Raw genomic sequence first — 72089 nt, forward strand, 5'->3', positions numbered from 1 at the left:
ATGTTTAATAACTAGGGAGGAAGGAGTAACCCAAATACATTTTCATCATCACTTTTTTAATTCTAGAAAATCAATAAAGCAATACATCAAGCCCTGATTTGTGGCATATGCCAATTTCAAAATACCAGTGATCATGCTGAAAATTTAACTATCAGCTCTCTTCCCAGGAAATCAACTGGCTCCAGCATATCCCTGGTTTGAAACCTGGGAATTTGACTCCAAACTCACTTCTCTCTCCACTGAACTCTAATGTTTTTACCAGAAGTATCTTGCCTAGTCAGTTTTGTTTCATCATTAAAGGGAACAGATCAGGTAGCTTCTCATGAAAACCCAGCCTTGCTCTTCTAGAGAAATAGTAGACCTAGATAGGTGGAGTCAATGTAACCTCCCTCCTCTGAAAATGAACCCCCCATTCTGAATTGGACTCAGTCATCAAGATACAAAAAGCAAACAATCCCCAAAAAGTTGGAAAAGAAGAGAATTGGATGGTATATTTTCTGTGCAGGGTTTTTTTTTTTAAGGGCAGGTCAAATGGATTTTTGCATTTTTGCAGTGAAATGAAGAACAAGGGGGAGCAGTAATAGAAATGTAGAACTCATAAATAGCAGAGATAATGCCTACACAGCTTTAGCACAAAAGATCAGCAAAGAGGCATGAATGGATGTTAAGGAAAAATAGATTCCAAACAGAAAGACTGAACTGAGGCTTTTTTTTTTCCTACTCAGTGTAATAAATGTTGGTAATGGCTTCTTTGGCAGGCTGCTAAGAAGCAGGGCATCTCAAGGAGGCAATCCTCTCTTTCTCAGGAAAAAAAATGGCTCAGAAAGATTTCCTCTCTTTATAACATAGTGGTGATTGGTTATAGCAAATAAACCCCCAAATAGTCTTAATATCCAAAAGTACTGATGCTGTTAGGAACTGACCATTGTCATTATCAGCAGTAAGTTTTATGCCTCAACCACACTTAATATTCTGTTTTTAAATCATTTTTCAAAGGAGGTTTTATAAGGGTTGTCATATAGGTAGAGAGGTCTCCAGCTGTTCTCATTTTCCCTGATAAAAGAACAAAAGGAATTAGATGACCTAAAGTATAAAAGGTTTAAGTTATATATCAGGAAGGACTTATGGATTTTGGAGCAATATCTATAGAATGTCTCCAGGGGAAAAATGATTAGATGAAATAGTTGGTCCCCTTGAGAAGTTTGCAGTCTAGATGGAGAAAAACAACATATATCCATCTATACATTCATCTGTCCAGGTAAATAGATAGATATTTATATATACGTACATATACATTTATATTTATGCACAAACATAAATACATATATGTATCTATATGCATATATATAAATACATGCATGCATGTATTTAAATATAAGGTGATAACATGAAGTATGCAATATATGCAGATGACCTCAGTGCTGATGAGTGCCTAGAAAAATCAGGTGGGGTCAATCATAAAAGGCATTTGGAAACATTTAACACTGAAATGAGCTTTGAAAAAAAAGGAGAGGGGGCAATCTTAAAGGCAGAAAATCCAGTCTCCTATTCTGGCTTAAATATGTGCCTCATAAAAATCACTATCTTCACCAGACCTGTTTTTGCTCCTCTAACATGAAAAAGTTAAATTAGATTACTTCTAAGGTCCTGTCTAACTTAAAAAGCTTATGGTTCTATGAAACCCAATATCTTGCAATTCATAAATCTTTGCACACCATAGGCACTTAATAGATGTTTGTTGAATAAACTACTTCCTAAATTCTTTCAAAGTGTGCTATAGTTCAGAACAACATCAGCTCTAGAGATACAAACACAAAAAAAGCAAGAGAGTACTTTTCCTCCAATGACCTCCAATTTTAATGAAAGAAGACAAAATTCTAACAGGAATATTTGGTTTGGAGAGTCACAGGAATGCTGAGTGGAGCTTTAGATCATTTGACTATCCTGCCCTTTATAGAAGCAATATTTTTAATTATTTGATTACTTTTCCCAGAGCAAACTATGGAAAACTAAGGGGAGAGTAAGGGAAGATGGGCAGAGAGGAAGGTCCTGCTTAGCAGCAGAGGAGATGGCATGATAACTTGGGTAGATGAGTGTGAAGTATGGCCTAAGACTGACTAGATATAGAAAGTTGAGTGAATTTGTACTCACTCACCAGTAAGGATAAGTCAGTCCCAATATAGGAACAAGACAAAGTGTACATAGGCAAGGTACACTTTCTATTCTAGTAAGTTCTGGATGGCAGGCACTAGATTATGTTGGGAATCTTTCCAATTCTGTGAATGAATGGTCTGTTCTCATGATTTCATTTTGAAAGTTTATGCCATAATGGGGGTGAGAGGCACTAAGTTCTAAACCTATGGTTATTATTCTCTCTGACAAATCTAATGCTCCCTTTCTTGCCATTTGAATCAAACAAATGCTTTATCAAGAAACTAAAAAAGATACTAAAAGGAAGTTTTGTAATAAATAATGAGAAGCGATATAAAAATATATTTGTATTGGATAATATAAGATTAACAAACAGGGTAGATAATAAATGTGCATATTTAAATAGCATAATGAGAAGTATAAAATGAAAGGTGTAGTAAGATGTGCATATGTAAATAATGGATGAAGTGTACATATAGAGATGGTGTGATGAGAATCATGGAGGAGGTATATATGTCAGGATCTGCTAAATAGGTGTAATAGAAATTACAAAAGGAATGGTAGAGGATGATATAGAGAGGAAATCATATAAATGTTATGCAAAAGTTGAAAGAATGTAATGAGATGTATAAAAAAGTTTTAGTCAAGTGCAGAAATTATATATCAAAATTAAATGTTTGTGTGAAGTAGAAAAAATGGTGTGATTGGGATGGAAATAAAGAAACAAGTGAAATGTGTATATTTGACTTAATGAGATTTTCTGGCTACTACATGGGTAGGACATATCATAATGTATCTTTTATAAATATATATTGCATTATATACATACATGTATGCATATATTACATGTACTTATATACATAGATATACATTTAACATATGTATAAACACACATACACATATAAAATATATATATATATATATTAAATCTTCAATGAATTTGTGATGTCAGTGATGTGGCCACTTCCTCCAGCAATACACATCACATCCATGCCCTTGATCCTGTGTGAGCCTTGTTCATGTTCTACCACAGCACCACAGAGGGGCCAACTAAATGTCTCAGGTTCCATCTCTTACAATCACATGGATACCAGTTGAGTACATCAACTACCTGTTATAAATCTCCCTTGTTTTGGTAGATGAACCCTCTACCTTTTTTTCCAAATACATATTTCCCTGGTGACACCCTAAAAAATTCTAATATAAATCTATACAAAATCTTATGATCTCAGATGTCTCACTATACTTAAAAGTGGCCATAAATCTTTTAAATTTGTGCCTAGTGAAATAAAGATCTGTCAAGTCCTAGCATATTTGGACGGCTTCAAGTACAGTCCTGACAAAGACCATTTCTGAAATCTGAGTATAAGCCTTGCTCAGTACAGAAAGGTTCATGGCCAATACATTGACCATTTTGTAGTGAATTCTTTGGCATGGAAATGCACAACCAACACACATATACACATATTCTTATATTCAATTTTTTAAATCAACTATAGATTGCTATATTAGAGAAGTTGGCTGACATTTTAATTGCCTTTTAAACAAAATTCTATATTGCTTTCCAAAATATTGGGAAAAACGATGGCTTCACCAACATTTTGTTAAGGTATTAAACATTGACTATTTATTTCTTTTTTATTATGCCAATTTTCTGGATATGAGATGAATCCTCAGAATTTTATTTTTATCTTATTATTGGTTATTTGGATTCAAATGGTGTATTTTTGAAATCTTTACATCTTATAACTTATACAATTTATAACCCATTAAGCACTGTCACTGTCTTCCCTATATAATTTAAATATCAGATACTTGTCAAAGGTATTATTGCATTTTTTGTAACCAAACAATACTTTTAGTTCTTATCCTATCTACACTTCATTTTGTTTATATGGAAGTTTTTCAATTTTATCTAATTGAAAGAGTGTGTTAGCTTTTATAATTACCCGTACCATCTCTTCAATTAAAAATTCTTTGGCTTGGCCCCCAGCCATTGATGTGAAATATATCTGATCTCATTTTCACCTATGTTTTTTGTAAAGATTGCAATCTTTTGTATTTAGATCACAGCAATTCTGGATTTATTATAGTCTGTGGTACAAGATTTTATTCAAAATCTAATTTTTGCTGAAAATGTTTTACTCTCAATGACCCTTTTAAATAGAAAATGCTACAAATATACAAAAAAGGATAAGATAAGACCATAGATCTCTTCCTAAATGCTTTTAAGAGATAGAAGTGAGGATAGAGCACATTTTAGGTAAGAAAGATAAACTCTGATAACATACAGAATTAGAGAGAGTATGATGTATGCAAATAGGCCAATTTGGCTGGAATGAAGAGTGCTGGTAGGTCTTCAACCATCTCTTTTTATTTCAATCCCCTAACCTCATTGATACTAATTAGATTTCCACTCAGTCCACATATAGTAAGTATATTTGCCAGATGACATGCAAATGCCTAGCTGGCCAAAGGAGAGGGAGAAGAGGATCAGGAAAATGGGAAATCTCTGGAACAATAGGATGGAGTCAGATAATGATGGGCTTTAAATGACAAATATCTTTAGGCAAGAGGAATCTACTTTAACTTCTTGAGCAGAGAAGTGACATGGTCAGACCTTTCTTTAGGAACATACCATGGAATATGGATTAGAGATGGGAAAGACTTTAGGCAGAAACACCAGGTAGAGGATATTGCAATGGTTTGTTTGAGAGGTGATGCAATTCTTTACTAGGATAATGGCTGAATGAATGAAGAGAAAAGAATGGATCCTAAATATGTTATGGAGGTAGAATCAACAAAATTTGACAAGTGATTAAATTACAGTTTACAAGTGAAAGTAATAAGCCTCAAGTTGACTCTAAGATGGTAGACTTGAGTGAGTGGAAGGATAATTTTCCCCAAAATTATTTTAAAAAATATTTTTACCTACAGAAAAGACATTAGGAAGTGCTGACCCCAGGTGCCAAACACTGTGTTTTTTAAACAAACATTGACCAGGTTTATAGTTTACTTTTCACTGGCCCATTCTTGCAGGCAGCTGATGGATCAGAACAACATGGCACAAACATACATATTCTGCAGTACTCTCTGCATGCTTCATTAAATTCAATGTTGTTGCTACTGTAATCAAGTGGCGTCAACAAGCATTTATTAAATTCCTATTCCATGTCATGAATTGTGCTAAATGCTGAGGATAAAAAGAGCAACTAAAACAGTCATGAGGGTCTCACAATGGAAAGAGACAAAATGCAAATGACTATGTACAGTCAAGGTGTATGGAGGGTAAGTTGGAAAGAATGAACAGAGGAAAGGTATTAACATTAAGGGTGAGGCCAGGAAAAGGGTTGGTTTTGCAAAGAAGATGGAATTTTATCTGTGCCTTAAATGAAGGAAGGAAGCCAGGAGCTTGTCAGGAGAAAGAGAATACAAGGCCTGAAGAACAGTCAATAAAAATGCCTAGAGTCCAGAGATAGAGTGCTCAAAAGTTCAAAGACCATCATGAAAGCCAGTGTCACTTAATTATAGAATGTATGAAGTGATATGAGGAGAAGGAAGACTGTAAAGTTAGGAAGGTATCAGATTAACAGAGGGTGCCATAATTGATTGTGGAAGTAATAGAAAGCTAAGGTCAAATTTGTTGTTTAGGAGGATCAGTAGAATAAATTTGGAGTGAGGCAAGATAAGGCTGAGAGACCAATCACAAAGCTATCAAAATGTTCCAAGTTTGATTTGATAAAGTCTTGTATCAGTAATGAGAAAATTAGGAAAAAGAGAGGATATTTTGGAAAGGATAATGAATTTAGCATTTGATATGTTGAGTTTAAGATCTAGTTTGAGATGTCAAGGAGCAATGAGAGATGCAAGACTAAAGGTCAGAGAAGTGGTTTGTATTCAATAAATAGATCCATTATTCATCTGCATAAAAAGATAATTGAATCTATAAGAATTAATGATTTCACCAAGTGAAATGGCATGGAGAAAGAAGAGAAGAGGGGCCAGGACAGAATCTTGAAAATACCCATGATTAGCAAACATGGCCTGAATGAAGATCCAGCAAAAAAGTCTAAGAAGTCACATAGATGAAGAAAACCAAGAGCAATGTAATGAAACTTAGAGAAAAGAGAGGATTAAGGCATTATAATACATATCTGGTTTCTTTATAGGCATTTTGGCATAGATTACTGACCACTTTTGCCTCTCCAGTCATTTTAAGGGTATTTTTGTAGTTTAGCCCATATCATTGCCTGATAGAACTTAGAAAGTTGATGGCCTCTGATGACTGTTTCATCTTAATTGTGACCACCCCCTTCCTGATTTTCTGAAAAAGGTCTCTCTTAGAGAGTTCCTCATCTAGGAGCCTAGCTCCAAGATAGATAGAGATGGGGGTGAGGGGGTGGGGGGCAAAATATTATCCTCTTTTCTTAACAGTCTACTAAATATTTCCAAAATACTAAAAGTAAAATTGGTGTTTTCATTTCATGTCCAAATATTCATATCACAAATTAATATCCAGATGTTTTCTTGGCAAAGATACAGGAGTTATTTGCCATTTTCTTTTCCAATGGGTCCAGTGGATTCTTTTGTCAAGCAAGCAAAGATTAAGGGATTTGCCCATGGAATTGTCTAAGGCTAAAACTGAATTCAGGTCTTTCATATTTCAGGACCAGCACTCTATCCACTTCCAAGTAAAGTTCTTAAAAACAGTTACTGTTTTTAAGATTGGGAATTTACAAACCATTCAATTCAATTCATATTTATTAAGCACCTACTATTTTCTAGGTACCATGCTAAGCACTGGAGGTACAAATAAGAAAAAGAAAGGTAGTTTCTGCCCTCAAAGATCTTATGGTCTAATTGGGAAAGTTCACATACAAATGGAAGATGAAAAGTGGGGAGGACACAAAGAGGTTCCTGTTGCTGGGGCATAATGTTCCTTGGAGTCCAATCCAAGCAGAGCTGATGATAGAAAGTGAAAAGTTACCAAGAAAATTCTGGAAGGCCAAAGCTTTCTAATAAAGAAGCCTGGACCAGAAAGATCTGAGTTCAAATTATGAAGAGTCAGACAGAACTGGTCCTTCTGAACAACAAAAAATAAGAGTAGACTTTGGAAGGAATGTAGTACTCTATTCTCTAGCCTTCCAATCAGAGGGATGGGGTCAATGAGGAGATGAAAAAAATGTTGAGTATCAAAAACTGAGTCAACCAGAATGATGATGAAATTTCTAATTATCAGTTAACCCTGGAAGAAGCATCATTTTCCATAGATTTCAAGCTAAGTAGAGTTGCTGATAGAAAATGGAAAGTTTCCTGAATCATAATTATAATTATTAATCCTTTCTCTTTGTGGAATGGATGGATAAGAACAATTTTTTTTCATGAAAGCACTGAAGCAGACCCTATGGAATGCTTAGAGTTTGGTCAGACATCAAAGACATCAATGTCATCCACTGCATCCTAGACCATCACTAGGTGTCCTGACTTTTTCTTGCCACTGGACTTTGATGACTGGAAAAAAACAGTGAAGCTGATAACTTTGTGCAACTCTGCCTTCATATTCAAATTAAGACATTATCATGTGATGTCATGGGTTCTCTTTGAAACAAAGATGACTAACAACATGACAAAAATAGCATTTCATATTTTGTTTAGAAGTCACTCTTCTTCATATAATTAAATTTATTATGAGCTTTGAAAGGAAACATGGTCAAGCAGATAGGACTTGTCCTATAAAGAAAAAAGAGCCAAGTTTTGGACCTAGCCCTTAACAGAATCTCCACCAACAAGTTAATCAGCAAAAAAAAAAAAAAAAAAGAATTAAAAGATGCTCAAGAGTTGCAGATTTTTATGGGATAAAGGTGGCAAAAAAAAAAAAGCCACAGCTGACTATTCTCTGCAGTAGCTGCATGGGAAGAGGGAGAAGATATTTCAATTATGCAAATGACATAAGAGATGGCACAAGCTGATAGGTAAAGGAGAAAGAAGTGACTTTAAGCAAGTCTTAGGAACAAGGGTATTTAATGGGCTGATCCAGGACTTTGAGGCAAACCTCCTGAATACTGATCTTGGTTCTGATACTGACAAGCTTTCTAAACCTTAGCAGCTCACTTAGCCTTTGTGATCATCTGATAACAGAAAATATGTGTCTAAAAGAATGTTGGGTCCTTGGCTAATTAAAAAGTGAAAGATCAGTTCAGAGGGATGGATAAAGGTGACAGCTAGGTTGTAAGGACTGAAGAACAGTGAGTTGATAGAAAAGGAAATGCTAGTAGAAATCCTTTAGAAGAAAAACACAAGGAGAGAATAGAAAATAATAGGGACTGCTGAATGGCAAATGCAAATATGAGTTTTTCTTTTTTCTTTTTTTTTCTAAAACCCTTACCTTCCATCTTAGAATCAATACTGGGTATTGGCTTGAAGACAGAAGAGCAGTAAGGGCTTCTGAAAAAGAAAAGAAAAGTAAGAATCAAAAACAATGAAAAGAATAATTGGAGATAAATGGAATTGAAGCTATAGTATAAATAATCATAGTCAGAAGATGTAACTATGACTTTGACACTAACTAGCTGTATGACCTTGGACAAGTCATTTAATTCTTCTAGACCTTAGTAACTTCAATGATAAAATTACCTAGATGATCTCTAAAATCTCATTCAGATCTAATAATTTTGCTTCTATGATTTCCCAAGGTTAGTTTTTAGGTACAATAAGAAAGCCAAGTATTGATAATGTATTTATTGAGTTGCTCCTGAAATGTTTCCTCAACATCCCATCCACTAACATTTGATTTCTGCCTGATTTTCCTGATATTCTGCAAGATCAAAAATAGGGGATGTCTAAAAGTATGAAGAGATCTGGACAATATACAATATTTGTTAGATGCTTCAAGGAACTCAAGTGAAAGCAATAAGGAAAAACTTCCTAAATGAGGTGATTTTTTTTATCTGAGCTTTAGAAGAAGCTAGAGACTCTGGGAGGTTAGAAAGTTAAAACATGGATCTGGATAAGTCTCTTACAATGTAAGAGGAAGCATGGTATAAGGGATATGGCATTGAACTTGTATTGAGAAAAATCTGGGTGCAATTCCTGCCTTTTATACTTATTCACTCTGGGATCTTGGGCAAGTCATTTGGCCATTTTCTTTATGTGTAAAATATGGAGGTGTGATACTCAATGGCCTCTGAGGTTATTTCCATCCAAGGTGTGCTGAAGTCATCTTGAATGGACTAATGAGCTGATACTACAAATTAGGATTCTATATATTGTTGTTTTTTATTGTCTAGACTCACATAGAAACAGATATTTGTTACTGTATGTTCACTCAAAAAAATTACCATTATATGTTCTTGCCATTTCCATTAACTAGCTGTGTGACCTTGAGCAAGTTGTTTAATTTGTCTAGGTCTCATTAAAAAGCACAAGTTACATTTTTATTAATTTTGTTAAACATTTCCCAATTACATTGTAATATGGTTAAGGCTGTGTTCAAGAGTTTTGAAGGCCTCCCTCCAATTGGACACTTTGGGTCTAGTTCTAAGAAAGTGATGTAGAAAATGTTAATATAAATTTAAAACTGTGTGATGCATACTTCTCCCACTCCCACCTGCACCCCCCAAAGAATAATCAAATATTCATCAGTATACCTCTGGCTCAACTCATACTTTCCATTTAAATTGCATCCTCCCAATTCAGCTCCTGGAGGGAAGGAGGCTGTTTTTTCTTTTTTATTTTTTAATCTATAAAATGTAATACAATGTCTTCAATGCCTTGAAGTATTTAAGAAATACTGGATTTTATCTGAACTTCACCATACAATCAGACCTCTCTTATATATTTTTTTTAATTTTGCAGAGCAGCAGGACAGCCAAGAAGTGTCTAAAAGTTAGTGCATGATGAGGAGACAATTCATAAATAACTCAGTTGTGTTCTCTAACAAATGTTTTGGCTTTCTTTCCCTTAAGAACTAACTTGGAAGGATCAGAGAATCATAGAATGTTATATCTGAAGGAGATTCTAGAGATCACCTGGGTCATTCTCCTTATTTCACTGTTTTGATCACTGAAGCTCCCAACTTCTGATTTCTAAGCCTAAATATAGTCACCTTCCAGGAAAGAGTCTGAGCCTCCCTTGGTGTGGCCACCACCCTCACAAATAACATAATCCTGACCAATTTACACCAACCACCTATGAGAAATCCCAAGATGAAAGGAGGAAAAAAAAAACAGAGCAAAGCTTCCAAATTTACTTGCCTTCTTTTTCTTTACAATATTTTAAAAAGGAAAATTTATTTGTATTTTCTATTTATATTGTATATGTTTCTATATATTCTGTTAGGAGAAATAAACCATTTTTTTCATCATCTTGGAAGAGCAGAAGACTTTAACATATTCTCTGTCTTCCTTCTGACTTTATTTGTGATAAGACCCTGATCTTTATGATCTCAAAGGATTAAAAAAGAAAGAAAATGAAAAATGGTGCCAAAAAACACAACCTTAATTTAATCATTTCAGTTACTTGTGTATGTTTATGTGTACTTAGCTTTATGTGTTGGTTTGTATGAGGTGATTAAAAGGCCTAAAATAGGTACTTCTTTCTTTTTTGCTTTCTTTTTCTTTGCCTAAGAAGTTGATTTTGTGGGGGTATATTCTTTTAGTTTAGTTTAGTTTTGTTTAAAAACATTTTGTATCTTTTTGATGTATTTATAAAACATATTATTCAATTATAAACCAGAATTTTATTTTGAAAAAAATAGATTTCCTTTAATCTAGCCAAAGCAAGATTCTATGATTACATATATTTGTACATAATTTTATTGTCCCTTTTTCTTTCTGATACTTTGTTGCCACAGTAACAGTTGGAGAAATCAAAGAAGGCTGCATGGATAAGGTGGCATTAGAGATAAATCTAGAAGGAAGACATAATTCTTGGAGGTACAGATAAGAAAGCACTCAATACTATTCCAAAAGGATAATGTGTAAAGAACCAGACACAGAAACAGCACATAATAAGTGATCAATAAATCAGTATTGAATGGCTGACTGAGAAGAGATGCATTACCAGGTTGAGAGAAAAAGGGGAAAGAAAGCAAGCTATCATGGTAGCCTGCCAAATGAGGGCCCTTAAGGTACTCACCAATGGGAGAAAATGTAATTGATTTATAAAGGGACATTCCATGATATCTTACTGTCAGATCTATGGAGAAGGGGAGAATATATGACCAAAAAAAAGAGATAGAGGGATTAAGGAATGGAAAATAGAAAATTTTTATTACATTAAACTGAAAAGGGTTTGGCAAAACCAATGTAGCCAATATAAGAAAGAAAGAAAACTGGGGGAAATTTTATACCATTTCTCTGAGAAAGATTTTATTTCTCAAATAGATAGAAAAAATGAGTCAAATTTATAAGAATATGAGAGATTCTCAAATTGATAATTGGTCAAAGGATATAAACAGGCAGTTTTCAAAAGAGAAAAAATCAACACCATATATAGTTATTTGAAAAAAAATGTTTAAATCACTATCGATCAAATGCAAATTAAAGCAATTCTCATATTATCACCTCATACATATCAGATTGGCTAATATGACAGAAAAGGAAAATGACAAAACTTTGAGAAGATGTGGGAAAACTAGGACACTAGTGCACTATTGGTAGAGTTATGAATTCATCCTACCATTCTGGAGAACATTAGGAGTTATTCTCAAAGGTCTATAAAACTATTCATACACTTTGAACCAGCATTACCATTACTAAATCTGCATCCCAAAGAGATCCAAAAAAAGTTGGGGGGAGGAGAGGATCTATTTCTGAAAAAAATATTTATAGTAACTCATTTTTGTGGTAGTAAAGAACTGATGGTTAAGGGGATGTCCATTGACTGGGGAATAGTTAAACAAGTTGTGGTATATAATTGTGACAGAATAAAATGTGCTAAAAGAAATGAAGAGACAAGAGGTTTCAAAAAGACCTATAACTGATGCAAAATGAAGTCAGCAGAACCAGGAGAGCATTGTATACAGTAACAGAATTGTTGCAGGATGATCAACTGAGAATGATTTAGCTATTCTCAGCAATACATTGATTCAAGATAATTCCAAAGGATTTATGAAAAATGTAATCCACCTCCAGAGAAAGAACTGATAGAATCTGAATCAGATTGAAGCACCTATTTTTAAAAACTTTTTGTATTTTTCTTATTTTTATTGATCTGTGTTTTCTTTCAGAATACAGCTAATATGAAAATATATTTTATATGACTCCAGAAAATTAATTGATTGCTCTTGGAGCAATTGGAGGAGGGAAGGGAAAATAGTGGGAGATAATTTGGAACTCAAAATTAAAAAAACCCAAATATTGAATAATAATATTTTTATATGTAATTGGAAGAAATTTAATAACAAAAAAGAAAAAAAAATGGATGTTCCCTGGTGGGTAGAGATTGGAGTTGTAGGATATGCCAGGGTGAGGAGGTTCCAGGAATGAGGGAAATTCCAGGTTGAGAGAAAGATATAAATTTGAAGCCCAGAAGATCAGAAACAGGGCAAGAAACAGTAATGAAAAGTGAGTTTTTTCAGGCAAGGGGAAGAAATATATTTTTATATGTAGGAGTTTGATGGATGGGTGTTTGAAATATATAAGTAGGTTGGTCTTGGTCTCTAAAGTCAGCTTCCTTAAGTTATTTCAGCTATTTTCCCTATTCAATTTCTACATCATAAAGTTCTCTAGCCTCAATATTTTTTTAAATGGCTCCCATGGAAACAGTATTGAGAGCTTTAGCAAAAATTACTAGTCCAGGCAAGATCAGGTATCTGTTTTATAAACCCTTTTTAAGTTTAGTTTTAATAAAGCCATCTGTTTTAAATAGCCATACAAGTAACCTGTATCCTTCATGTTCCAATTCTTCATGTGTAGTTTCAGGTCAGGGAAAGACAATGTCCGAGTTGGCCAAAATAACTCCTCCATGCATTTTTTCCATAGCAGGAAATAGGTAGACCACAACTTTATAAAAACAAAAAAACGGCATGGTACAATACTGGACAGAGAACATGTGTTCATAATATGAACCCAAAATTTCTCTGCAGTTATATAAGGAAAAACAGGCAAATCTTTTAAAGTACCATACATAGAGCAGAAATGAGATTGTCCAAATGGAAGAGAGCTCGTAAAAGAGTTTGATCCACATCATCTTTTACACAAAGATAAAAATGAATTAGAGGAGAAATGAAATTCATTTTGGAAAAAATGTCATTCTAGAAATTCACAAGGGAAAGGAAGATGCTATCATCCTAAAAGGAACTATTTAGCTAAGAGAACAAGCCAGCAAAAACATGAAGTCAGAGTATTGATACAGAAAAGAGAATTTTTTTCATCCATTCAAACAAAAATATGTTTTATGTGTCATGATCTGCAGCTGTCTCTCAAGCTTTGAATAACTATGAAAGTTGTTTCATCACATGCATGATTTGTTCAAAAATCCTATATAAATGAAGAGGATCATGCCAGGATGCATCACACAGCTGCATCCAGTTTGCAAATAATTGAACAAGATTTTATCTCTACATCTGACCTCCCATAGTAATTCAAAACAGAAGCTTTGCACAAATGTTTCTGCACATGTGGTTCCCCTGTGCTTTTAATGTACTCCTGCCTAATCCCTACCTTTCTGTTTAAAGCACCAATCAGATGCAACATTTTTCTAATTTCCCAAGAATTAATACTCCCTTCTAGCTAAAATTACTTTGAATAACCTTGAATAACTGTTGTATTTTATAAGGGGGAAAAGGGGTTAATTTTACAAAAAGCTAGGATGAGATTATTTAAGAATAGGATCACCAGGAATTTAATTTATTCCAAAAAGCTTTATTTACAATTAATTTACAAATTATGTAAAGAGTAAAGCAAAAAAATCAGAGAGAGGATAGGGTAAGATATCTAGCCTAAGTACTAAGGCAGGGAGAATTAGTCCTTAGTCTAGTCCTGAGAGGCCTCAGCAAAGCCAAGGACCTGGGGATGTCTGTCTATCTCAAGAGGTAGGTCTCTTTTGAGGCTAGTCTCTTCAGAAAATTCAGGAAAGGAGTCAGCTTTTTCACTCATTATGTGTTAGTCCAAAGGAAGTAATTCAAGAACAAACTCACCAGGAACAGGGTCTCAGGTACATTCAGCAGATTCTTCTTCAGCCTCAAACTCAAACTCAGAACTGCAGAAGAAGTCAGAAGTTCTCTCTGAAGATCTCAGAGGATTCTCCCATGACTCTCAGACAATTCTCCTCCCCAGGAAGTTATAACTCCCTTTTAAAGACACTTTCTTTTGCATCCCTTGCTGTGCCTTCCTCCAATTTTTATGTCTACCCATTACTGTTGAAGCTTTGCTTTAGGATTGCCCGGGGGAAGTCAGTTTGATTCTGATTCATCATCCACTATCACAGACCTCCCCCATTCAAGTGTGAATGGGGTGTTTACACCTTTAGTGATTAAATCTAAAAATGAGCAGGGGAGTTAATTTCATTTTCCCAATGGGGAGAGTTAAATTTAATCTTTACAATTTACTTATTTTATGTATGGTTTTTGCACATAGTAGGTTCTTTAAATGTTTGCTGAATTGAATAACAAAAATTAGGTCAATGGAATTTCATATAGGGTTGTAATGCTTTGGAAACTACCCAATAATGAATAAAGCTGAAGAATGAGACCCAAACCAATACTTGCTCAGCTTGATGAGCTAAGTAATGAATTGCTCTTTTATTTTCTATCCTAACTTATTACCACTGTACTTGAGCTTTTGAATATACTAAGGAACTCTGAGCAACTGGAAGTAAGTGAAGAATAAATCTAGACAGAAATTGGTGGTGGGGAAGGTGGAAGAGCAATGTCAGAGACCTGAGAATGGACTGAGAGCAAGCATCAAACTTATGAGAAAAATTGAGCTATTCTGTTGAAGTACCACTTAAAAAGTCAGAGGAAAATTGGCCAAATAAAAGGGGGCTTGGAAGAGAAAGTTTCACTACATTTTCATAATAAACCAAAATAGCCACACATGACAAAGGAAAGTATTTCTTTTGTATTGGTATGGTCAGGTTCATTCCAAAATAATCCTTTCTATTAACCCATATTAAATGATTCTACCTGATACCCATCACATTTGCAAAGATGAAAGATGAGGAAAACAAAGGAAAATGATAAATATTGAAGAGTTGTGGGAAAATGGGTACATCGATGCACCTTGAATTAACCTGTGCATAGGTGCAACCATTCTTAACAGTCATTTGTAATTATATAAAAAACAGTTACTAAGTTGTACATTCCCATAGGAAAAGTTCCTACAGGTACAAAAATATTATAATAACTCTCTTGTGGTAGCAAAGAAATGAACACCAAGATAGTGTCCACAAATTCATAGCATGACTGAGCAAATTATGGTATAAGAATATGATAGAATTCCATTGTGATGTTAAAAAAAATCCAAAGGGGAGAATTTCAAAGAAATTTGGAAAGATGTCTATGAACTGATACAGAATGAAGTGATCAGAATCATAATAATTTATATGCCATTATATCATTATTACAAAATTAAACACATTTAAGATTTTTATAAATTACTAATGAATTAAGTTAGCAAAATGAGGAAAAATAATGCAATAACATTATTAAGACAAACTACTTAGAGATCTGTAAACACTATCATCAATCATTACCTTTCATCATTCCAAAGGCCAATAATTTTGGTAGTGCTCATTTCACTGGGTTCAAATGAGTGTCAATATTTGTAAAGTTCTTTGCAAACTTTAAAAGTTCATCAAAATATAAACTATTATTACAATGTCTTTTCTCTTTTAATCATGAATATCACAGTAAGATTGATCTTACTAAAACACAACCCTAATACTACCAATCTTTTTAAAAAACAAAAAATATCATTTTCATGGCTCCCTTTAAGGAAATGACATTTTTCAATTTAGTGGGAGTGAGCATGAAAATGTATTCATATTTTACCATGAACCTGATTTTTTTTTTGTAATTAAAGAGAGGTAGTGTAGTTTAGCAGATAAATGGATGACCTTGGAAAGGTTCAAATCCTGTTTCTCATATATATTGGAAGTATAATCTTATTACAAGTAACAACTTATAAGTCAATAGGAAACTCTCAAAGACTATAAGTAGAAGAGAAGGTGCCTAACTGCATTGGTAGAGGTAGTCTAAACTTGGAAGTCCACTTTATCATTGAAATCACAAATGAAGTCAATGCCCCTTTATGTAATTACAACAATAACAACTAGAGGTGAAGATACACTCTAAAGTAGAGGGCATTGAGTCATGTATCTGAATTTAAGAATTGATTATAGTTATAGTAGAGGACTCAAGAAAAGTACCCAGTATTTATATGTCATCTTTCTACTTGTAGCAGAATAGGACAGATCCACCAGGAAGCCAAGTATAGAGTGAGGAAATCTGGGAGAAGAGTGTGGATTAGAATTCTGATGCATTGGCTCAATGGGAATATGACTGGGGATACTAAATGATCACCCTGGTGCAAATATCAATAATATGGAAATAGGTCTTGATTAATGACACATGTAAAACCCAGTGGAATTGCTCATTGGCTATGGGGGGGGTAAAGGAGAGAGAGGGAAAGAGCATAAATCATGTAACTGTGGAAAAATATTCTAAATTAATTAATTAAATAATTTTTTTTCAAATAAAAAAAAGAATTTTAATGCATATGAGATGGAATGGGATAAAGAGGAGCTTTCTCTTAAGACACAAGATTTGAAGCCTACATGGTATGGGTAGAAAAAAATTATTTTTCCTTTAAGCCCTGAACTAGTTTTAAATTCAGTTTCAAAACTTTTATCTCTAATTTCACTCTTTAGACTAAGCAACATTGATAACTAGCACATTTTACTGCAGTTCTAGCTATTTGTCAATTTGTTAAGACCTAAGTTCAGTAATAGATAGATGTAGTACAGAAAAACAACGCCACATTTCTCAGTTGAAAACCTTAGAAGTAAAACTATGGGCTGCTAAATAAATGTCACTCAAAAGCAATCACTTGACTTTTTCTTACATAGCAAGCCACTTTCCTTTTGAGTTCTCCATTTCAAACTTTCCTGTATTATTTCACCACATGTACATGAGCAGGAGAGTCTCCATCAGGATCTGTCAACTTAGAATGACACTAATTATGGTTTCCACTATTTGGATAGGTAGGATAAACCAGGTTGATATGGACTATAAAATCTGTTTTAAGAAATAGCTTAGAGTAAGGTTTCAGGAAGGGGGCAAGAACTTTCTTGCATAAAAAAATTGTCTAGAGAAAAAAATGGAAATCATCTGGTTCAAAGTGACAGAACCATCCACTATCTATCAGTCTGAGATTCTTGCCCTGATTCTTTCTGGCCTTCTTAATGGCCTAGAAGTTGGAACCAAGATTCCATAGCATACCCTTGAACTTGCTTGAATAAGTTGATTCGAATGATTTCAATTGATATAACATGGATAGAATCATAGGAATCAAAGGTCCTTCACCAATCTAGCTGTACTTCAGAAAAGGCCTGTTAAGTGAATATTACAGATGGATGTTCCTAAAATCTATCCCTCTCTAAATGTATTCCAAGATGGCATTAGTATTTTTGGCCATCATATTTCATTGCTGACATGTTCACTAATACCACTACCCAAATTTCCTACTATCATCCATGTCGATTATTCACCATTCCTAAAATGTGACTTGAACTTTCCCATCTTTACACCTTTGCTGATGCACTTCTTCTGCCTGAGAGGTCCTCACCTTTCATCTCTGCCAAACTACATTCTGCTCATTCTTCAAGGCTCCATGAATTCAAGTGGTTTTCCATCCTTTGAGCTGCTACTATACTTTTTTTCTATCCCATATATATTTTACTTGAAAAGAAGAACAGGATAGTGCAGGATCAGCAAACTCATGCCTAAGGGCCTAATCTGGTCAGCCTCTTCTTTTTTATATAAGCTACAATATTTTTACACTTATGTAAAATGTTTATGAATATTGTATCTATAGTACAAAAATATAATACAATATAGTACATATAAAGTAATATAGTACAATAAATAAATATATTTATTAGTAGATAGAGGGCTAGCCTTGGAGACAGTAATATCTGAGTTCCATTTCCTGGCTGTGACCCTGATATATAGTCTCTTAACCTTACAGCACACTCCAAGCAACTCTCTAAGAAAGAGGTTCTTTTATTTAAATATAATATTTTATTTTTCCTAATTACAGACACAATTTTTAATGATTGTTTTTCAAACTTTTGAGTTCCAAATTCTCTCCTTCCTTCTCCTCCCCACTCCTAGAGATGGCAAACAACTTAATTTAGATTATTCATATGTGATCATGTGAAACATATTTCCATATTGGTCATGCTCTGGAAGAAGACTCATATTAAAAATAAACAAAGAAAGAAAGAAAGTGAAAATAGCATACAAGCTGCATTTTGGCTCCATCAGTTCTTTCTCTGGAAGTGGATAGTATTTTTAAGACAGAGGATTTTGACCTTTTTTTGTAAAATGGGTCCCTTTTTTCATCCTGATGAAGTCTATGAACCCCATTCTCACAATAATATTTTAAAATCTACAAATCAAAATATATAATTACAAAAAAAAGCCATTATGTTAAAATTTACTCATCAAAATATTTATTTCTAAAAGTCATAGTCTAGGTAATACACTATGTATTATACACTATAATATATAATATATAATGTATAATACACTAGGTAATACACTAACCAATGCTGAAAGAGGTAATTTCTAACCCGGAACTCTATGTACTCATGAAATCATAGGCCTAGTTCCTATTCCTATATTTTTTATCACCTTCTTTCTTATCATATAGTTTTAGTTATCTGTGCACATCTTCTCAACTAAGCTATAAGCTCCTTGAGGGGAGGGACCATGCCTTTTCTTTATGTTTTGCTCATATAATGCTTCTCATGGTACCTTGCACCCTGTAAATATTTGTTATATGAATAGTTGGGTAGATGGTTGTGAAATTAGCATAACATTTTCAATTCTTTTGTCTGATTCAGCAATAAATACGTGGCACAGAATGGCTCCAGAACTTAGCCATGTGGGACATCACTCATTGCATTTTTCCTTTTCCACATCTCATTAATATCATTTGATTCCTGCATCTTATTATTCTCCTTAGTTTCCTTTATCCATTTTATTATGGTCCTTAAAAATTCACATCTCATTACTTCCTTCAATTTTCACATGACACTACATCATTCCCTTTATGCCCCTCATTAGATTCTTTAACATGCACATCTCATTGCACCTTCCCTTTGCACATCTCATTCCACCCTTATACTCCTGCATCTCATTATACTTTTTAAACATGCACATCTCATTACACACTTTCCTCAAATATCTCATTACACTATTCCACTTCTGTACTTTATTGTCTTTTTATTTTTGCATCTTATTACACTTAAACTCACAACTTTCTGTGTTCGACTTTTACCATTCTCTAAAAATGTACATCAGGTTACTTCTTTATTTCATGAATCTCGTTAAAATACTTATCTGATGTTATCTCATTAAATATTTGTAATATGTACATCTTCTTATACTTTGTCCTTTCATTCATGCCATTTCACCCTTTAAATATGCACCTCTGGTGATACTTCTCTATATGTGTCTCATTATGCTCTTCTACTTATTCATCTCATTATTACACAGGTCCTTTATGAATCTCATTAAAATCCTTAAAAATTGCATGTCTCAACTGTCCTCTTCTTCAGTGCATCTCAAGATACCATCACATTTACACATTTCATTACACAATTTTTCTTTTATTATCTGAACACACCCCTTCATTATATCTTCCTTACACACTTCATATTCTCTTACATGTTGCATCACTCTATTCAATATTTGCATCTCTTTACATACTTTCCATTATGTAACTCATTATGTTCCTGACATGGACATATCTCAATCATTCTCTTTTTGCATCTGATTACTTTCTTCTCTTCATATACCTCATTCAATTCTGCATAAATATAGTATGACAAACTTCAATATACATATATCTTAATAAACATCATATCCACTTATTCCAGAATTCTATTTTGAACATTTGATTTATATTCTTCATTATTGTCTTTCATTATAAACATATCATTATATAATTTCCTCAAGAATAGCTAGGGATCAGAGTCAAGATGGCGGTTTAGAGACAGCAAAAGTTCAGACCTCCACAAACCCTTCTTCATCGAATCAAAAACACAATGCTTCGAGGGGACTGAAAACCAAATCTAACAACAGGACAGAGCTAGGGGACCCTCCTGCTGGACTGAACTTAAAAGGTATACCCCCCAAAAGCCTGAATTTTAGAACACACAGGTTTAAGGGGAAGGAAGAAGGAAAGTCCAAGGACCCCTCCCCCACATACAGTGCTGAGCCTCCAGTGGTGACTGGAATTTCTGGGCAAGCAAGGGTGCTAGTACTCCAGAGGGAGTACCTTATTGGCACAGCTGTGCCAGGTTCAGGACATTTAATACAGGTGTCACAGAGGCAGCTGGAGGAGAAGCACAGAGCAGTCAGCCTAGTTTCAGCCAAGACACTCCATCTTGTGCCCCCCTTCTGGGTGTTTTGGCCTCAGGGCATAGCCAGCTTTGCTGATCAACTCCTCCACCTTGGCTCAATCTCATAAATAGGGAAGATAAGAAGCCCTCAGAGGGCAGGGAAGCTTAAGCTCCAACACCCCTACCCCACAGACTGATCTGAGAACTTTGCTGACTAAGCTCCTAGAGCAAAGACTGCAACAAACTACAGGTAGCAACCTTGATAACAGGGCAGGAAGCCAAGTTTCTTCTCAGCTTCTGCTGTCAGCTGGGCAAAATCTGACTAACCTGATCAATCAGCAGAACAGAGAAGAAGCCCTTTCAGGGCAGAACAGCCCAAACCCACAGAACCAGCACATAATGAGAAGAACAAGACTACAGGCAACTACAAAGGGGAAAGAAAGGGGAAATATGATTAAACAACAGAAAAAGAAAAAAGAAATTATAATCGACAGCTTCTATCCAAACAATTAACAAAGAGCAAATGAAACAGAGGAAGATCAAGGAACACCAAACAAAAACACAGAAACTCCAGCAAATTGGACACAGGCTTTGGAAGAACTCAAAATACAATTCAAAAAAACAATTAAGAGATGCCGAAGTTCAACTGGGAAAAGAACTCAAAAAGCAAATTAAGTCATCTGGAAACAGAAAACAGTGTCCTGAAAGCCAAAATTAACTAGCTTGAAAATGAGGTAAAGAAGATGAAAGATCAGAAGGAGGATGACCAAAAATCCAGGAACGAAATTCAATCTTTAAAAACTAGAATCCAGCAACTAGAAGCAAATGACTTCACAAAGCAACAGGAAGCTATAGAACAAAATCAAAAGCACAAAAAAATTGAGGAAAATATGAATCACCTTATCCACAAAATGGAAGATCCATTTTGTCCAGGAGAGACAACAGAAGAAACATTAGTCTACTGAAAGATCATGAGAAAAGAAAGAGTCTGGACATCATTCTACAGGAAATTAATCAAGAAAAGTGCCCCAACATTCTAGAGCAAGAGGGAAAAGTGAAGATTGAAAGAATCCACAGAATACCCCCTGTACTTAATCCTCAATTGACAACACCCAGGGATGTTATATAGTCAAATTCAAGAACTACTAGCCCAAAGAAAAAAATATTACAAGCTGCTAAGAAGTCATTCAGATACCATGGAACCATAGTTAGGGTTATAACACAGGATCTGGCTGCATCTACATTGAAGGACCAAAAGGTATGGAATATGATACTCTGGAAATCAAGGGAACTAAGTCTAAAATCAAAAATCAACTATCCAGCAAAACTGACTATATCCTTGCAGGGGAAAGTATGGTCATTTAATAAAATAGAAGACTTTCAAGCATTCATAAAGAAAAGACTGGACTTGAACATAATTTCCTCCAAAAGCTGTTAAACTAAGCCATGGTAAAAGGATACATAGCAAAAACTAAACTCTTAATCTGGACCATTACCATTATATGACACTTTCAGCCCTGCCCTGAACCATCATTCCCTTAAGCAATGATTCAAAAGATGGAACCTTAAAACCATATTCCTTGCAAAGAATGCCTTACTGAGGCATAGAATCTGAGGTTATGTTAAAGTTAGCAAACATTAACATATTCAAGATCATGAAAGTATTTCTTGAGTTAAGATGGATATTACTCTAGTCCATAGACTCTCCATTTCACAAGGCATTGATGTTACCCCCTCTGAGGATGAGAATCTAAGTCTTTCTTGACTAAGAGTCCTTTTTAACCGACTGTGAAAAAAAAAAAAGGAACTCATAGTCTTGGATAATGAGTAGAGTACATGGGAGTCTTTTGTATCAATGACCAGTGGAAGATTAAGTGCAACTATATTGTCTTAGGAAGTTTTAAATGCAAAACCACTGGACTTAATACTTATAGTATTGAGAAGGAATATTGTTTTGGTCCTCTCATTTCTGAGAGAGTCAATTGATAAAAAAGTTTTTGAGATTATTGGGTCATTAACCTCCAGGGTTATTAATAACAACAATAATAGGAATATGAATCTAGTGCATATATAGTACTTACTATGTATTTACAAGACATTGTGCTAAGCAAAGCAGTGTGATGGAAGCCAAGGATGGAATGTCCAAAGGAAAGGAGAGTAAATTGTTTCATAAATTAAAGAGAAGGAAAAGGGATGAGGATTTTGAAAAGTCCATTGAAATTAGCAATCGAGAGATCATTAGAAACCTTGGAGACAATAGTTTCCTTCAAGTGGTAAAGAAGAGGGATCTCAAGGGACTGAAAAGTGATAAGAAAATAACAAAATAGAAACACTAAAAAGAGATGATTCTAGGTTTTGTACTGAAATTAGAGATAAAGAGTACAAGTTAAGGAGATGACTGGGTGAGGTGAAGAATTTTTAATGATATGTTAGAACTCAGTATAACTAGTAAAGAAAGGTTTGGGAAAGTAACGAGACATTATTTTCTCCCCCAAACTCTTCTTCTAGATACCCTCTTTTTTTCTGTCATCATCCTGCTCCAGGTTCTCATATATTCATACCTAGACCATTATAATAGTTTGCTGGTTGTTTGCCCTAGCTAATCCCTCTCTCTTTCATTCCATCCTTCAAAGCTGTCAAACTGATTTCAATTTTGACCATTTTAGCACCAAATTTAAACAACTGCAGTGGCTCCCTGTAACTTCAAAGATCAAATATAAAAGTCTCCAACAGAGGGGGGACTAAAGAAATAAAATGAATCCTGTAAACATGGAAAAATGTTTTTTAAAGAAAGTTTGAACCAGATTATCTATAAAATCTTTTCTAGATCTAAATCTTATGATCTAGATTTTAAAGAGATCAGAAGTAGAAATCAACAGTGCTCAACATTATATTTTATTCCTAATATATGCTCAATAAATTTCACTGAATCATGAATACATGAGTGAAAAAAGAAACTAGTATGGTTATTGTGAAAAAATTATTATTAACTACTTAAAAATTGGACTGTTAATTTTTGTTATGATAATAGATAGCATTTTTCTCATATAAAATTATTGTGTTCTAAGTCACTTGATTCCTGACAGCTTCTGCAGAGACAGTATCTTAAATAAGCCTATTATATATTAAATCACTACCTCAGGGGAGGAATAAAGAGAGAGGCAGTTAGAAGTAAGGCATAAAGTTGTCCAGACATGTTTGGGAATTGGGGGTCCTCTAAATGCTAGAGACAACTCTAAATGATGCCAAAGGCTCTACTGATTGGGAAGAAATTAGTCATGAGTCCAAAAGAGGAGAAGCAGAAATGAAACATTCCATGTTAGATTAATTTGAAGAGAAACTCAGGGCCAGAAGAAAAAGAAAATGTTTTATAGAAATAAGTACAGCTCCTGGCTTTATCAGTGCCATTAAGTCAATTTATATTTGGAAGTGTAGACAAAAAGAATTAAATCCCAGGTTTACTTAATCAAGAATATTTCAATTTGAAAAGATTTGTTTAGTCTATGATTGAACAGGAAAGACTTTAGAGATCTTTCTCTTGGGAAAAAGTATTTAGATAAATTTAAATCAGAACAAGTTAAGTTTTCCTATGCCAGAGATTTTAGAGGACACTAATACATAAACTATAAATCTTTTCCTAAATCAAATAAGAATGGCCAGGCTATTGGAAGAGAAACAAGTGCTGGAAGAATAGCTCCCAAATTTAGTGACTATATTATAATGACTCCATATACCTCACAATATATTATGTTAAATCATGCTGTTTTTCAATATTCTCACTAATAACATAATCAAATTTTTCTGTTGAAGGTATAAAGCTTCACTGTATAGTGTTTCGGTATAAAACCTTTTCTTAACGTTCCCCCCACCAATGGAATTAACTGTCCCCTGAAATGTTGTATTACCTAGCATTCGTGGAGGCAATTCATGATTTTAGGTAAAGTATACCAATATTTTTTACAAAAGTTAATTTTCTTCATAAACCTCACCTACCTCTTAGTATCTGTCACTATTCATCTAGATACCCAATAACTTTTGAAACCAACAAATAATTTCTTCATTCTTCCTTCATTATTCTCAAGAGTTAATAAGTTTTCAATTCCTATCTAAAATTCAGTTACCTTTACTGGAGAACTTTAAGGTCCATTTTAACCCTCCATCCTATGATCTACTTCATCAAACTTCCATTATATATAGTTTTTCTTTGTTTTTTTTTTCCTCTCTCCATACCATGGCTTAGACCAGCATCCTTGTTTGGACAACTTACAAAAATATCCTTCTAGATAATGGAGCTATCTAGAATATCTTTTGCCTCTTCAATATATCCCTAATAAAACTGCCAAATTAATCTTTCTCAGGAGGAGATATGATCATTTCACACCTTTTGTCAAATGGCATCCATGATTCCCCATAATGTATCAATTAAACATAAACTCCTTATCCTGTTACTCAAGACCTACTCTTAATCTGTCATCATGTCCCATCATGTAGTCTACTCTAAGGTAAAACCAGACAACTTATTGTCCCCTGATTTAAATTAATTCCCTAAAGGACAAAACACTCAGTATTGTGTAGTATTTTAGAAAATTCCTCATTTATTTGAATTGCCTTGTGACAAGTGAGGTCTAATGGGAAAAAAAATTATACTGGAAATTAGAAGATAGAGATCCAGACTGTTATAAGGCAATTTTAAGGGAAAGGGGGAAAGGTTTAGGAAAGGGAACACACACAAGTAAATAAATAATTTTATTAACAAAGGGAAGGGAATGGTAGGAAAGGATGGACCATCTGACTATTTCCCACCCAAATTCTTAACCCAATAGTTTCTGAACTAATCTTAATCTAACTAAACTAAACTAATCTACAAGTTAAATAAAGGATAAAGTTCAAACAGGGAGTCCAGATTTTCACACTCTCCAGAGTCCTTGGTGGGTCAGACTAAAGAAATCCAGTTGAAGGTCCTTAAAAGATCCAGGAAGCAGAGGAATCCTCACCCAAATCATTCTGTCCACCAGAATGAATGGGGAAGTCCCACTCAACCTTTTCTTGATAATCCAAGACATGCAGTTTAAGAGATGGTTATTTCAGGGAGCCTCTCAGATTCACAGCTTCTGTGTTGAAATCCGACTTCAGAGACAGAGTTGAAAAGCTATTCAACAACTTAGAATCTTTACCCTGCCAACTCTTAAAAATCTATGCTTGAGGGCTGTCAATCAATCTTTGCAACTTCTTTGCAACTTCCCTTGCTACAAGACCATCCCCAAAAACAGAATCTACCTATACCTAGACAGGAAAAATGAGAGGGGAAAAAAGAGTGAAACCAAGAATTTTTTATGGAGACAAAGAACAAAGTACAAAAACAGAAGGGGACAGTGAAAGCAAAGCAAATTATGATTATGATGATATGATGTTGTCGACGGAAAATTTGGATGACTCAGTTTACCTCTACCCTTTGAGAAATCTCAATGTGAAGCACCCCTGCTTTTCGGTTAAACTATGGATTTTAGAGCTATTTGGGAACCCTTAGCATAGGTGGGATTTGTGGACATAGCTAATGTTAAGTGCCTTTTAATTGTTTTCAAGGCTTCTCTTATTTTGTTAAAGTCTCCTCTCAGGAGCTCAGCTCCTACATTTGACCCTTGCCTTTGATATGTTATAGCTGACCCCTAGGTGATAGCCCTAAGGCTGGCTGCAAAGAGGTTTGCAACCTGTTTGTGGTTTGTCTCTGCAGGCTTACTATAGCAATTTCTCTAAAAGGTATAAAGGGACCCCCAAGTTCTGTTTCTTTTTGGAGTTGGCAATTAGATGTTGTTTTCCTCCAAAGTGGAGTTGGCATCAGAACTGGCATTTAATGTGGTGCCTTATCCCAGGGATACAGTTCCCAGAGTCCCCAAGGTACAGGCTCTATGTGGTATGTGAAGCTGGACTCAGAGTGGTAATAAATTATTGGTCCCCATCCCTGTTCCTGATGAAAGACTTAGTTTGTCTGACTACTTTGGTAATTCTATGTTATATCCAAGTTAACAAAGTATATGATGATATATGATGATATGATATATATATATATATATGATAAGTATACATATGAATGATATGTTGAAAAAATTCAAGGGGCAAAAGAGGTTATACTGGGAGAAAAGGAAAGGAAGATATAGAATGGGGTAAGTAATATAGCATAAAGAGGCATGAAAATCATTATAGAGAGGAGAGGATAAGGGTGGTGATAGGCAATGCTTAAACTTTACTCTGTGAAGATGGTATTAACTCTCCCCTTACTTCTTTTAAATTTAATTAACAAAAAAAGAATATACCCATTCTTAACCCTAAAGAAGGGAAAGGCCACAAACTACTTACTAAAGGGATTTTGCACCTCCTGAAGCAACTGACTTCCCCAGGACATTTCTAAGCAAATTTAAGACTACAATTGGTCCCCTAAAATGGAGGAAGGAACAAGAAGTGATATAAAGAAGGGTCTTTAAAAGTGGCTGAAACTTCCTGTAATAAGGTCTTCAAATTCTTTCAAGGTTCTGTAGACTAGTGGAAGACCTTCCTCAGCATGGGACTGTGTAAGAGAAAGTGGAAGAAAGCAGGACTTTTGCATAAGAGACACACTTCAGGAGTTTGCAAAGGGACCATGCCATAAGCCACAGAACTTCAGAGGACTCTATTCTGGAGCCTGGGGAAGACTTATAACCAGACTCCCTGAGACAGTTGGGATTCATTATTCCTGTCCTTCCAGGGGAGCAAAGAGATAACTTCCTGTTGGCAGTTCTATCTAAGCCTAAGGGAAGGTGACTTACCTATTCCCTGAAAGCCAGAAGTTCTTGCTTTCCAGCTATCCAGAGATCCTGAGATCTGGTCCATCCCTATCTCTACCTGTGTTACTATAAGATCCTGTATCCTGAGAGTTTCTGACTACTGTGAGAATGAGCTACCAGTACCCAATGAAATCCTGTCAGTGAGAACAGCCCAGTCATCTTGGCCTTTGGCCTAGAAGGGTGATTGCACCAAATGGTCAAGCTATCAAATATCTGATGAACTTTTAATTTGACTACCAGTAATTTGGAGGACCAGTTAGATCAGATTATATAGACAATGTTGGGATTTACAGATTGATAGAGTAGATAAAGGTAGCCTGAAGAACTTGAAGATGGCTTCGTGAGAAGTCTGTATAAGGAGAGAGGAGTGTACAGATTGTATAGCTTAGGGACTCCTTTCCCTGGTCTTCTACCCTTTCTCTTTTACTTTGATAATAATAAACCTAATTTAATGTTTTAACAAGCTCTGAACTAGTTAGATAGCTTTTGGCCTACAACCTACTTCTATGGCCTACACAGGCCTATCAGCCTAGTCTCTGAGCAGTATACCAACAACAAGTCTATAAACCTTTCTATCCATCTTATCAACCTATTTCACTTGGGGCTCTAGCCTTTGGTAAGACTGTTCTTGGATATTCCCCTTTGAACTACAACATGGGTGAGTGAAAAGCTGAGTCCTTTCTTGAGAGATTAGTTTCTGGAGGAGGCCAATTGTTTATTTACTACTATGTGTTCTAGCTAAATGGCCCTCCAGCTGAGGGTACTCTCATGGAAGGATAACAAACCCTGCCAGGGTTGAGTGAAGCACTAGAGAAACATTTAGGGTGATAAGCTAGACTCCTGACTCTAACCTCTTTCACATTTCTCTACTTCACTCTTTCTCTCTATTTTGTAAATAAAGCTGCTAAATAAAAAGTCATTTTGACTTGAGTTATAATATTGGTGACTACATTCTCTTATATTTAGCCAAACCATATTAATTTTATACCCTACAACTCTCATCATAACTTGCTTAGAGAGGGTGCAACAAGTATATTCAGTGGGGTATAGAATTCTTTCTTACCCTACAGAGAAGTAAAAGTGGAATAAGACAAGGGAAGGGGGAGAGAGGATTTGGAGGAACTCAAAAGGAAAGTCCTGGTGAGGAGGGACAGAGTGAAAGGGAATAGAGCAGGATCTAAAGGGGATAATATGATGGAGGGCAATACACAGTTAGTAATAATTATGATGAATGTGTATGGGATGAATTTGCCCATAAAATGGAATCAGATAGATAGCAGAGTGTATTAAAAACCAGAATCCTACATGTTTTTTACAAGAAACACATTTGTGGCAGGGAGACACACACACAGATTCAAGGTAAAAGGCTGGAGCAGATTTTATTATGCATCATCTAAAGTAAAAAAAAAAAAGCAGGAGAAGCAATCATGATACCAAGCAAAGCGATAGTAGAAATTGATCTGATTAAAAGAGATAAGGAAGGAAATTACATTTTGCTAAAAGGTACTATAAACAATGAATTAATATTATTACTAAACATTTATGCACCCAATGGTATAACATCTAGATTTCTAAAGGAGAAATTAAAGGAGCTTAAGGAGGAAATAGATAGTAAGACCATAATAGTGGGGTACCTCAACTTTTCCCTTTCAGAACTAAATAATTCAAACATGAAAATAAATAAGAAAGAAGTAAAAGAAGTGAAGGAAGTATTAGAAAAATTAGAGTTAATAGATATCTGAAGAGTACATTGTACATATACAAAGACTGATCATGTATGAATAGGGCATAGAAACATTGCAAACAAATACAGAGAAGCAGAAATAATAAAAGTAAATTTTTTTCAGATCACAAGATAAAGATTATAATTAATAAGGGTCCATGGAAAGGCAAATTTAAAATTAATTGGAAACTAAATCTAATTCTTCAAAACTAGTGGATCAAAAAGTCCTAGAAAAATTACAGACTTCATTAAAGAGAATGGCAATAAGGAGACGGTATATCATAATCTATGAGATGCAGCCAATCAGGATTCAGGGGAAAATGTATATCTCTGAATGTCTATATCAACAAAACATAGAGGGAGGAGATCAGTGAATTGGAAAAAATTAGGAGAGAAAACAAATTTAAAATCCCTAGCCAAAAACTAAATTGGAATCCCTAAAAGTTAAAGGAGAATTAATTAATTGATTAATTAAAGGAGGGAAAGTAAAAGAAGTATTGAATAAATAAGACCAGGAACTGGTTCTTTGAAAAAAACCAAAATAGATAAAGTAATGGCAAATCAAATAAAAAAAAATAAAAAAAGAGAATCAAATCAGTACTATCAAAAAATTAAAAGGGCAATCTCACCTCTAATAAGAAGGAAATTACCATAATCATTAAGAGCTACTATACCCAATTATATTGCAACAAATATGACAATCTAGGTTAAATGGACGAGTATTTAGAAAAGTATAAAATGACTAGATTAACAAAAGAAAAAAATAGAATAATGAAATAATACCATCTAAGAAAAAGCAATTGAACAAACCATCAAGGAATACCCTAAGAAAAAATCCCCAGGGCCTGATGGATTTATATGTGAATTCTATCAAACATTTAAAGAACAACTTATTCCAATACTATACAAACAATTTGATAAAATAAAGGAGTCTTACCAAACTCTTTTTATGACACAAATATGGTACTGACTCTAAATCCAGGCAGACCAAAAACCCAGAAAGAAAACAACAGACCAATCTCATTAATGATTATAGATGCAAAAATCTTAAATAGAATACTAGCAAAAAGATTACAGCAAGTTATCATAAGGATTATCCACTATGGCCAGATGAGATTTATACCAGGAATGCAAGGATGGTTTAATATTAGGAAAACTATCCACATACTTGACTATATCAACAACCAAATTAATAGAAATTACATGATTATCTCAATAGATGCAGAAAAAGCCTTTGACAAAATTCAACACCCATTCATATTGAAAAAAAAAAACTAAAACATACAGTAATAGAAGGGCCTTTCCTCAGAATAATGAGCAGTATTTATTTAAAGCCATCAGCAAGTATCATCTTCAATTGGGATAAGTTAGGAACCTTCCCAATAAGACCAGGAGTGAGGCAAGAATGCCCATTATCATAACTATTATTTAATATTGTACTAGAAACACTATCTGTAGCAATTAGAGACGAAAAAGAAATTGAAGGGATTAAAGTAGGCAGTGAGGAAACTAAATAATCACACTCTTTAGATGATATGATGGTATACTTAGAGAAGCCCAAAAAATCAACTAAACAGATAGTGGAAATAATTTTAGTATAGTTACAGGATCCAAAATGAATGCACATAAATCATCAGTATTTCTATTTATTTCCAATAAAAACCAGCAGCAAGAATTAGAAATTGGAATTTCATTTAAAATCACTTTAGTTAATATGAAATATTTGGGAATCTATCTGCCAGGACAAACTCAGGAATTATATGAACACAACTACAAAACACTCTTCACACAAATAAAACTAGATCTAAACAATTGAAAAACATTCATTGTTCATGGGTAGGATGAGTTAACAGAATAAAAATGACAATCCTACCTAAACTAATTCACTTATTCAGTGACATACCTAATCAAACTACCAAAAAACTTTTTTATAGAATTAGAAAAAATGTTTTAACAAATTTATTTGGAAGAACAAAAGATCAAGAATATCAAGGGAATGGAACTAATGGGAAAAAATGTGAAGGATGGAGGCCTAGCAGTATCAGAACTTAAACTGTACTATGAAGCACTGATCATCAAAAACAATATGGTACTGGCCACAAGACAGAAGGGTGGATAAGTGGAATAGACTTGGGGTAAATGACCTCAGCAAGATAGTATAAAATAAACATCGATATTCCAGCTTTGGGGATAAGAACCCACTATTTGACAAAAACTGCTGGGAAAATTAGAAAAACAGCATGAGAGAGATTATCTCATACCTTATACCAAGATAAATTCATAATGGGCAAATGACTTAAATATAAAGAAGGAAACTATAAGTAAATTCAGTGAACATAGAATAGTATACCTATAGGATCTATGAGAAAGGAAAGAATTTAATACCAAGCAATAGATAGAGAACATTACAAAATGTAAAATGAATAATTTTGATTACATTAAATTAAAACTTTTTTTTACAAACAAAAGCAATGCAACCAAAATTAGAAGGGAATCAACTAATTGGAGGGAAAGTTCATTAAAAAAAACCTCTGACAGAAGTCTAATTTCTCAAATTTTTAAGGAGCTTTGTCAATTGTACAAAATTCAAGCCATTTCCTATTAACAAACAGACCAGGGGAATGAATAGGCAGTTTTTAAATAAAGAAATCAAAACTATCAATCAGCACATGATAAAGTGTTCTAAGTCTGTCATAATTAGAGAAATGTAAATCAAAACAATGCTGAGCTATCACTTCACACCTAGGATATTGGCCAATATGACAGTAAAGGAAAATAATAAATGTTGGAGGGGTTGTGGCAAAATTTGGACACTAATGCATTGCTGGTGGAGTTGTGAATTGATCTAACCATTCTGGAAGGCAATTTGGAACTATGCCCAAAGGGCTTAAAAGACTATCTGGTACTGACTAGTGATCAATTACCATATTAACCTAGTATTTGACAAACCCAATCATCCAAATTCTTGGAAGAAGAACTCCCTTTTTGACAAAAATTGCTGGGAAAACTGGAAAATAGTATGATATGTATCATATTATGATCATTGATCATTGTGTTTTGAGTGTCTAATCTACTCCATTGGCCCTTTACTCTATTTATTAGTCAGAAGCATTTATTTTTTATGGCTACTACTTTATAATATAGTTTGAGATCTGGTTAAGCTAAGCTAACTTCCTTCAATTTTATTCATGAATTTCCTTGATATTCCAGGTCTTTGTTTTTCCAGATGAATCATGTTATTATTTTTCTAACAATATGAGATGATTTTGGTTAGTTTGGTTGGCATGGTGATGAATAAGAAAATTAATTTGGGAAAAATGTTATTTTTATCATATTGGCCTCGCCTATACATGAGCAATTAAGAATTTTCTAATTATTCAAATCACACTTTATTTGTGGGAAAAGCATTTTGTAGTTGTCATCTTATAGTTCCTAGATTTGGGTTGTAGGTAGATTCTTAAGTGTTTTATGTTGTCTAAAGTTATTTTAAATAGGATTTCTCTTTCTATCCTTTGCCAGTGGATTTTGTTGGTAGAGAAATGCTAATGATTTTTATGGGCTTATTTTATATCCTGCAACTTTGCTAAAATTCTTAATTGTTAATTAATTTTTGGTTGATTCTTTAGGTATACTATCATGTCATGTGCAAAGAGTGATAACTTTAACTCCTTTCATTTCTTCTTCTTTTATTGTAATAGCTAACATTTCTAATACAATATTGAATAGTAGAGGTGATATTGGGCATCTTTGCTTCATTCTTGTTTTTATTGGGATGGCTTTTAACTTATCCCCATTAAAGTTAACATTTACTAAATGTTTTAGATAGATGCTATTTATCATTTTGAGGAATGCTCTTTATATTCCAATGTTTTCTAGTGTTTTCTAATAAGGATGAGTGTTGCATTTTGTCAAAAGCTTTCTTCTGTCTATTAAAATAACAATGTGATTTCTTTTGGTTTTTTTTGTTATTGAAATGGTGAAATATGTTTATAGTTTTCCTTTTAATGAACCAACCCTGCATTTCTATTATAAAACCCAACTGGCCATAGTGTTGTTCTTGACCTTTTACAATTTAACTTTATCCTAGAAGCAGAAAAATTTATAAATAGCAACTCGAAAAATTTGTAAGTTGATACAAATCTCAGGGGGATAGGTAATATATTATATAGCTGAGTGATGAATCAGAAAATATCTAGAAAAGCTAGAAAGTTTCAGCAAATATAAAGATTTATAAGAATCAATGTAAAGTGCTAGCATTGGACTTAAGGAAATCTGTTTCTTAAACACAAGCTGGGAAAGGCATGATATGTGTTTAAATATACATTGTATGAAAGCTTATGGAGGTTCTAATAGAATGAAAGCTTAACAGAAACTAATGGTATAATATAGCAGTGAAGAATATTAATGTACTAAGAGATGTATAGCACCCAGAACGAGGAGGAGAATGATGCTATCCTATTCTGCCTTGGTCATTCCATATCTATGTATTCATTTTCATATAACTTTTAGGAAGGACATTAGTAAACTCATGAGTATGCTGAGGAGTCAGATCATGATTACAATGAGTCCTTGAGATCATTCATATAAGAATCAGTTGAAGGAACTGAAGATGTATGTAGAATGATAAGAAGAGACTTAGAGATGACATGATAGCAGTCTTCATGTATTTGAAAAACAAGTAATGGCTTGTAATGCTTAGCACAGGGGATAGAATGGGGGTAGAATAAGGAGCAATTGATAAAAACTGCAGCAAAGAAGAATTTAGCTTAATGTAAAGGGTGTGGGGAGGATTTAATAATTATAGCTGTCTAAGGGTGTAATAGGTTGCTATGAGAAGTATTAAGTTCTACTTCACTAGAAGACTCTATGGGAATATTTCATAATCACTTGTTGAAGATGTTAGATAAGGGATTCTTGATTAGTCATTGACCAGATTAGATTGATTCTATGTGGATTGTTTTGGAGGGGGGAGCAGATACTCTGGTTACATAGACTAAAACCTACCATCTTATATCTGACCATGTACCCATGTGAAGGAAATTAACCCTCCACCACTTGAATGTGAATGCCAAGACAGTGATGGGGGATTCAAGAGGGTATATCAATGATGAACCAGGAAGGAGGCAGTCTGTTCTCTTCCGTGTTTGACACTGGTTAGACTTATCTGTGAGCATGACCAGGGAGTCTAAATTGCAGCCATAAAACCACAAACTAAATGAAGTACTAAGGAAAGTAATCTCTCTCATCCTCTTTCCCTTCTACCAATCCATGTAATCTCAAGACATTTATTAAAACCTAAGGATTATCTTCCATTTTAATTAAAATAGTCTCATAGACTCATAGGATCACAGACTTAGACTTGGAGGGGACATCAGAAACCATTTTGTTCAGTCCAGTTATTTAATAGATGAAAAAAAACTGAAGCCCAGGAACATCATTCTCCCTTTGGAGAATTAACCTCTTTTTTCCCCCTCAACAAATCATGGAACATCTTCCAAAAACTTATCAACTGATGGTTTAAAAATTGATAAGGTCATATGTTAGGCTAGTTCCTCCTTCAAGGATTCATTGACCATCAGGATAGTAATAATAGTCTTGTTTATTTATTCCCTAATTCTGTTTTTATAATTTCATTTAGAATGCTCACAGAATGTCCTTTTCTTTTAAAAAATAAAGGTAACATTTATGTGCAAAAATATTTAGAACAGCTCTTTTTGAAGTGGCAATGTATGTATTAAGGGGGTACCCATAAATTGGAGAATAGTTGAAAAAAATTAAGGTATAATTATTAGTATTGCATTGTTCCATAAGAAATGACTGAGTAGATGATTTCTGAAATTTCTGGGTAGCTTATGTAAACGAATGCAGAGAGAAGTAAAAAGAATCAGGAGAATAATTTCTAAAAATAGCAAAAAAAATTTAAGGACAGGTAATTAAAATTTTTTTTGAGAATTCTGATTAGTGCAGTGACTAGCCATTATCCATAAAACTGGTGAACAAAGAACAATACCCACCTTCTAGGAGAGAGGTGATATAATCAAGATGAAAAATCAATTACATATTTTTGCATGTAGTAAAGATAGAAATTTATTTTGTTTTCTATGTGTATTTGCTATTTTTTCTTTTTCAAAGAGAAAGATTAAAACAGAAAATTAATGTTAATGTTTAAAAACTATGTTTCCTTTTCTTATGTGTTCCCTTATAACACCATCTTAGCCATTTTTACTACTTATTAAAGAAATAATCTTTTCAAATGGATTAAAAACCACTGTAGTCAGGCCCAGAGATGGGAGGTCCTGGGTTCAAATTTGACCTCAGACACTTTGTATTATGTGACTCTAGGCAAGTCACTTAACCCCATTATTTAGCCCTTACCATTCTGCTTTGAAACCAACACACAGTATTGATTCTAAGGTGGAAGGTACAGGGTATAAAATTAAAAAATGACTCTGGAGTCACAGTCACATCCAACTATTGTTGGATCCAGCTGAAATGTGTAAGGTATATTAAAGTTTGCAAAGCCCTTAGCATACATTATGTGATTTGAACCTAATAGTAACTAGGGGGTAGGGATAGAGATAGTTCCTGGACCTCTAATTTCATTGGCATTGAGAAAACTCACTCTACCCCATGCAAGTTGTTGATTTCTCTGCAAAATATGGTGTCAGAGAGTTTCCTGGAATCCTAGATCTTTCTTACTTCAGAAGTATAATAGTGACATGTTACTGTTTTACATATAAGAAAACTAAGAATCAGAGAGATTAAGGACTCTTTCTTAGTTTCACAGATGATAAGTATCACAGTGTAGTTTGAATCCAGGTCTTCCTAACTCAGATTTCAATACATTGTACAGTATATGATAGAGACAGGATTTGAACTCCTACTTCAAAAACTAGCAATGCTTGCTACCTCTAAGAAAAATGTAATTTCTCCATATGTAAAATGGTGATAATAATAGCACCTATTTCTTAGGGCTGAGAGTACAAAAAAGATAATTTATATAAAATGATTTGAAAACCTTAAATCAAGCTATATAAATGCTACCTATTTTTATTGTTGTTGTTGTTATTATTAAACTATATCTCAAAAATTCTCCTAATCTCAGCACTCTAAATCCAGTCCTTAGTTCTTTCTCTCCTCAATTTTCTGTGAGTATAGGTTCAGATAGAGACCATGAGTTGATGAATATCCCAGAGAATTGCAGTTCATCCAGCCTATGCTCTACATGATCTCTGCTTGTATTAGTCTTATGTATTGGATATATCTCCTCAATAGGGCCTAAGTCCTTTCCAAGGGACTTTTTTAATCATTGATTTTCTTGTGGGTTTTTTTTTTTTGCTATTATCTACAAAAGAATCTTGAACATGATAAAAAATTAAATGAGTTGAATGCCCTCATAGTAATTGTTCATAATGATAGAGCCCTTTAGAGATTGAAAGACCTTTTGCATGCATTATTTTATTTTGTATTCATGCAAAATCTGTAAAGTAAGTACCATTATTATTCTTATTTTACAACTAAAGTAAGTGAGGCTCAGAAAGAAAAAATGACTTTCTTAGTGTAAGACAGAATCTGAATCTGTATTTTCTAGGCTCCAAGTCTAGTACTTTATCCACTGTATCAGGTTGCCTCTCCTAAGAAAGCAAGAGGAATTAGGTATCTGCCCAAGATCACAGAAGGAAACAGCAGAGCTAGGATTCCAACCCAAGCTCTCCTCTAATGCCAAACCCAATTAACGTTCTAATACAATACATTATCCTGGCCCCAGGATTGGACAAAGGTCACATGAGAATAAAAATTGAGAAATGTCCCAAATGAAAGGACCAGCAAAGCTGAATACCATAAACAAATTCACTGAGCATTTGGCCTCTGACCTTAACAATCCTTTTTCATTCTTGATTTCTTCTTTAAGAAAATTCAGAGACAGAACATTCCAAGAAGGTTTTTCTCTTAAAAACAGAACAGTGATCTTTTCCAAACCAAAAACCAGGATATACAATCTTACAAAGATGCTACTTTTACAAAGTCTCATTTTGAATAAAAAATCTAACATAATATAACGTGGATTTTCTTTTTTGGTCATGGTCATAACACTTGACCAGAAGTCTTTAGCTAATTAGGTCACCATAAGTAGGAAACTAAGTGGAGTTTGACTCTTCACACACACAAAAAGCAATAACAGTCTAAAAATAATTTTTTATGTAAAAATATACATGTAGTTGGTATTACTTGCCTCATACAAATATGGGCTTCCAGTTACTTATTTTGCCTCTTTTGTCTACAAAGCACTTCCTAGATTCACACTCCTTCCTTTGAGTCCTACAGCCAAGGCCTTCAATCACCTTTTTACTTCTTCTTACTTGCCTTTTGAGCTCTTAAATATTCTGACTCATTTGCTTTTCTCAGTAAGAGATAAAGAAGTAAATGAAGATATAGAGGGAGATAGAGAAAAAGGAAACAAGGGGAATGGAGGGTAACAACAGTAATAATCAACAATGTTGACCTAATTTCACCACCCAATTTTCTATTTCAGTAGGGTGAATTGTTTTTAAAAATTAATGAGAAGCGTAAGGAAAAGGAGAGCAGCATGGGGTAGAATGAGACAAAAAGGGAAAAGAACAAGAAGAGAGAGAAGGGAATGGAAAGAATAGAAAAAGAAGATTTAGAGAGATTAGGTAAAAGACGAATTTGAATAGCAGCATGCTTTTCTAAATATTCATAACAGCAATTCTAATTAGATGGGCATAACACATATAATACTATTAATTAATGTCCAGATCATCTTCTGGGGAAGAAGTTGAATTGTCAGCTGACCTGTTTACAATAAATAAATATTCACTAGTGTGCACAAATCTTCAGATTGGGTTATTTAGAACTTTCCCTTTCATTAGAAGAAGTTACATTTTCCTGACAAAGGCCACTAACTGAACTGTCAATTGCATGTTCTAACGGATGCCACCTGTAAGAAAAATAAACATATTTTAATGGAATAGATGGTTAAAATGACCTTATCTCAGAAAGCATGGCCTTTGGTGAATATTTATTGTTGAATTAAAGAGATCCTAATATATAAGGACAGTAGTTCTTCATTTCTTTTTCTTGGTCCATCAGGCAAGAAAATTTAAAAAATATCTAACTTATCTTCAGAATATACCTGTCACAAGGTCAAAGCTTAGCAGGTATAACAAACACCCATAATCCAAATAGAAGGAACAATTCAAGAAAGATTTTTATTTTATTTTAGCATGTTTTTATTTTTAATTAATTAATTAAAACTATTTTTCCATGGTTACATGATTCATATTCTTTGCCTACCCTTCTCCCTTCCCCCTTCCTGAGCTGACAAGCAATTCCACTGGGTTATATGTATATATCATTGTTCAAAACCTATTTCCATATTATTATTTGTAATAGAACTATTATTTAAGGTTAAAATCTCCAATCATATATCCATCAAATCATATGTTCAATCAGATTTTAAAATTTGATGAATATTAAAGAAATGAAATAGTGAGAAAACACTGGAATTAAACATTTTTGTCAGGAAAAAAAGAAATATCTTTCGTTTATCATTGCTATCTTTGTTCATTTTTATCAAGCATTAATTTTATGCTCAAAGATTTTTTTGGCTAATTTTTGTATAATATTTAGATAGGAATCCTTAGAAAATATATCTACTTCCAATACTTTTCAATTAACAAATGATAAGAAGAGCATATGACAGAATTTTTCTGACCTATTGTGTTTTGTCAACATTCAACTAATAAAACTTACCATGAAAAGGTACTAAAATTTTTTAAAAAGACAAATAGTGAGGTGTGATGAAAAGAACCCTGAATTTAGTGTGAAGTAGAATGGGGTTTTACTTTTAGTTCTATCACATGCTGTTATTGTTCAAGACATTTACTTCTCAGGGGCTCGATTTTCACAAATTCAAAGCAAATGGTTAGACTAGATAGCTTCTCTGATGTTTTACATCTCTGCATCTAAGATTATATAATCTTATTGTTGTTGTTCAATCATATCCAACTCTCCATGACTTCATTTGGGGTGCTCTTGGCAAAAATAATGGAGTGGATTGCCATTTCCTTCTCTGGCTCATTTTACAGATGAGGAAACTGACACAAATGGGTTAAGTTACTTGGCCAAGGTTGAATGGCTAATATGTGTCTATGGACTTGAACTTGGGTCATCCTAACTCCAGACCCAGTGCTCTATCCACTGTGCAATCCATATAATCATGCCAATACATTTAATAACTTTGACATATAATATACTATACTTAAATCCAATAGCTGGAAAATTCAGGCCACTAATGGAAGTTTCCTTAATGATTTAAGCATGAATGCTGAGTTATAATGTTGCACTTCATTATGTGTTTGAGGGAAAGAAAAGTTATTGGAAATGATGTCAACCTTATAAGTGATTAAAATTACATTTTGTATTAGCTTTGTGAAGACATTTTCAAGTAATGACAAATGATTCCATTGTCAAGTAAACAGTTGAAAATATTGTGCTTAGTAACCAACAAGATGATGGATTCATTAAGTCTCTTTAAAGCCCTTCATTCTCCATCCTCAAAACAAAGGAACTGTGTCCAATCATAAGTAAAAGAGTTAAATTCCCAAGAAGAAAAGGCAGCCCCAATAAGGGAGGTATCTTAAAATTTAACACCAGAAAACTTTCAGAGTGTTCATTCAGTACCATTTCCTCTATGTGACATTCACAAAACAGCAGAGATCAATTCTTTGCTCATGATGGAAAAGAGAACAGAAGATGAAGAAATGTGAAAGGGATGAAAAAATGTGAGTTCTAAGTGAAGTTGAGTCTAGTCTAACCCCCAAGAGGTTAGACAGGACAGGAACAAATTGATGACTACAGTAACTGTCAAAACAACCCTAATCTCCCCACCCATCCTCCAAGCCCCATCTCTTAGGAACAGCTGATTTAGCCTCTGTATAGTCACATGAAACAAAGGAAAACTGTAAATGGAGGAATTGATGAATGAAAGCATACTTACTTGTGATAACAGAATACTAAAATAAGGGTTTCTTCTTAGGGAATAGTGAGTGCCTCACCTTCATATTGTAAGAATATGGAGATATGGACTGTCACCAACCATGTCAAGGGAAGGAGGAGAGTGGAGGAAAGAACATTATGAGTTAAAAAACAGTCCCTGCAGGCAGATGCCTCAGTACTGAGACTAACCATGTGCTTGGAAGTTGCTCAGTACAGTGACAGACCCTGGAACCTCATATCACCCAAGATAAGCAGACTAAGAGAGCTCTTCAGAAAGGCAAGAGGGGAAAAAAGGCCAAAGGTATCAAAAGAAAAAAGCCCACATAGTACCCAGTAAAATAAAGTTGGTAAAAAAGAGAGAGGGAGAGGAGGGTATAAGAGGAGGCAAGACTGAATTTCTTACTTAACCAAGGTGGAAGGGGAGATTGAAGAAACAGAAGGAAGTGGATAACTGACTAAGTACAAGAAAATAAATCATGATTTCAAGTAAACAAAGTATTTGGGTATAGTAGGCAAATGGGAACAAAAAAAGGGAATCTTGTAGGAATGTACTCCCTTCCAAGTAGCATAGGCAAAATTAATTGCTTGAGCTAAGTACTGACACAAGAGAATGAGACAAAAAATCAATACTAAAGAAATAATATAAGTAAACTATGAAGATAATGATCTTGAGGCCAAGTGTGAATAGTTTAAAAATGAAAATAAAGTATAGTAATGAAATAGATAAGAAAACACAAGGCAACAATTTGTTGCATTGAGAAAGTATATTGGAAAAAGGAAAGACACATACAGAATGAAAATAAGAGGCTGGAATAAAATTTAATAAAGTCACTGGAAAAGGCAGAAATTGCAATCATGCCACCAAGTCATATAAAAATAAAAATTCATTATATGAAAGGAGATAAACAGGGAAGTTACATTATTTTTGCAGAGACCATAGACAAAGATTTTATAGTTATACTAAATCTATATGAAGCAACAGACATAACATTTAAAATGAATAAAGGAAAAGTTAACAGAATTAATTGAAAAAAGTAATAGGTAGTAACACAATAATTGCCAGTGAATTTAACATTTTCCTCTCAGAGATAGATAAATCTAACAAGAAGAAAAACAAAAAAGAAGCTATAGAAGTGAATAAACTGTTGAAGAATTTGCATATGGAAAACTTATATTGTCTTCTGAGTGTGAATATAGAAATGGTCAAATTTGATGAATCTTAAAGGAAAATGGGAACTCCTAGAAACAGACTTATATATGGAGGGAATTTCAGACATGGAAAGATGATAAAATATGCAAATAGTCTATCAGTCATATTTTGGAAAGAGACACACAAAATACATCATTAGTTGAGTCATAAATTCTTCCTATTGTGCAAAAGTTACTAAATTCTCTATATCCTCAAACCCAGTAATCCATTTTTGGATTTTTACCCCAAGGGAGAAAAAGACAGGAAGAAAGTATCAAAAATAGCAAATTATTCATAGAGCACTATTTGTACAATAAAAGAGCTGGAAACAAATTATATATCAAATCATTGAAGAAAATCATGGCAGAAATAGATTTGGGTATGGAATATAATTGGATTTTAGACTTCCATAAGGACAAATGAATAGATAGAATTCAGAGGAACATAGGAACTGACACTCAGTGAAACTCCACAGCTAGTAAGTACCAGTGATCAGATTTATACATTTCTTATTTTATAAATAATGAGAAGAATTGTCATGGAGTAATAAAAAGAGCCCTTGGATTTTGAAATGTGAACATTTAGATTACAGAACAAGCTGTGTCAGTTACTAACTAACTAATGCAATTCTAAACAAGCATAAACTGTTTGAGTCTTAGTATTCTCACCTGATAAAAGGCTATAAAGTTTGAACTTGGGTTGGTTTTGAGGTTCAAATGAGATAATGAACTTATTTTTGTCCTGTTAGAGTCAATAACATGTTTTGTAATTAAATTAGTGAAGGAGACTGAATTAGGAAAATGAAATAGAAACAATATAGTATTAATCTGTCTGCCACACAATACCCATTCTTCCTCCTCCTCCTACTCCTCCTCCTCCTCCTCATTATTATCATCCCTGTTGTCATATCTACTAAAGCAATTGTTCTGAGAATGCTTTCAGAGGCTTCCAAGGCTGAGTTTGTATCCTAATACTACAACTAAAAGTGGCAGTTATTTTATCTACCTGTGCAGAAGTCCATAGAACATACAACATAAAGGAGTAATAGAAAAGTACTGACTTGTCCCAGGATCATATTTATCTGAGCACATCAAAAAGATGAGAACAATATAATGAATGATAAAGTGATAGAACTCCCAAAGAAAGTGAATATAGGAAATTTCTAGTCATCTACCTGGTTTAAGTCCAATACAAAAAGTACTGGAGTTGAATTCAATAAAGAAATCTTGGACATTATTAATATATTAAATGACATGAAAGCTTTTTTAAAAGGAGATATTGGAAACTTTAGTTTCTCTGAAAAACTGAAAAGCATCAGGACTGGAAAAGATGTAACATTATTGGCTTAAAGGCTTCATGGTAGCAAATAAATTACTAGTAAAGCACTATAATAATCTAAGACATAAATTTGATTCCACATTTTTTAACAGAATGAGTATCTATCTACTATCCAATGATGAAAATACCCTTGAATCCTTCAAAAAGAGGCAAGTTATATGTTCATGTTGTTTAACCATTCACAGCTTTTATAACTTTTAAAAATCTATAAACACTTAAGAGAAAATTATATATTGTCTGAAGAACAAAAGGCTCTGAGAGAAAGTCCAAAGTATATTAAAGCCTGTATTTTTGTATTATTATGTGATCACTGTCAAAGGTACCTAAAAGCAATGTAATATATATATATATATATACATATATATATATATTGCTTTTTATGATTATCACAAAGTCTTTGATTCATTTCTACCTTCATGATTGGTACATATAATAAATACACATACACATATCCACGTGTTTATATGTATATATATAATTTTATACATATATGTGTGCATTTGTGGAACTTGGGAGAGTGTTCATGTGTTCATGCTTACAAGGAAACTATTTTATATTTAAAACTCAACATCAATATAATAATGTGAAGAATAATTTATACAAAATGTGGCATAATTTTTTTCCAGAAGGATCAGGAGGAGCAAGACAGTTTAAGCCTAATATCATTTTGCCTATCCTTAAGTTAATTATCATCTATCCTAAATAAAATAAGTTATGACTTCCTAGTTAAAGAGTTGGATTACTATAAAAATTCTTGTTAAATATGTGATTATATATGTGAAATAAAGTTATATGATCACTGACAAACCTATGAAATATCTTTGTCACTTTATAGAATCATGCTCAAATAATACCAAAATGTTATTTGGACTCAATAAAGAGAAATACTGGAATCTTGAAATTAAAACTGGTATTTAACACAATTAACACCCAGGTGTTATACCAAGTATATCTAAACACACACATTTGAATTTGTAAAATGGACTATAGTATATCTGGAAGTTTTCTTACCAAAAGCCCATATAACACAAGTGAATCATGGGCCTATCAGTCTAAGACAGCTAAATAAATAGGAACACTTCCACACCAAAAAGAAGCACATGATAAATGGATCTGAAATCTGCAAAAAATATTTTTGAATAATGAAAATATCACTTCACAGTCATCCTAAATAATTAAAAGTGTACATCATTGTTTTCTCAAAATGCAAGCAAAAGGACTAATACTCTGTCACAGAACCAATAAGATAGAGGACTAGATATTTTCTCTGATCTCCATGACTGCTTCAATATTTCCTAATAAAGAAACTATATTCCAAAGATATTTGAGGTTTCTCCATGGTTTAGAAGACCCTTGAAATCCAAAAGAAGATTTTTAAAAGACAGAGTTATGCCTACTCATTATCCCCTTTTTACTGCCCACTAGTCCATTCCTCCTACCTACCAGCAGTGGGAATGGACTAGCTAATCCCAGGATCCAACATTTAGGTTTGCAATAAAACTTAAGACTCCAACACATTTTTTGCAACCAGTCCAAATTCTATATCCTGTAATTCTTCCTTCTTTCCCAGTGCCATGGAGATGTAGGCTCCTGTCTGTATTTGTTTACTTAGTTTATGACAAATGGCCAGAACCATGACAAGAGAATTCTCTGAGGGTATTTCTGCAGGATCACAGAGGAACCCAGAAAAATGATAGGATACATGTTTGGTCTTAAAATAAACCTTAAATCCATAATCTTCCCCACCCTCCTCCTCGATATTTAAAGATTCAAATTAGAGAATTTCATAGTATCAATGTGGTAGTTCTCTGAACTGGTGGTACTAGACCAGAGAACAGAGGAAGAAGGATAAGGGACTAGAATAGGGCATCAGGTGTGAAGAGAGATATGAGAGAATCCACTAGACCTAAAGAGCTATCTCTCCAAAAGTCACATGAGGCAAAGATCTAGTCTAGAGAATCCTGAATGTCCTGGTGCGGGAGGAAGCTGAGAGACTTTGAGATCCAGCAACTAGAAAAACTGTGAAGATTAAAATTAACTCTCCCCTGATTATGAAGATTAAAATTGTAACCCTTACCTATTTTTTAGATTTAATCACCAAAAGTGTAAACATCCCACTTAATTATTAAGTGGGTGGCCTGTGACCCACATATGCAATAGTGAGTGACAAATCAGAATTAAATTAACTGCTCCTGGGCACTCTATTTTTTTATTTTATTTTTTTAAATTTTATAATATTTTATTTGATCATTTCCATGCATTATTCATTAAAGACAAAGATCATTTTCTTTTCCTCCCCCCCACCCCCATAGCTGACTCGTGATTCCACTGGGTGTCATATGTGTTCTTGATTCAAACCCATTGCCATGTTGTTAATATTTGCATTAAAGAGTTTGTTTAGAATCTCTCCTCTGTCATGTCCCCTCAACTGCTGTAGTCAGGCAGTTGCTTTTCCTCGGTGTTTCCACTCCCACAGTTTGTCCTCTGCTTATGAATAGTGTTTTTTCTCCTAGATCCCTGCAGATTGTTCCGGGATATTACACCGCCACTAATGGAGAAGTCCATTACATTCGATTATACCACAGTGTATTAGTCTCTGTGTACAATGTTCTCCTGGTTCTGCTCCTCTCGCTCTGCATCACTTCCTGGAGGTCGTTCCAGTCTCCATGGAATTCCTCCACTTTGTTATTCCTTTTAGCACAATAGTATTCCATCACCAACATATACCACAATTTGTTCAGCCATTCCCCAATTGATGGGCATCCCCTTGTTTTCCAGTTTTTGGCCACCACAAAGAACGCAGCTATGAATATTCTTGTACAAGTCTTTTTCTCCATTATCTCTTTGGGGTACAGACCCAGCAGGGCTATGGCTGGATCAAAGGGTAGACATTCTTTTGTCGAGTGTTGGGCATAGTTCCAAATTTCCCTCAAGAATGGTTGGATCAGTTCACAACTCCACCAGCAATTAATTAATGTCCCTACTTTGCCACATCCCCTCCAGCATTCATTACTTTCCTTTGCTATCATGTTAGCCAATCTGCTGGGTGTGAGGTGATACCTCAGAGATTTTTGATTTGCATCTCTCTGATTATAAGAGATTTAAAACACTTCTTCATGTGCTTATTAATAGTTTTGATTTCTTTATCTGAAAACTGCCTATCCATGTTCCTTGCCCATTTATCAATTGGAGAATGGCTTGGTTTTTTGTACAATTGATTTACTTCTTTATAAATTTGAGTAATTAAACCTCTGTTAGAGGTTTTTATGAAGATTTTTTCCCAATTTGTTGTTTTCCTTCTGATTTTAGTTACATTGGTTTTGTTTGTACAAAAGCTTTTTAATTTGATGTAGTTGAAATTATTTATTTTACATTTTGTGATTCTTTCTATGTCTTGCTTGGTTTTAAAGTCTTTCCCCTCCGAAAGGTCTGACATGTATACTATTCTTTGTTTACCCAATTTACTTATGGTTTCCTTCTTTATGTTTAAGTCACTCACCCATTTTGAATTTATCTTGGTGTAGGGTGTGAGGTGTTGATCTATTCCTAGTCTCTCCCACACTGTCATCCAATTTTCCCAGCAGTTTTTATTGAATAGTGGATTTTTGTCCCAGAAGCTGGGATCTTTGGATTTATCGTATACTGTCTTGCTGAGGTCTCTTGCCCCCAGTCTATTCCACCGATCCTCCTTTCTGTCACTTATCCAGTACCAAATTGTTTTGATGACCACTGCTTTATAATATAGTTTGAGATCTGGGACTGCAAGGCCCCCATCATTTGTGTTTTTTTTCATTATTTCCCTGGATATCCTTGATCTTTTGTTATTCCAAATGAACTTTGTTATGGTTTTTTTCTAAATCAGTAAAGAAATATTTTAGGAGTTCCATGGGTATGGCACTAAATAGATAAATAAGTTTGGGTAGGATGGTCATTTTTATTATATTGGCCCGTCCTATGCATGAGCAGTTAATGTTTTTCCAATTGTTCAAGTCTAGTTTTAGTTGTGTGGAGAGTGTTTTGTAGTTGTGTTCATATAGTTCCTGTGTTTGTCTTGGGAGATAGATTCCTAGGTATTTTATTTTGTCTAAGGTGATTTTGAATGGGATTTCCCTTTCTAGTTTTTGCTGCTGAGCTGTGTTGGAGATATATGGAAATATTGATGACTTATGTGGGTTTATTTTGTATCCTGCAACCTTCCTAAAGTTGTTGATTATTCCAATTAGCTTTTTGGTTGAATCTCGGATTCTTTAAGTACACCATCATGTCATCTGCAAAGAGTGATAACTTGATCTCCTCCTTGCCTATTTTGATGCCTTCAATTTCTTTTTCTTCTCTAATTGCTACTGCTAGTGTTTCTAGTACAATGTCAAATAGTAGAGGTGATAATGGGCATCCTTGTTTCACTCCTGATCTTATTGGGAATGCATCTAGTTTATCCCCATTGCAGATGATATTAGCTGATGGTTTTAGATATATACTGTTTATTATTTTTAGGAATGACCCTTTTATTCCTATGCTTTCTAGTGTTTTTAATAGGAATGGGTGTTGTATTTTATCAAAGGCTTTTTCTGCATCTATTGATATAATTATGTGGTTCTTATTGCTTGTTGGTTTGCTTGTTGATGTGGTCAATTATGTGGATGGTTTTCCTAATATTGAACCAGCCCTGCATCCCTGGTATAAATCCTACTTGATCATGGTGGATAACCGTTCTGATCACTTGCTGGAGTCTTTTTGCTAGTATACTATTTAAGATTTTTGCATCTATATTCATTAGGGAGATTGGTCTATAGTTTTCTTTCTCTGTTTTTGACCTGTCTGTTTTTGGAATCAGTGCCATGTTTGAGTCATAAAAGGAGTTTGGTAGAACTCCCTCTTTGCTTATTATGTCAAATAGTTTGTATAGTATTGGGAGTAACTGTTCTCTGAATGTGTGATAGAATTCACTGGTGAATCCATCAGGCCCTGGGGATTTTTTCTTTGGAAGTTCTTTGATGGCTTGTTGGATTTCATTTTCTGGTATGGGATTATTTAAGAATTCTATTTCTTCTTCTGTTAGTCTAGGCAGTTTGTATTTTTGTATATATTCATCCATATCACCTAAATTGGTGTATTTATTGCCATATAATTGGGCAAAGTAATTTTTAATGATTGCCTTAATTTCCTCTTCATTGGAGGTGATGTCCCCCTTTTCATCTTTGATGCTGTTAATTTGCTTTTCTTCTTTCCTTTTTTTAATTAGATTGACCAGTACTTTGTCTATTTTGTTTGTTTTTTCAAAGTACCAGCTTCTTGTCTTATCTATTAAATCAATAGTTCTATCACTTTTGATTAATTAATTTCTCCCTTAATTTTTAGGATTTCAAGTTTGGTTTCTGCTGGAGGTTTTTAATTTGATCGCTTTTGATTTTTTTTATTTGCATTTCCAATTGATTGATTTCTGCTCTCCCTAGTTTGTTAATATATGCACTCAGGGATATGAATTTACCTCTGATTACCACTTTGGCTGCATCCCAAAAGGTTTGAAAGGAAGTCTCGCCATTGTCATTTTCCTTGATGAAATTATTAATTGTTTCTATGATTTCTTCTCTAACTAAATGATTTTGGAATATCATATTGTTTAATTTCCAATTAGTTTTTTATTTGGTTTTCCATGTACCTTTACTGATCATTATGTTTTATTGCCTTGTGATCTGAAAAGGCTGCATTTATTGTTTCTGCTTTTCTGCATTTGTGTGCCATGTTTCTGTGACCTAATGTATGGTCATTCTTTGTGAATGTGCCATGTGGTGCTGAGAAGAAGGTGTATTCCTTTTTATCTCTATTTATTTTTCTCCATAGGTCTATTAATTCTAATTTTTCTAAGATTTCATTCACTTCTTTTACCTTTCTTATTTATTTTTTTATTTGATTTATCTAAATTTGATAATGGTTGGTTCAAGTCTCTCACTAATATGGTTTTACTGTCTATTTCTTCCTTCAATTCTCCTAGTTTCTCCATTAGAAATATGGGTGCTATAATATTTGGTGCATATATGTTGATTAGTGATATTTCCTCATTATCTAAATTCCCTTTTAACAAAATATAATTGCCTTCCCTATCCCGTTTGATCAGGTCTATTTTTGCTTTGGCTTTATCAGATATCATGATTGCCACTCCTGCCTTCTTTCTGTCAGTTGAGGCCCAGATGGTCTTACTCCATCCTTTAATTCTGACCTTGTGTGTGTCTACCTGCCTCATGTGTGTTTCTTGAAGACAACATATGGTAGGGTTTTGGATTCTAATCCATTCTGCTATTCGTCTACGTTTTATGGGTGAGTTCATCCCATTCACGTTCAAAGTTATGACTGTCACTTGTGGACTCCCTGACATTTTGATATCCTTCCCTAATTCTAACCTTTCTTCTTCGGCTGTACCTTTTAGTCCAGTGATTTACTTTAAATCAGTCCCCCTTGTACTTCCCTTTCTACCCCCCTCCCTTCTTATTCCCTCCCTTATTTTCCCCTGTAGTCTTTTTGAAAATTCCCCCCCCCACCCTCTCCCTCCCTTGTACTGCTTACCTCCCCACCAGTCTGTTTTTTACCCTTCTACTCCCCTATAGGGTGCAAATCTATTCTCTTCCCCAATGGGTTGGATTGTTCTTCCCTCTTTTGGTCAGTTTCAAAGTATGTAAGAGTTGAGTATTTCCTATCTCCAACCTCTTTACCCTTCCAGTGTATTGATGTTCTCCCCCCTCCCGCCATGAGCTTCTTTGTGACATATAAATTTACCCCCATTTGTCTCTTTTCCCATTTCTTTTAGTCATAACCTCTTTTCTTTTTTAGCTCTAGTCATGTATATATATACATACACATGTATATGTATTTATGCATGCATATATCTATATATCTATTTATGTCTTGTCCTTTCATCCTATACAGTTTGTCACTGTTCTCTCTGAGTGTAGTTCTTCTAGTTGCTCAGGTGATAGCAACAGTTTTTAAGAGTTGCCATTGACTTCTTTTCTTATAGGGATACATATCATTTTAACTTATTGAGTTTCTTTAAAAATTTTTGTTGTTGTTGTTGTTGTTGTTTTTTCCCCTCTTTTTTAATTACCTTTTGATGATTCTCTTGAGTTCTGTGGTTGGACTTCAAATTTTCTGTTCAGGTCTGGTCTTTTATTTATGAACACTTAGAACTCTTCTATTGTGCTAAATGAACATACTTTCCCCTGTAAGAATATAGTCAGTTTTGATGGGTATTTTATTCTTGGCTCTAGACCTAGTTCCCTTGCTTCCTGGAATATTGTATTCCATGCCTTTTGGTCCTTCAGTGTGGATGCAGACAGATCCTGTGTTATCCTCACTGTGTTTCCATGGTATCTGAATGGCTTCGTCTTAGCAGCTTGTAATATTTGTTCTTTCATCTGATTGTTTTTTAATTTGGCTATAACATTTCTTGGTGTTGTCAGTTGGGAATTAAATGCAGGGGGTGATCTGTGGATTCTTTCAATCTCCACTTTCCCCTCTTGTTCTAGGATCTCGGGACAGTTTTCCTGGATAATTTCCTCTAGTATTATGTCCAGGCTTTTTCTTTTGTTGTGGTCTTCTGGTAGTCCAATTATTCTTACTGGGTTTACTCTGAGTTTTAAACTTCCGGAATGGCTGGAGCAAATATGGAAGATCTCCAAAGCTCTGGCCAGTCTGCCAGGTTGCTCCTTCTAGGCTGCCATCTTGACTTGGCCTCTAGGTTTCTGTTTTTTCAGAAGACCCTGCTCTCTAAGGGGGGGAGGGGTAGTGGCTTCCCTGGGCTCTGAGGGATCCTGATGGGATTAGGTACACCTGGTTTGGGCAGAATGAGCCCTGAAGCAAAAAAAAAACCTCCTCCTCCATAATCTGTGTTGAATGCCTGGAGACTGGCCCAGGTTGTTTTCAAGGTAAGCCCTTCCCTGGCCCTGAGGTTTTTGTTCTTTCAGAAGCTCTGAGGGCTCCTGATGGGATTAGGTTCAGGTGGTGTGGGCGGAATGATCCCAGAGCCAAAAAAAAAGAGAAAAAAAAACCTCCTCCTCCCCAGTCTGTGTTGAATGCCCAGAGACTGGCCCAGGTTATTTTCAAGGTATGCTCTTTGGAGTAACCCCTTTGCTGGCTCTGAGTTTTCTGTCCTTTCAGTAGCTCTGAGGGCTCCTGATGGGATTGGGTTCAGCTGGTGCCCTAAGGCTGGGACCTCCTTTGAGACTCAGATGGAAGGACCCCTTCTCTCCCCCTTCTCTCTATGTTTCCCTGCTGTCTGTGTTGGGTGGCCTGGAGACTTACTCAGGTTGCTTTCAAGGTGAGTCCTCAAAGCCCTGAGGTTCCTGCTGTTGCCGTGGGCTCAACACTCTGGGTTGGGGGGGATGGGTCCTGGGACCTTCCTTCTGCCTACCCCTTAGATCCAAGTGATCTAGTGTTCTGGCTTTTGGGGTGTGGTACCTTTTGATCCAGGTCCAGGAGGAGGGTTCCCCAGGTTTATCCTGTTGTTCAGCTTGAATTTCGGTTTGCCATCGGTAAAGAAGGGTTTCTGAGATCTGAACTTTTGCTGCTTCTATGCCTCCATCTTGACTGGAAGTCCTTCCTGGGCAGTCTTAAAGCAAAGCTTCAACTGTGATTCTTAGACATAAAATTAGGGGAAGACACAAGAAGTGACACAAAAGAAATGTCTTTAAAAGGAGCTGTCTCTTCCTATGAGGGAGGAGTTCTTAATTCTTTGGAAGTAGAGACTGGAGAGAATTCTTTATTCTTTGGAGTTGAGGCTCGACCCTAGACCCTGTTCCTGGTGAGGCTATTCTAAAATTTCTTCCTTTGAAATGGCATGTGGTGAGTGAAAAGCTGACTCTTAACTGCTGGATTTTCTGAAACCTCAGAAGATACTTACTTCTTGAAAAAGACTACCCCAGGTCCTCAGCTTTGCTGAGGCCTAAGGTTTATCCTCTCTCTGATGTTGTTACTTCATTCTTTCTACATTTTGTAAATAAATTGTAAATAAATCTCTTTGGAATAAATTAAATTCCTGGTGACCGCACTCTTAAATAATCCAGTCCAACCCTTTTAAAATTAACCTCTTTTCCCCCTTACAAAACCATGATCAGAGGGGAAGGAGTCAGAAAGGGAGAAATTGTTAGAAATAAGGGGTGAGTGGATTATTGAAATTACCAAAAATCTCAGGAAGAATAAAGTCAAATACCTTGAACATAAGGAGATAAATTAATAGGAGAAACATTAACATCAGAAGAACATGTGGCGGTTATCTGGGTGGCTCAGGAGTTTGAGAGCCAGTCCTAGAAGACATGGGAGGTTGAGGTTCAAATCTGGCCTCAAACACTTCCTAGCTGTGTGACCCAGGACAAGTCACTTAACCCCCATAGTCTAGCCCATACCACTCTTCTGTCCTGGAACCAATACTCAATATTGATTCTAAGACAGAAGGTAAGGGTTAAAAAAAGAATAATATGTGGTATTTAATAAATGACCTAGTAAATGAATTCAGGCACCAATAAATATATACTACAAATAAAGAGACAGCAATACAATACGTAATGAAACAGAGGATTCTGTGAAATTTGAGAACATGGAAGCATAACACTCCCAAACACATTTGCTCCCAAATGGTTTAAAAGAAAATTGAAATTATAAAAGCAGAATTTATGGACTGTGTGGTGAAAATAATGAGCAGAACAGAAAAATGAATAATCTCTGATGCTAAATCTCACCAAAGAAATGCAAATGCATAAGCATTGAAGAACAATCTAGAAGATCAGGGGAAAAAATAAAGTTAAAAAATATGGCCACAATCCTAGCAAAACATGCCAATCTCAGACAGAATGCATAGAGAAAATGTAGGGATCATAGGTTTCCCAAAAGAGTGATTCAAGACAAAAAAAAATGACAGCAACAAAACTGAATGCCATAATGCAAAAAATAATATGAGAGTAGCCTAAAACTTTATTTTTTTAATTTTTTTAAACCCTTACCTTCCATGTATTGACTCCAAGGCAGAAGAGTGGTGAGGGCTAGGCAATGGGGGTCAAGTGACTTGCCCAGGGTCACATAACTAGGAAGTATCTGAGGCCAAATTTGAACCTAGGACCTCCCGTCTCTAGGTCTGGTTCTCAATCCACTGAGCTACCCAGCTGCCCCCCCCCTTTTATTTTTTAATGAAAAAATACTATTAGTTTAGTTGAGGCTTCATCTCTTTTTAAAAAATAACATTTTATTTTTCCCCTATTAGATTAAAAACAATTTTAACAACCATTTTTTTTAAGTTTTGAGTTCCAAATTCTCTCCTTTCACTGACCTTTCTCCTTTCTGCTTTCCCTTGCCCCCGTCCAAGAAGTTAAGCAATCTAATATAGATCTTTACAAGTGTGATCATGTACAACATTTCCCCTATTAATTTTATAAAAGAGATCTCAAGTGAAAAAAGGAAGAAGAAAGAAAATGAACTCTAGTGTGTTTCAGTCTACATTCAGAATGTATCAGTTCTGTCTCTAAAGGCAAATGGCATTTTTCATCATGAGTCTCTGCGATTGTCTTGCATCAGAGTATTTCTGAGAAAAACAAGGTCATTAACAATTGTTTGTGTCCAAAAAAAAATACCATTTACTGTCATTGTGTGCAATGTTCTTCTGGTTCTCATCACTTTACTTTGCATCAGGTCATGTAAGTCTATCCAGATTTTTCTGAAATCATCCTGTTTGTTATTTCTTGTAGCACAATAATATTCCCACAACTATCATATGCCACAACTTTTTCAGCCATTCCCCACTTGGTGGATAATTCCTGTTTCCAATTATTTGCCAACCCAAAAAGAGCATCAATGATTATTTTTTGTACAAATAGGTCCTTTCCTTTTTTTTTTAAAAACTCTTTGGGATACAGATCTAGTTGATGGATCAAAGTGTATGCATAGTTTTAGAGTTCTTTGAGCATAGTTCCAAAATGCTTTCCAGAATGATTGGAGCAGATTACAACTCCACCAACAGTGTATTAGTGTCCCAATTTTCCTACATCCCTTCCAATATTTATAATTTTCCTTTTCAACTGTATTATCCAAACTGATAGGTGTGAGGTGGTACCTCAAAATTCTTTTATTTGGCATTTCTCCAATGGAGTAATTTTGAGAATTTTCAAAGGAGTATAGATAACTTCATCTGCAAACTGCCTCTTCATATCCTTTGACCATTTATCAATTTGAGAAGGACTTGTTTTTTAAAAATTTGACTTAGTTCTCTTTATATTGAGAAATTAGTTCTTTAACAGAGATATTTGCTGCAAAATTTCCCCCCTAGATTTCTGCTTTTTGTCTAATCTTGATTGCATTTGTTTTGTTTGTACAAATACTTTTTAATTTAATATAATGAAAATTATCCATTTTATAATGCTCTCTATCTAATTTGGTGTTAATTATTCCCTTATCCATACATCTGACAGGGGGATTATTCTATGCTTCTCTGATTTGTTTATAGTATCACTCTTCATGTTTATAGCATGTAATCATCTTGAATTTATTTTAGCATATGGTATGAGAATCTGGTTTATTCCCAGTCTCTGTCATACAATTTTTCCAATTATTCCAAAAGTTTTTGTTAAATAGTGAATTCTTATCCCAAAAATGTGTCATGTTTTGATTTATCAAACAAAAAGTTACGATGGTCATCTATTACTTTGTTTTGTGCACCTAATTTATTCCACTGATCCACCACTCTATTTCTTAGCCTATACCAGACTGTTTTGATGATTACAGCTTTGAGATCTTGTATTCCTGGGTCACTTTCTTCACATTCTTTGTTCATTGATTCCATTGATATTCTTAACCTTGTTCTCCCAGATTAATTTTGTTATTATTTTTCCTGCTTGCTTGCACAGTGGTTGGTCCCACTGCTGGCCCACCCTGGGGGAGGGACCTAGCTCCTGGCTTACACTGGGTGGTAGTGCCTGGTTAGTGTTAGCTATGCAAGTTGTGGGGACAATTTCTGCTTGCCCTGGAAGTGGTGCCTCATTGCTGGCTTGTCTTGGTGGTGGGGACTTGCTAGTGGCCTGTCCTGGGAGCAGAGTAGAACCCTGCTATAGGACAATGTCCAGCTGAGGCCTCTCTGCTAACTTCCAGTCTGCCAGCCTCATGCTGGCTTGCTTTCATTTGAGGCTTCTTTGCTATGAGGTTGGGCCTCACCCTACTATCACCGGGGTGTTGCCTATCCTGGTTCAAACTGCCTGCTCAGGACTGTACTTCCCTTGGTTGATTCTCTGATCTCTACTGGGTAGGAGAACTGATTTACTGCTTCAAAATCGAGAACAAGGATTTACAACAACCACTTTGTTGTATAGTGGTTTGGAGGGGAATTTGTTAGAAATCAGGCAAGCTACCTTCCCACGCCGCCATCTTGGCAGTGGAAGTCTTTGTCCTGAAATTCTGAATGTAGAATATGAAAAATCAAGTGAAAGAATTCTTAAATTGCCTCAAAAAATAAGTTTGCAAACATGAAGACACAAAGTTGTTACTTTTAACAATTCAATTCTATAAGCAATCAGGAGAAAGACCTTCAAATATAAAGGAAAGGAAATTGAATAATAGGGGACTGACTCTTCTGCAACCACCAGAAAACACAGGAACAAATGAAATAAGTGCCTTCCAAAATACAATAGAATTTAGGATGCAGATTATGGTGGTCTACCCTGCAAATATGAGTTTAACCATAAATGAAAAAAGACGGATGTACAGTAATAAAGATGTATTTGAAACATTCTCCATAATAAAAATAGGACCTGAAGAGATTCTTTCCTTCTCAAAATACCAAAAACAATAGAAATGCAGGAGGAATAAATTCAGAAGTCAAGAACAGCCATAGAAACAAAATAATAGCAGAGAAAACAGTAAGACTTGTTTGAAGAAGTTAGTTTAGAACATTATAGATAGAGGATGGATCTAGAGGTAAGTCAATGTTTTAATTTGGTGGGAGGAGTGGGGGAGGGCTCTGTTACAAAATAGTAAGGCACATAAAAGGGAAGAGGAAGAACTGGGGATAGAGGGAAGGGTGTGATGATCTTGAGTCAAGTTGAGAACTAGCAATGAAGAAAGGTGAAAGAACCTATAAGTAGTGGCAAAGGGCAGGGAATTTAAAAGGAAGGAAGGAGCAGCTCCTTGCTTGATAACATGAGAATGAATGTTTCGCTGCTGACTATACTTATGGGTGAAAATTCCTATTCTATGAAGGAAGACAGGGACTTTGAGCCAGGTATAGTCACAGGACTTTGGTACTTGAAAATGCCACTTGTCCTAACTCAGGATGAGCAGAGTTGTAATCCTGGGAAAAAGTGACACCTGGTAGTGGGAAGGCATAGACCTATGAGGGTGGGAAGTGACTAAAGAGAGGGTATAGATCAGTGATGGACCATATAAACTAGGATATGGGGAAGGGGGAATCCAACCATGGGAAATGTCAATTGCATCAGTAGACATTGTTATGGGAGTAAAGCTCAGTGGAAACAGAGAATCTATAGGGCAAGCTCTAGAAAGCAGTGACAAAATCAGCTTTTAAGGAAAAATTCCAAAAGTGATGGCTCAAAAGTTTTGATTCCCTGATAAATAAATATAGAGAATAAAGATAGACAATCATAGGTTTAATGAGCTAGCAAATGAGGAACTAGAGTAGACAGAAAGAGAGGATGGATAATAAAGAATGAGAGAGAAGCCCTTTCTGGAAAGGAGTGCAAAAATGAAATTTAAACATTGAATGAATATGACTAGTTGAAAAGGAGAAAAGAAAGGAAGAATTTAAATAACCTAAGATGGGAAAAATGAAGGAAAAATTAAATAATCAGATAAAAGCAGAAAAGAAAAAGGAACTACTAAGCAAAACTATAAAGGGAAAAGGATAGCAATGAAAGGAAAGGATTAAGGAAAGAGGAAGAGAGCTATTGGGAATAAGAGCTCCTCAAAAAAAGATTAAGTTAGATTAACTGAAAGAACTCAGTACCGTATTTACAGCAGAGCAGAGAAAAAATATAACTTGAAAAATCAATATTAGAAAAAGTTAACTCTCATAACTTTTAAACATGAATGGATTAAATAAACCACAAAAATGAAAGAACAGTGACAGATTGGATAAGAAAACAAAATCCTACAATTCATTGTTTATGAAAAACATTTTTTAAATGAAGACATATAAAAAATAAAACTGAGATGGAAAGAAATGTCTGTTTCAAATGAATCATAACAAAAGGAATTGTAAACATAATATCTGAAAAAGCAAAAACAAATATTCAGAAACTGAAAAAGGATAAACAAGGTTATTATATTATGGTGAAATGAATAAAAGACAACAAACTAGTATCAATAATAAATCTCTATGCACCAAATGCCCTCACATGCAAATTCACAAAGGAAACAGTAATTGAACTACCAGACAACATAGACAATAACATAATAGTTACAATCACTGTCCCTGTTTAGGATGAGTCTAAAAGAAAGAATAACAAAAGGGAAAATATGGAATTAAACAAATTGTTGGAGATACTATAGTTAAAAGCTTATGATATCTGATAAATAAGACTACAAAACAATATCCGTATTTCTCTGTACCAAGTGGAACTTTTACAAATAATGACCACGTAGCAGGGCACAGAGATATTTCAAATAAATATTAAAAAGCAGACATAGTTAATACATCCTTTATAGAACATAACATAATAAAAATAGAAATTGCTTTGGGTACTATACATGAAAAAAAATTGAGAAAAAGTTATATTAATACTGAAATCCTAAAAAAGTAATGGATCAAAAATAAATCATAGAAACAATTAGTAATTATATAAAGGAAATTGATAATGATAGGACAAATATCAGAATTTATGAGATGTACCTAAAGCAGTACTCAGGAGAAAAATCATATCCCTACAAACATATATTAAAAAACCAGAAAAAAAGGAAAATTAATAAACTAAGTATGCATTTTTATAATGGAATGTCAATAAATACCCAAGCCTAAAACAAAAATAAAAAGAAGATATTAAAAATGCAAGGATAAATAGAATTGAATGTGACAAAATCATAGAAAGGATCAATAGAAGTATAAACTCATGCTTTGAAAAGACTAATAAAATTGAAAAACCTTTAACTAATCTCTTTAAAAAGTAGAGGTCAGGGAGGGTTCAGTAGATCAAGACCAAGACCTAGAGACAAGAGTTCCTCAGTTCCAATATAGCCTCAGAAACTTCCTAGCTGTGTTGATTATTTTTTTTAACTCTTACCTTCTGTCTTAGGATCAATATTGTGTATTGTTTCCAAGGCCGAATAGTGATAAGGGCTAAGCAATAGAGCAGGAGTCCCCAAACTAGGGCCCACAGGCCACATGCGGCCCATTTATCTGGTCCCCATCGCACTTCCGGAAGGGGCACCTCTTTCATTGGTGGTCCGTGAGAGGAGCACTGTATGTGGCAGCTCTGCAAAACACGGCATCACTCACGTACAGTACTACTTTCGGTGACATAATCCTTTGGGTAGCACCTTGTTCTGAGAATAACTGAATGAGAATGATGTGCGGCACAATGGAAGTCTTCAGCATGGTGAGCAACAATCTGGGGGACGGGATTCCGCACTGTGTATACTGCTGCCCCTTATAGTGGTGGCAGTGATGGGCCTGTGCAAGGTGTGACAGGCTCATCACAGCCAGCACTGCAGCCTTCGCTATCCCAGACAGCGGCATACAGTGTCACGGCCCGACACCACCTCCTGTACTGTATACAGGCATTGGATCGCAATGATCTGGCCTGTGACATCAGGTGGGCCTCTACTATGAGAAGCCCACCACTGCCACTGGGTGTTTTATAAGACACCCCCTGTTTTTTGGGTCAAATTAATATAAAACAGTGTAGTATTTTCGGGGAAACATGGTAGTACAATGACCCTCATACTCCCCTAGATGCACAATATAATGGCTCCTATTATGGGGGCCATTTGTTGATTTAAATTTACTTGTTCTTGATTTTAAATATTGTATCTGTTCCCATTTTTGTTTTTGTTTTTTTACTTTAAGATATGTGCAGTGTGCATAGGGATTTATTCATAGTTTTGTTTTGTTTTTTTATAGTCCAGCCCTCCAATGGTCTGAGGGGCAGTGAACTGGCCTCCTCTGTAAAAAGTTTGCAATAGAGGCTAAGTGTCTTGCTCTGGGGACACACAGGTAGGAAGTGCTTGAGACAAGTTTTGAACCTAGAGCCTTCCATCTCTAAACCAGGCTCTCAATCCACTAAGCCACCTAGCAGCTCATGTTAGTCTTGATTCTAAGACAAAAGGTAAGGTGATTTTGGGGAAGGATTTGGGGGCAGGTTTTTGTTTTTCAGTAGAGAGTAGAAAATAAAATATGTAAAATATTAAATGAGCAAAGTGAAATCATAACAAAACCAGAAGGAATAGAAATTACATATTGCTTATGTGAATACTTAAGCAAGATATGATCTTGTGATATATAGAATTATATATCAGAAATTATGGACTGACAAACAAATACCCAAACCACAAATTTTATATGAATCTCAAAATATTTTGGAGTACCATATGTAAAGAGAGAATTAAACTCTGTTTATTTTTAATGTAATCAATGAGCAACCTTTAATTTAATCAAACAAGAATTTAAAGTACTCCTACTTAACACTTATTAAGTCACTAAGTAAGAGAGTTCATAAGTCACTGGGAAAAAAAAGTTCACACCCCCAAAGGCCACAAGCACAGCCCCACCCCCCACCTTGGGCAGTGCTAGGCAAATTGGGAGGCTGTGATTGGTTCCCATAAAGTGGGGGAGAGACAGGAAATGACGTGGAAAAAGGACTATAAAAGATGAGACCTAGGAGAAGATTCAATGGATTCTTTCCTTGGCTCTTCAGCAAGGACTCTCTATTGGTGGGCACTTCAGTGGAACGCTCTCTTCAGCATAAGCTTTGGTAAAATTCTTGGCCATCTTAGTCTCATGTGTGCTGAAGGTTCTGGTTGGATTCTTTAGCTTCTCCTGGCTCTTTGGATTTCTGGTTCCTAATTAGGACTTTGAATTCTGGTGAAATTTGCTTTTGAGGTGTAGAGGCATTAGGATTAGGATTTGGGGTATTTGTAGCCAGATTATTTTTTTCTACCTCTTTCTTATATTTCCCACTTTAATACCTCTATCATGCTATAAATAAAAGCTGCTTACAGTCATTTTGACTGATGAAGTTAATTATTTTTATAAATGGCAACCACAAATAATTTTTTAAATTCTTATATTTGTCGAACCCATTTTTAATGATTACACATATTGGCACCCAACCATTATCATGGATCGATCTGTTGCCCACAATAACCTGAACATAACATTAATTTAACATTAAGAAAAAAATAATGATTTTATAGATGTCATGTCACAATCTCCAAGTGTCATAGAAAGAAAAGACTTCAAAGTATAGAAACTTAACCAAAGAACGAAGGAAACAAACATTTTTAAGTACCCACTTTTTGCCAGGCCCTGGGCTAAGCACTTTACAATTATTAACTAATTTTATTCTCACAAACTGTTGGAAAGTTATTATCCCTACTTTATAATTAAGGAATCTAAATGAATTGCTCAGGTGTCTGAAATAAGAAACAAAATCAAGCCTTCCTGACTTCAGAGTCAACACTCAGTCCACTTAACCACCTAACTGTCTAATTTTTGGAAAACAAAAGGAGGTCCATATCTTTTCTTTTATCCTGCCCGCTACTGAAGTTGTGAAAATACTTTCAATGAGCCTACATTGAATAAGCACATTCCTAGTATTTTTTTTTCAACTAGTATAAAGAGTTATTTCATCCACTTGTGGAACAGTTCAGAGAACATTGAAAATAAAAGAATAATATCAGAATAGTGAACTTTTCCCATAGTATGTAATGCTTCCCCAAATTCCATAAAAAAGATGAGGATAAGATAAATTAATGATAATATTAAGATAACCTTCTATATCCATATACCAAAACATTCATGTGTTACATGCAAAAAACATTAGCCAGCATTGATTATCTTACATGAAATATGCGTGACCACTTTAAATAACAATGCACTTTGCGTAAAATTGGGCACAAACTTAGTAAAAGAATATCAAAATACTTCAAATAAATTTTTTTCTTGTCAGAATATTTGTTTAAGTATTCAAGAAGCTATTAGTATTGGATAAGTAAAGAATAAAAGACAGTAACATGGAATGGAGCTCTTCTTTTGTTCTGGATCTGACTTTTCCCACATGGTCCCTAAAATGTTTTTAGATCTTGAATAGGAACACAAATGCATGCACATCTAACCATATACAAATTTACATACAAATATCAATACACATATGCACAATACATAGACACAGTTATTTTTGAATTGAGAATATGTACTTCTCATATCTTTTTGTATAGAAGAGATAATATGGATGTAGAATCTTGCTTATCCTCTTAGACATGGTTGATGTGCTGGTTAGTTTTTTTGGACTTTTTTTCTTCCTTTTTGAATTTTTTGTTGCAAATGACTCACTGCATAAGGTAGTGAGGAAGGATTTATCGAGAAAATGAACACGATATAAAAGTAAAAGACACAATAAAAATTAGATAAAAAGAGTCAGCTCATTCTGAGCTTTGACATTCTCAATGGAATATTAACAGAACCATACCAGACTTTTAATTCACCTTCAACCTCTGATCAAGGTATCTTAGACAAATCACTTAAGGAGTCATAATGTGCTCAGACTATTCTAAGACTATAAATTGAATTGAAGAGCTAGTACACATATGCATTGAGAGTAGAAGTTTCTATTCTGTTCAGGTAGCTTTTTATACCAATGAAATCACAGGGCAAAAACAAATTGGGCTAATTTGCAATAACAAAGTAGAGAATAAATGAAAATAATGTATTTATAAAGTTTTAGTAATAGGAGGTTGACATTGGACTAACATATTTTCTTATGGCCAAGAATTATTCGCATATGTCTAATATTTAAGGTAGAATAAAATGTAATACCATAAACTATATTAAAAAGGAGTATTAGTGTATCAAAATATACAAGTTTCCTAAAGTTCAGGCTTTGAAAACTGGTCCTAAACTACTTTATTATGAAAAGGAAGAAAGGAAGGGAGGAAGGAAGAAAGGAAGGAAGGAAGGAAGGAAGGAAGGAAGGAAGGAAGGAAGGAAGGAAGGAAGGAAGGAAGGAAGGAAGGAAGGAAGGAAGGAAGGAAGGAAGGAAGGAAGGAGGGAAGGAAGAAGGCAGACAGTGAAAGAGGGAGACAGGAGGGGGGGGAGAGAGAGAGAGAGAGAGAGAGAGAGAGAGAGAGAGAGAGAGAGAGAGAGAGAGAGAGAGAGAGAGATTGAGATTCATTAGAGAACTTAACATTTGCAAAACTACATTATCTCATTTCATCCTACCTATTCTTTATCTCAGATCTTAGAAATGTACTTCAAAAATTTATGGTGCAGTATTCAGGATATGCCCAGCTTTCCTGCCTCTCTCTCACTGATTCTTAGATAAAGTGGTCACTCCCTCCCTGCAGGGTCCCATTATTTCTACCTCAGGAACCAATTCTTTGCTCTTGATAAGAATCAAATTGAAAATGGGATTTATCCTGGTTTGGTTCTTCCACCTTTTAAAAGGTAAAATTATCATTAAAGCAAACCAATGTATTATTAGCTGCTTCATTTGGAGCTTAGGGAGAGCTCCAGCAGAAGTCCAGATAAAAGAATTCCCATATGACTACTATATCATGTTTCCTTGCTAGTTTTGCGGTTTTCTGAACTCCTCATCTATTTTGTTTCTGTCTGGGTGATCTCTAGTGCACTCCAATGACAATATGACTTTTCTTTCTGTTTCTATTGATCTTTACTTAGCTATTTCCATGCTTCTAACCTCTGGTCCATACATTTTATTATGCGAGTTTATCTTCTTAAAAAAACAATATTACTCTCTACCTCATTCCTTTTTCCTATCCAATCACTTTTCAATAAAATATGAACCCTTTTCATGACGTATCTGAGTCCTGGGTCTTGTTCCATCAAATATTAGTGATGCCTGTGAGGTCAAATATCCCTCTTTGCAACAGAGTAATTAATTTACCTTTGCTTTTTTACTCAGACTTTGTGCATTTGTTAATAGATATTTGAGGCATGGTTTATTACTAAGGCCTTTCTTTGATTGTGCCATTTTTCTAATATGTTGCAGCTATTCGCTAGAGTATGTAGGCTGAAAGATAAGTGAACAGTTTTTTCTTCTCCCTTTCCCTCACTTTAAAGCTCTTTGGTTAGATGTGCAAACACTAAATACATACATGTTAGTTATTTTCAGTATTATTAGCTGATTTTTGGAGTGGAGTAGCTTGAGTTGCATTTGGAAATTTCTTCATGCATTCCATGATTAGAAGTTATTCCCTCCTCCAAATGCCTGTGTGTGGTTTTTTTTTTTTTTTATTCCAGTATTATTCTACAAACGCTATATAGCTATGACTCATGGAACACCATGTTTTCTGAAGAATAAAAATTATAAATGACCCTGAGGGCAATAGAAAAATGCATGGTTGCTCTAAGAATGCCTACCAATGATAATGTACAGAGGGACTGTCATATGAGTCAGGAATCCTTTCTTTCTTCCTCCTTCAAATCTTTGTCTCTACAAAAGGAAAAAAAAGAGTAGTGTTATCCTTTTTTCTCTAGCTGCTTTCCCAAATATTTATTTATTTCATTACTTTCAGTTAAAAGCTGAATTTTCAATTCCATTGTGAAATACAACTTTAATGTAACATTCATGGACATAAGAAATACTTTGTGCCTAAGAGTTTCTGGGGACCAAAGAGCTAGGACATAGACAAAACAAACAAACTCATAATGCAAATGATTTATATTAATAAACAATATGCAGACAGGTCCCAATTTACACTTATGTTGTGTTCCAAAAGTTAATTTGTAATTCATTGTAGTTCATTGGAATTCAAAATGCATTTCCTCATAAAAACAATCCTATTCAGACTTGTTAGGTTCCCAAGCCAATCCACAAAAGTCTCTTTAACCTATTTGTTGTTGTTCAGTCTTTTCTGTACTGTTTCTTCATGACCTCATAGGGAGTTATTTTGGCAGACAGTGGAGTAGTTTTCCATGTCTTTTTCAAGTTAATTTTATAGATAAGGAAACTGAGCTAGTAAGTGTCTAAGGCCATCCAGATTTGAACTTGTGTCTTCTTGACTCCAGGCTCAATGCTTTATCCACTATACCACCTACCTGATCCCTTTAACCTATAATGTATCTTCAATCTAGCACTACACAACTCACGCTTTGGTATAATCTAATTTTCAAGGGTTGATGTATTCTATGACTGTCATAGATCATAAGATTACAGTTTCAGACTTAGACAGGTCCTTAAGGCCTTTGAATCTAATTGCCGTTTTTACAGATGAGGAGCCTAAGGTTCAGAGAAGATAAGTGAATTGTGAAGATCACAGAACTAATCTATGCCTGATACAGAATTTGAACCCTGGTCTTTCTGATTCTATATCTAAGGACCCATTCATCATGCCTCCCCCTACTGCAAAGATTCCTCTTGCCACAGTTACTAGTGATTTCTTTGGGACTGACTTAAGCCATCAGAATCTCCATAAGGCTGAGAAAACTCGAAAACAGTGATCCCTCACCTATCGCAGGAGTTATGTTCCAGAGACCCCTCTCATAGGTGAAAATCCATGAAGTAATGGTGTTATCTTTATTTTATTATTTACATATATTTTGAGGCTTTATCAACTCTTCCCACTCTCCTATAAGCCTTTTCCACACTCTTATTAACCTTTCCCACACTCTTATAAAAACACTGAGCCAATCAGTGCCCCAGGTACAGAACAGAGCTCTGTGGTAGGTCACCTTTCAGCCAATAGTGTTCCATGTACAATCTCATGTTGGCAAACTTGCACAAGCTGTAGGGGCATGCTGTATTTCCATTGTGTACAGTATGGTATTCATCCACAAAATCCTGTGATATAGCAAAAACTCCATGAAACAGAATTTGATGTTTTTAAATTAAAAACCACGATACAGTGAAGCCACGATAAGTGAACTGCAATGTAGTGGGGGACAATTCTATTTGAATTTGAAGAGATACCTCTACCTCTCTGTAAGGAAAGTATCGATCTAGTTCAATAATTCTTAAAAAAAAAAACTTCTTACTTTCTGTCTCAAAATCAATACTAATTATAGATTCTAAGACAGAAGAGTAGTTAGGGCCAGACAATAGGGTTCAAGTGACTTGCCCAGGGTCACACAGCTAGGAAGTATCTGAGGACAGATTTGAACCTGTGCCACCTATATAGTTCTGTTACAGCAAAGAATTTCACTGATACCCATGATCGTGGAAAAAGCAGCTTTATTTATGCCCAGGTTTAGTCAGAGTCCTCTCCCAAATGCTAAGCACAGAAAAGCTAAAGAACAAAGATTATATAGGGTCTGTGGATGAAGGGAGGGTAGAAACTGAATAAGTTGAATGACAGGTCTGAATTAGTTAGACTGAAGGCAGCTGGATGTCCTTGTTTACAGACCAAGGTTGGGGCAAAAGGGAGGGGGTGTATGAAGGGAGGAGGTGAGTCTCAGCCTCAAGGCTGCTTATATCTCCAGAAAGTAGGCAGGAGGGGAAATTTAAAGAAACAGCAAAGCTTAAAATTCTGCCTCCACAGTTCAATAACTTAAGGTTTGTATTCTGAATTCAGAAAAAAAAGAAGCAGATCAGCAACTGGGACAGAATAATGTGAAATGCACATGCTTCCCTTTTCCCTTGAAGAACTCTATTGGTCAACAACAAGCAAATCTGTTCTCTTGATTATCCCTTCTCTTAAAGGCTTGCTATCATAGCATCCTCCTTCCAAGGACCTTCTCTTCTATCCTCTGTTAGTATGGGACTCTGGAAGAGAGGAGTCCTCCTGGAATGACTGTATGTATACATTCTGGGCTTGTACCTGTTCCCCTAACCTCTAACTGTTTTGAGATACATGTAAGGATTCAAAAATAACTTCTAAAGATCATTGATCTCTCTTTCCTTTTTCTTTTCATGATAAGTCGTTACTCAAAGACTGTGACAGATCAAAAGACAGAGATCTTTCTGGAATGGAATTTTTATCTCAAAGTTAGCTAATATATGAATCTGATCTCCCTATCAAAGTCAGATATTAGCTAAGATTTCCTTACCTCTTGTCATCATAAATTTAGAGCAAGAAGAGGTCTTGTTTAGAGATCATCTCATCTAATTTTCTGTTTATCAAGTAACAAATTGAGACTGAGTTTAAGTGACTTTCCCAAGGTCTGCTTTAGCAAGAAATCTCACTGACACCCATGATCATGGTACCAAGATTAGAATTTAGGTCTTCCGATTCCAATGCCAGTGTTCATTTCATGGTACCATAGTAGTAGTAGTGGTAGTCTCTCGGTGATTGAGAATGATGATTGTCTTTGTGCAGTTTCATCTACGGAGTACCCTCATGTGGCTTTGGAGTCCAAAGGCTGAGGCGCACAGTTTGTGGCACATGGGGCATGGGACGCCAGTTGTTATGGGAGGTGCGATTGTGGCCTGGTGTCGGCGTTCACGCGCAGCGGCAAGACGTCGATGTCGCTCATCTTCAAATGTGGTGGCGGCATGGTTAATGTGGGTTCCCCAGCTGCTTCTGTCAGAGGCAGCGAGTTCTAGTTGCCTTGGTGTAATGTCAGCCCACTTCAAGTTGGACTTTAGCTGATCCTTGAATCTTTTCTTTGGTCAACCTTGTTTCCTGAGTCCAGCTGACAGTTCACCGTAGAATACCTGTCTTGGTATTCGCTGTGGGTCTATGCAGATGACGTGTCCAGACCATCGTAGCTGGGTTTGGAGGACCATGACTTCGATGCTGGTGGAGTTGGCTCTGTCGAGTGATTCGGTCCTGCCATCGAATCCTCATGATTGACCGGAGGGAGTGTTGGTGGAATTGCTCCAGTTGTTTCATGTGCTTCCGGTACAGTATCCATGTTTCACAACCGTACAGGAGCAAGCCGAGGACCACTGCATTATACACTTTGAGCTTCATTGCAGTGCTTACACCTCTGTGTTGGAGGACTTTGGAGCGCAGCCACCCGAGTGCCTGGCTGGCCTTTTGGATCCTGGCATTAATCTCATGGTCTAAGGACCCGTCGTTGGCAATGGTACTGCCCAGGTACTTGAAAGTGTTGATGTTAGAAAGCTGCGTGCTGTCGATTGTAATGCATGGCTGGTTAGTTGGCCTCCCTGGTGCAGGTTGTAACAGCACCTCTGTTTTGCTGAGGCTGATAGTCAGGCTAAACAGTTTTGTTGCTGTAGAGAATCTGTCCACAATGGTTTGGAGATGATTTTCTTGGTGGGCCATGAGAGCACAGTCATCTGCAAAGAGAGCTTCCAGGCCAGGATGAGTCTCTCTGTTGTCTTTGTTTTTGCAGTCAGGCAGCGAAGGTCAAATAGTGAGCCATCCAGTCGGTACTTGATGTAGACACCCAGGTCTAGATCCATCACAGCATGTCGTAATACTTGGGTGAAAAATAGATTGAATAGTACCGGAGTGAGGACACAGCTTTGTTTCATGCCATTGGAGATGTTGAAGTGATCGGAATACCATAATGTTTCTCTAAACATATCCAGACAAAGCCAATGACAATGTAACTAATCTTTTAAAGTGTGTGGTGAGGGGAAAGATTAAATTAGAGGGCAGTCTAGAGGAAGTTAAATTAGAGGAAGTAAATGAACCAATTCATACTTGCTGTGTCTATGTAGTAGAACTTTCAAAAAGCTAGATCTCAGTCAATATATATTTATTAATCATCTACTAAGCACCAGTCATTGATCTAAGCACTGGGGATACAAAAAGAAAGAAAAACAAAGCCTGCCCTCAAGAAACTTATAAAGGACTAAAAGATCATGGAATTATGATTCTACAGAAGAAACGAAACTTAGAGGCCATCTAATCTAATACCTTCATCTTATTGATGAGGAAAATAAGGTTCAGGGCAGGAAAATGATTTGCTCAAAATCTCACAGACAGGAAACATTAGAGGCAGGATATGATCTCAAATTCTCTACCACAGATCAACTGCATTTGGGATTTGGCAATTAGAAAATTCCAAGTGATCTGGAAAAAAATTGACTCAGTAACTGAAGACAAAATGGTACAATCTGAGATAGGTCTCATCCCATTCATTTCATCCTTGTTTTGCTAAAGAAAGTTTGAGGTTTAAGTCTTGATAGTAAGTCAACTGTATTCATAAGTAAGATTAAGATTCACTTAGCTAAAGTCTCCAATTTACCCACTTCAAAATCAACTCAGGTGCTCAGAAAATGCCTCTCTCTTCACCTTAGTTCCATGCTTAATCATTTAAAACAAAACAAATAAAACAAAACCCAGCTTAATTTTGCCAGTCCAACAAAAGGCTTTGTGTGGGTGTGTGTTAGGGAGTAATTAGGAGGTTTTTATTTCACTAATTATTCTTCAGTGCTTGAAATGTCACTGTAGGTCAAAGTAGCAGCCAATGGTTTAAACCAGACCTGAATTCAAATGAGCTGGTCACAGGAAATATCTATATAAGAAATGATGGAACGAAAGGAGTCAACATAAAAAATAATTTCAATTTATGGATAACAGAATCATGAAGGTCAAGGTTAAAGGAATTTAAACTTTTCTTCCACAAGTTTTTAGGATCACTAAAGATTGCTCAGAGGTTTATGCATTTTTTCTTACTCCTACTAAATCTGCTTTTTAAGGATCATCCTAGGTCAGTACATGAGAGTTCATCACCAGTAGATTTACTACTTGGAGATGAATTCTTTGATCATGAATATCTAGGAAAGATAAAGACAAGAGTCATGCCAGATTGATAAATATGAACAGTTTTTAATCTTCTTTGTTGGACGAAATAGCCATAATGATGAGATCATTGCTCCATTTGAACACTGAGGAACATGGGCTATTATTTCTTTATTTTTGGACAAGTAACGTGTTCTAGAAAAATAGAAAGCATGATTATAATTTTGTGAAATTGATTTTTTAAAATCTCTGCAGAAGGGAAGCAGCATGGCCTAGTTGATAGAGTACTGATTTTAAATTTAAAATTAAAAAGTCTCAGTTTTAAAAATAAAGCCAAGAGAAGTTGGGTATAAATCCTGTTTCAGATAAATACTAGTTAAGTACCCTAGGCACTTAATCCTTCAAGATTTTAGTTCATTTATTTATTTGTTTGTTTATTTATTTATTCATTCATTCATTCATCTCCTTATTTCTTTGTTTATAGATTTCATTTTGGTCACCCCCTCCAAAAAAAAGAGATATTTGAAAGTTCAAATGAGGAGATTTTTATGCAATATCTTTAAAGTTACAATTAAATGATAATTCTTATTATTCTATTATATAATTATATGAAAGATGGCCTCTTCAAAGTAGTTACTTTTAAATGATAGACATTTATTCAGATGATACTGTCTTTGCTCAAAAATATTTTTGGAACTCCATCTTTTGGATCTGGGGATTTCCTAAGAGACACCATAGTGAAGTAGAAAGATCACTGAGCTTGAAGTCAGTTTGAATGTGACCTTCTTGGACATTTGTTTCTTCATCTCTAAAATGAGGATTGTTAATACTCATACTCCCTACCTCATAGAGTTCTGAGGTTCAAAGGAGATGGGTATATAAGGATTCTTTGCAATCATGATGTGCTAAAAAAAATGTGAATGAGAATTATTTCTCTGATTATTAATTATCCTCAGAAATGCTTTAAAACACAAATCAGAAAAATCCATTTTTTTTCCTATAGTCATATCTGATTTTTGACTAAAAACATCATTATCTAGATTAATCATCCATCTAGTGGACAATCACCAAAATATGTTATATAAATTACCTTTGGCTCTTTCCCCAAAAATCAAATCATCTTTATAGAACAAATCAATCATCCAAGCACCTACTATGTGCCAGGCATCATGGTAAACAAATGGCTACAACTGAGAGCATTGCTCTATAGAGAAAACTGGTTTACTTCCTGCCTCTGACATTTATTAGCTTTGTGATGATGAACAAATCGCTTAACTTTCTGAGCCTTCCTTTTCTCATTTGTTCCAATGGGAATGGTAAAACCAAAGCCCCATACACTGCAAGGCTTTTGTGAGGCTTAAATAAGATAATGTATGTATGTATATGCACTGTGCGATTTTTAAAATACTACATAAATGTTATTTATTCTTTAAAATGTGCATTTGCAGCTCTGTACAAAAGAAATTCCCACACTGTTTTGAGCAATGGAAAAAGGTTCATGCAACTGTGTGACTTCCAAGGGTAACTACTTAGGAGAGGCCAATACTCACTTGACTGGTTTAGTGCTGACAAAGCTATTTTAAAAGTCAGTTACATTAATTTAGAATCCCATTTCACGTGATGGTAGAAAGTATTGGTCTATTAGAGACTAATATAGTCCATCCCAGCATGCTTGCCAGGAAGTTAAGGGAGAGTCCTCTGATATGTTGACCCCAGAAGACTGTCAATGAGGAAGTCAAATGACACACATATTTGAGCTAAAGTCACAATGCCATTTTATGTCCATAAGGTCACAAAACTTTTCTTAAGAGGTGATGTTATTTCTTTGAACCTGAACCCTATAAATTAGGCTTTGTATTTTACACAATGTAGGCAAAAGAAGTGACAGAGCAGATGATCCATTCATTCTAGCCATTTTCATGACTGATAACAAGTGCCATAGTGAAATTGATCACTTGACACCCAACATCAATCATGAAGATGGCTGAACTGAACAGATTGACTGAGCTGTGCCTCATTTCAACCCCAATGGACAATCTTCCTGTTCTTCCCAGAGATTAAGTTGTAAGTTAGTCTAAGGGAGATGGCTTCCCTCTGAAGATTTATTATTTTCAGCTCACTTCCTCTTTCTTCTCCTCCTCTGCACCCAGATATTTTGAACTAGTATGAGGCCAAGGAAATTGTTCAATCCAGTGGTTCAAAATTTAATTTTGTAGTTGTTTTAAGTTTTAACCATTACTAATTTAATCTTTTTTTCTCATTGTTTCTTTTTGCTCTTTAAAAAACTTGTTAATCAAATTATTTTCGCTGAACAATGAATGCAATCTACTTTGGGAGAGTAGGAGGTTAAGTAGCTGAAATCATTACTGTTTCATAGGTTTTGTGGGTTTAGATTCTAGGACTACTTTTGGAATTAGTGTTGTATTAGACATACAAGGTGTTTCTAAGAAGTCCTTGAATGTCCAGTTCTACTTATGGGAGAAGAATAATGAATTTGATTAAGGAAAACAGTTCAAGACCAAATTAGGTTCCCTTGGCTTCTCTTGAGAACATTGGGTAATTGCTTTTCATAATGGATCCCTTTGACAATCTGATTAAACTTATGAAATCCTAAGAATAACATTTTAAAATGTTTTAAATTAGATTATGAAGGAAAACATTCAAATTTATATATGTGTGTATGTGTGTGCATGGCTATATTTGTATTTATATGTAAAAGTTCATCATAGACCCCAGGTCAAAGGCCCTTGCCTTGGAACAAACTTGACAAGCTGTCAGTACACTAGACTAGCATGGAAGAGTCACCACTGTAAGGCAGCATCCATACTCAATACTGACAGCACTAAATTTTTAATAGTATTTAGGTCTACTTGGAAGGCTCTTCTCTCTCCCTCAATTTCATTATAATAATTTGTCCTATAATACTTTGTTGTTGTTGTTACTTTTCTTCAGTCATTCAGTCATCTTTTTCTCTTTATAACCTTGGGGTTCAAAGAATGACAATACTATCCAGGGATTTTTCTTAACAAAGATCCTGAAGTAGTTTGCTATTTTCTTCTCCTATGGATTAAGACAAATGGAGGTTGTGACTTTCCCAGGGACATCCAGCTAGTAAGTTTCTGAAATCATATTTGAACTCAGGTCTCTCTAATTCTAGGCCCAGACCTCTTTCCTGAGCCATCTAGATGCCTTTAATAATACTTAGAAGATCCCATTATCTATTTAAAAGAACATTAAAACTGGAAAGAAGTGGCCTGCCTTCTAGTTACAATCTGTAGGTTAACATATTTTTAACTTCAGTTTTTTTATTAATAAAAGGAAATAATAATACCCATCAAAGTATCTCTGCTAAGTTCAATAGAAATCTATCAGTATAGGCAAATGTGGTTATACACTTGAAATGATTTATGTGCTAGAAAGCAGGGGCAGACTGATAATAGAATGAGAAGAAGAGAGGCTATATGAG

This window comes from Monodelphis domestica, chromosome 1, assembly GCF_027887165.1.
Source record: "Monodelphis domestica isolate mMonDom1 chromosome 1, mMonDom1.pri, whole genome shotgun sequence".
NCBI lineage: Eukaryota > Metazoa > Chordata > Mammalia > Didelphimorphia > Didelphidae > Monodelphis > Monodelphis domestica.